Raw genomic sequence first — 72,089 nt, 5'->3', positions numbered from 1 at the left:
ATTTTCTTCATGCCCCGTTCATGAAGTATATGTTGGATGAAAGAAGTGACTTCCTTTGATTCACGTGCATTTGATGTAAGTTGCCGCCGTGAATTCGAGAAAGTTTGTTTTTGCTTCTATGGAATCATCCCAAGTTAGTCATGCACGTGCGAAGTACTCTATGGTTTGATAGGTTGGCCGCCTCCATTCTATATGTGTTCCTAGCACACCAAGCCACTGATTGACTTGTTCAAGGAGAAGAAGTTCCTTCATAAGAGCTAATCATATGACTTATGCAAGGACTTCATTAACCGCAATGATGGTTTCCCAACCTGAACTCGGTAGTGTTTTATTATAAGACTACTACGTGGTCATGCTTGTCTTGGACAGCGTGTTCACAGGTTTGTAGCATAACTAGCTCATGTTTTGGAGCTTGCTATTGTAGTTCATTCCCCGAGAATCTCGCAACGTCATCTCGTCGATTTGTGTTGCAAACTTTCTTTTTTTTTTCCTAGACTCGATGAGTCTGGAATATCCTGACACCAACCAGATCTGAATCTCAGGCAGATATGATGGTTGGAACGTTTTCCCAAGAACTATAATATTGGTCCCTCGATAACCGGTAAAGTGGATGTCGTGGGCAACACACCCAGCCGGAAGACCTATTATTGTAGTATCCTGTTTGAGTACGTTGGCCACCTCCCCATAAGGATTTCATAGGATTTACTCCCTAGTTGTCCCTTATGGATTTTTGTGTTCCCGAAGTCCGACCTTTACTTGATGTTCTAGATATCAAACCATATGAATGGTATACACTAGCACACCAAGGAGAACATTAGAAGCGGAGTGCTAAATGTCTCTCGGTCGATCATCCAGATTTTGTTTCCTTGGCCTTGCTAAGGTGAAATTTGAGAAGGGTTATCCTCCTTTGCATCTGCATCGTTCATTGTTGTTCATCATGGTAGTATGATGTGTTGCCAGGATCCCTGACACGGATGTTGGTAAAACCTTGATGAATATGGAAATGCTCAAGTTCTCGAGGGCATGCTCAGACACTAGGTTATATCATCGGTATCAATTGGAATGTGCCTTCCTTTTGTCGAGTTGTCTTATAACTCTAGTTTCCTTTCCAAACTGAGTATGCCATTCATTCGAATTTGTTCAAATGATCGATTGTAATTTGCCTTTGGCTGGTATAGAGAATTTTATGATCTATGAATCAAAAGTAATTCTTTTTGCCACTTCAAAGAATATTCTACGAGTTGCCTCTTCTAAGATGTCTCGTTATGCTATCATGGCAACTCAACTCCTCGCTACGTTGACAATCATTTACCACCTTCCTAAGTGTGGAATTGTTGTCAACCTAGTGAACCCTTGCCATCTGTCTCACTCCATTTCTTCAGATGTGTGCTTCGTGTCTCAACCCGAGAGATGGTTCTATGCCTCATTCCGTGAGTTGCTCGATCTTCGAGAAGATCGATTCTTCCAGAATTTTCCTTTCTTCTCATTGTCATGTTGGATGGAGTTCTCAAAGCAAGACGTCGAGACAAAGATGAGGATCAAATCAACGCTCTTATGAAGTGCACCCTGGATCATGAAGATTATACTAGTTTGCGTTTCCCCTTCGTCTTACCCTACGCTTGAATCTCGGGTCGAGATTCTTGTTTAGTGGGGGTGAGTTGTCACATCCCCAGTTCAGGCCTTGCTTGTTTTTGCTTTAGCCTCCATGCATCATGTTTAAATTTTATGAAATTTGAAATGGGGAAGACAGAACCCCCAGAACCCTCTGAATCCAATTAGGGTTTACTAAAAATATTTTCAATAAACCTGAAATGACCTTCTAAAATGTTCATCATCTTTGCCTTGGTCTTAAACCTCTGGCAAAAATGCTGCACAATTTTCTAGGTCATCCTAAGGTCACTGAATTAAATCATAAGTATTTGAATTTGGACATTTAAATTCTATAAAATATTTTAAATGTCCAAATATTCCTAAACTGAAATGTTCCATGTTGGATATATTCTATACAGTGGGAATGTGCAGTTTAGTGAATTTTGAAAGGGTCTAGGTATTTTTAGAAAAGCCCTAAAGATTACAGAAAAATAGAAAACTGAAACAAATAAAAGAGAGAGAGAGAAGGACTACCTGGCCACCTACCTGTAGCCGGCCTAGTTCGCTGGCCCAGCCCACCTGGCGCCTCCTGTCGTCTTCCTCCTGCCAGTAGGAGCAGCTGCGTGCCCGCACGCGCGCGGCCGAGGAGGCCAGCTCCTCCCTGCCTGCCTACCCCCCCCTTCCGACACATCTGGATGATGCCATGCAGCCCCCGACCTCTCTCTCACTCTCCCGTGCCTCTCCCCTCCTCTGCTTTCTTTCCCTCTCCCCACCGAGTGGAGCTCGTCGCCGCCAACGCCGTTACCGCGGCCACAACCACCCCCTCGCCCCTCTGACGTGCCCAAGAGCCCCGAGACATCGTCCTCGTCCTCTGCACGGATCCGAGCAGCGCGGGATGCCCCGCTCCGCCGACAACAGGCTCGACTTCGTCCTCAACCGCCGCCGATGGTCGCCGTCGATTCTCCGTCACCCGTGCGCCCCCGAGCTCGTCTATGACCCCTTCTGATGCGCTGTGAGATTCTCCGCCTTTCCCCCTCCTCCCCGAGCTCGTTCCTGTCCTCTAGCTATGCCCGCCGCCGTACCCGAGCACCGCCGTCCGCCATGGTCGTTGCTGTCGCAGCCACTGTGCATCTCCGCTCGAGCTTGAGCCTTCGTCGTGCTCCTGAAGCAACGACGAGTCCAACGCAGCCCCTAGCTAGCTCCCCCATGCACTGGAACCAAGCGGCCGCCCATGCCCGAACTCCGGCCACCCCATCACGGGACGCCGTGCTCGACTCCGGCCACCCCCGCCTCCGTTGTTTGCTCCATCGGATCCGCGTCACTTCCCGGAGCACGTAGGTGCAAGTGGCTCTTCAAACCGGGCCCCGTAGCGAAAGTCCGACGGCCTCCGCTGCGGATTTGGTCGTCGGCGTTTACACGCCGGTGGTGATGATGTGGCACCATCATTAGGGCTTAATTGCATTTAGTTTAATCACACTAGCCACTGACATCTGGGCCCCACCAGCTAAATAACCTCGGGTTATTTTCTTAACTAGATTTAGTTAAAACCTGTGGGCCCACGTGTCAGCTTTGACCATGCTGACATGGCCTTTGACTAGGCCCACCCGCCAGTGACCCAAGCCAGCATTATGACACTGACCAGTGGGACCCACTGGTCAAGTTTGGCCGGATCAGGGTGACCCTGTTGACCCTGTGACATCACGCTGACGTCAGGCTGACGCAGTAAATATTTTCTGGGATTTAAATAAATCAGAAATTATTTATAAATTCCAGAAAATGTTTAAAACTTGTAAAAATCATAGAAATTCAACCGTAACTCCAAATAAATTATTTATATATGAAAAATTATCATAAAAATCCAATCTATCCATCTGTATCATTTTCATGCATGTTAGAACAACTTATAGTTGATGTTTAGGACAAATGGTATGAATGGCATTTAAATAACCACATGTGGAGTTTGAATTTGAATCTTGGATACAAACCAACTCCATTTAACCGACTGCTAGATGCATTAGCTCAAATCATAGCATATTGCCTTGTCATGATCATGCATCATATTGTGCATTGCATTGATTTGTGTTTCTTCCTTGTTTGTCGGTGTTTGTCCCCTCTCGATAGACGTGGTTCCGACGATGTGATCAATGACACCAATGAAGAGCTATACTATCTTCAGAAGTGCCAGGAAAGCAAAACCCCCTTGTTCATTCCGATAAAATCCCACTCTCTCGCTCCTGCTCTCTTTTACTGCATTAGGACAACAACGATTCATCTGTTACTTGCTGCGGTAGCTGAACCCCTTTATCCTCTGCATGACCTGTCATTGCCACAGTAAATAGATGAAACCACTAGCATGAGTAGGAGTTGTTTGAGCCCTGATGTGCCTACTCATTCATGCTTGTTTGTCATGCCTGCTATTGCTTAGAGTTGAGTCAGGTCTGATTCATCGGGGATGAATCGGAGGTGTGTGAACAGGTCCTACTGTGTGTCAGCAACGTGTGTGAACACGATTTGGTAAAGGTAGCGGTGATAGGCCATGTAGGAGTACATGGTAGGTTGTCTCATTGCAGCCGTCCTCAGGAACTGAGTTCTGTGTTTGTGATCCATGAACAGCTACTACCACACATTGGGATCATTAATTGACTCTCTCGACTTATTAACCGACTCGATCTCTGTCCAGGAGTTGCAACTAGTTTCTGGTGTTTGTAGGTAGTGTTAGTAGTCTACCAAGTGGCACCCGGTACAGGTGGGCTTGGGACAGACTAGGCACAGTGGCCCGGTGTACCAAGTGGCACCCGGTAGTGGACTTGGGAACCCTGCACACATCGTTTGGGGCCGTGAGCGACACCCCGGCCGGATCTCCTTGCGGATGGAACCCGAATAGGCGATAAACCTGGACGAGAGACTTGTGTGGTTAGTCAGGTCGTGGCCGACACCCTCGCTGGGCTTCCGCTTGAAGGTTGCCGAGTACATGTCGTGTAAACGGCGGTAAGTGGTGAGAGCGTGTGTGAAGAAGTACACCCCTGCAGGGTTAATATGATCTATTCGAATAGCCGTGTCCGCGTAAAAGGACTTCTGGGTTGCCTGTACAGTTCATAGACAAGTGAAAGTGGATACTCTAAAATACGCAAGATAAGCGTGAGTGCTATGGATGGCGTTCTCGTAGGGAGATGGGAGCGGATCCATAGTGGTGTATTGATATGGTGAATATGTGGACTCGTGTGCGCCACCTCAAAAGAGTTACTTACAGTCGTAGTTCAGGATAGCCACCGAGTCAAAGCTGGCTTGCTGCAGTTAAACCCCACCATCCCTTTGTTGATACTGATGCATATGTAGTTAGTCCTGATGTAAGTCTTGATGGGTACATTTGTACTCACGTTGCTTAATTTATGTTTTTGCAGAGAGACTTCAGTCTCGCTAGTAGTTCCGCGTGGACTTCGACGTTTAGCTTGTTACCTCAGCTACGATCTTGTGCCCTCGGCAGGATCTGGTAGATAGTCAGGCTTCTCAGCCTTTTTCATTTGTAGATGGCTGTACTGAGACATGTTAATCTTCCGCTTATGCTTTGACTTGTATGCTCTGAGTGTTGGGTCATGAGACCCATGTTTGTAATACCTCGCTCCTCGGAGCCTACTGAATAAAATACTTGAGTTGTAGAGTCATGTTGTGATGCCATGTTGTATTTGCACATATCGAGCATATTGTGTGTATGTTATTGAAATGCTTGGTATGTGTGGGATCTGACTATCTAGTTGTTTATCCTTAGTAGCCTCTCTTACTGGGAAATGTCTCCTAGTGTTTCCACTGAGCCATGGTAGCTTGCTACTGCTCCGGAACACTTAGGCTGGCCGGCATTTGTCCTTCTTCGTTCCTGTGTCTGTCCCCTTGGGGAAATGTCACGCGATGAATTCCGGAGTCCTGTTAGCCCGCTACAGCCCGGTTCAGCGGAGTCCTGCTAGCCCAGTGCTACAGCCTGGATTCACTCGCTGATGACCGACACGTTCGTTGTTGGGTCATGTATGCATGTCCCTGTAAGTTAGTGCCACTTTAGGTTCTCGACTAGCCATGTCAGCCCGGGTTCTTTGTCATATGGATGCTAGCGGCACTATCATATACATGAGCCAAAAGGCGCAAACGGTCCCGGGCCAGGTAAGGTGGCACCCGTGGGAATACCGTGCGTGAGGCCGCAAAGTGATATGATGTGTTACATGCTAGATCGGTGTGACTTAGGATCGGGGTCCTGACACGACCTTACACGTACGCTTACGTGAGACAGGTTCCACCGACTAACATCCACTAGTTGCATAAGGTGGCTAGCGGGTGTCTGTCTCTCCTACTTTTGTTGGACTGGATTAGATGAAAAGGGTCCTTATGAAGGGTAAATAGAAGTTGACAAAATCACGTTGTCGTTATTCATAGGTAAGAAAACGTTCTTGCTAGAAACCAATTGCAGCCACGTAAAAGATGCTACAACAATTAGAGGACGTCTAACTTGTTTTTGCAGCAATTGTCATGTGATGTGATATGGCCAGAAGTTGTGATGAATGATGAATGATATATTGTGATGTATGAGATCATGTTCTTGTAATAGGAATCATGACTTGCATGTCGATGAGTATGACAACCGGTAGGAGCCATAGGAGTTGTCTTTATTTTTTGTATGACCTGCGTGTCATTGAAGAACGCCATGTAGATTACTTTACTTTATTGCTAAACGCGTTAGACATAGAAGTAGAAGTAGCCGTTGGCGTGACAACTTCATGAAGACACAATGATGGAGATCATGATGATGGAGATCATGGTGTCATGCCGGTGACGAAGATGATCATGGAGCCCCAAAGATGGAGATCAAAGGAGCTATATGATATTGGCCATATCATGTCACTACTATATAATTGCATGTGATGTTTATTATGTTTTTTGCATCTTGTTTACTTAGAATGGCGGTAGTAAATAAGATGATCCCTGATAATAATTTCAAGAAAGTGTTCCCCCTAACTGTGCACCGTTGCTAAAGTTCGTCATTTCGAAGCACCACGTGATGATCGGGTGTGATAGATCCTTACGTTCACATACAACGGGTGTAAGACAGATTTACACATGCAGAACACTTAGGGTTAACTTGACGAGCCTAGCATGTACAGACATGGCCTCGGAACACAGAGACCGAAAGGTCGAACATGAGTCGTATGGAAGATACGATCAACATGGAGATGTTCACCGATGATGACTAGTCCGTCTCACGTGATGATCGGACACGACCTAGTCGACTCGGATCGTGTAACACTTAGATGACTAGAGGGATGTCTAATCTGAGTGGGAGTTCATTAAATAATTTGATTAGATGAACTTAATTATCATGAACTTAGTCTAAAACTTTTGCAAAATATGTCTCGTAGATCAAATGGCCAATGCTCATGTCAACATGAACTTCAATGCGTTCCTAGAGAAAACCAAGATGAAAGATGATGGCAGCAACTATTCGGACTGGGTCCGGAACCTGAGGATCATTGAGGGAGTTCCGGACTAGGGGGTGTCCGGATAGCTGAACTATCATCATCGGCCGGACTCCAAGACTATGAAGATAGAAGATTGAAGACTTCGTCCCGTGTCCGGATGGGACTTTCCTTGGCGTGGAAGGCAAGCTTGGCGATACGGATATGTAGATCTCCTACCATTGTAACCGACTCTGTGTCACCCTAGCCCTCTCCGGTGTCTATATAAACCGGATGGCTTTAGTCCATAGGACAAACAATAATCATACCATAGGCTAGCTTCTAGGGTTTAGCCTCCTTGATCTCGTTGTAGATCCACTCTTGTAACACACATCATCAATATTAATCAAGCAGGACGTAGGGTTTTACCTCCATTAAGAGGGCCCAAACCTGGGTAAAACATCGTGTCCCTTGTCTCCAGTTACCATCCGCCTAGACGCACAGTTCGGGACCCCCTACCCGAGATCCGCCGGTTTTGACACCGATATTGGTGCTTTCATTGAGAGTTCCCCTGTGTCGTCACCGATAGGCTCGATGGCTTCTTTGATCGTCACCATCGGCGCAGTCCAGGGTGAGACTTTTCTCCCCGGACAGATCTTCGTATTCGGCGGCTTTGCACTGCGGGCCAATTCGCTTGGCCATCTGGAGCAGATCGAAAGCTACGCCCCTGGCCGTCAGGTCAGATTTGGAAGTTTAAACTTCATGGCTAACATCCGCAAGGACTTGATCTTCGATGGATCCAAGCCACAGCTGAGCATGCCGCACTATCACGGCGAGCATGATTTAGCTCTGCAGCCAGACAATACCCTGGAGGCCGCACTAGAACCCGCTCCGATCTTCAATTCGGAGCCGGCTGCGCAGATCGAGGACGGATGGCTAGACACCGCCTCGGGGGCTACAACCTCTACGGCGATAGAGCCGAACAGTGACCTTGTCCCTGATGAAGCTTGTGACTCCAAGGCGCCGGACTCCTTGCCGGACTCCGAACCTCCCGCGCCCCCTCCGATCAAATCCGATCAGGCGCCGATCATTGAGTTCACCGCAGCGGACATCTTCCAACACTCACCTTTTGGCGACATCTTGAGTTCGCTAAAGTATCTCTCGTTATCAGGAGAGCCCTGGCCGGGCTACGGTCAGGACGGGTTGGGATGCGGACGACGCAGAAATTCAAAACACACCCACCGCCCCCTTGGTAGCTGCTGTCGACGTTCTAACCGACATGCTAGACTATGACTCTAAAGACATCGACGGTACGGACGACGATGCCGGAGACGACCAAGAACCAGCGCCCACCGGGCACTGGAAAGCCACCCCTACTCACGACGTATACATGGTGGATACACCAAAAGGAAGCGACAATGAGGAAAAATGGGACGTGGCGAAGGACAACTCCCCCAACAAACAACCAAAACGGTGAAGCAAGCGCCGCCCGAAGACCGGCCTCGATAAAAACGGCACCCATACGGACAAGGCCGTAGAGCAGGGCGAAGCAGTGGACGACGCACACGTCACCAAGCTGCCAGCCGGACGTGAACTGGACAAGCAACCCATCCCCGGCGAAGATGATCTCACCTCACCAGAGCACACGAATCTGCATACAAGGCTCGTCGCCACGGCAAGAAGTTTGAAGAAGCAAAAGCGAAAGCTCAAAACAGCGGAGGACGCACTCAGAATGAGATGGAGCAAAGTACTCAACAGCGCAGATAAACATGGCGCTAGTCACCAGACAAAGAGCTACCCAAAGCACAAGCTGTTGCCCGAATTTGACGAGGAGGCCTTAGAGCCCCTGCAGTCAAAAAAGAAAGAAGCCGCCTGGCCGGATAGACGACCAGATGACAGGCCAAGAGCAACAAGGGGTGCCACACACAAGCCGGCACACGATCAGCATAAAGATCCTCGGAAAAAAGACTACCCAGTCAGATCTATTTACGTACCAAAAAAGAAGACTCCTGGAAGCAACATAACCCGCCGAACATCTGAAGACAACGGCACACCCAAATATAGGGGCGCCGCACACCCACTATGTTTCACCGACGAGGTGCTGGATCATGGATTTCCAGCGGGATTCAAACCCGCAAACATAGAGGCATATGACGGAACAACAGACCCCGGAGTCTGGATTGAGGATTATATCCTACACATACATATGGCCATAGGAAACGATCTCCATGCCATTAAATACCTACCCCTCAAGCTCAAAGGGCCAGCTCGGCATTGGCTTAAAAGCCTCCCAAAAAATACCATCGGAAGTTGGGAAGAGCTTGAGGATGCGTTTCGAGCAAATTTTCAGGGGACTTATGTCCGGCCTCCGGATGCAGGCGATTTAAGTCACATAACTCAACAACCCGGAGAGTCAGCTGCAAATTCTGGAACAGGTTCCTCACTAAAAAGAACCAGATAGTCGACTGTCTGGACGCTGAAGCCTTAGCAGCCTTTAAACACAACGTCCGAGACGAATCGCTCGCCAGACACCTTGGCCAAGAAAAACCAAGAACAATGGCCGCACTAACAAGCCTCATGACCCACTTTTGTGCAGGGGAGGACAGCTGGCTGGCTAGATGTAGCACCAGCGACCCGAGTACATCCGAAGTCAGGGATGGAAATGGGAAATCACGACGTAGAAAAGATCAGCGTCGGAACAAGGAAAATGGCCCAAATAGTACGGCGGTCAACGCCGGATTCAAAAGCTCTCGGCCGAATAACAAAACACTGCCCCTCAAGGACAACAGTGACGAGCTATCGAACCTAAATAAGATTCTGGACAGGCTATGTCAAATACACGGTACCTCCGGAAAGCCTGCAAACCATACCCACAGAGATTGTTGGGTCTTCAAGCAGTCCGGCCGACTTAATGCCGAAAACAAGGGGCTCGACACACCAAGTGGAAGTGACGAACCCCAAAAGCAACACTCCGGACAACAGAAGACTTTCCCACTAGAAGTCAAAACAGTGAACTCACTTCATGTGATAACACGAAAATAGAGTGCGGCACCTGCCATACCAGGAGACCATCCGCAGAATGGGGATAGACCATATCAACATTTGACATAACAGCACTTCCCTTAAAGGAGTGATGCCAGGCCTTTAAGCCAATCATACGGGCTCTGTACCACTAGAGGCCGTGTTCGGTTCATCCAACAACCTCCATCGCGAAAGGCCCATTCTTCGCAGCACCCCATTTCACAGTGGCCATCAAGCACTACTGGGGCACAAAGCTTTCGCCCGCTTTAACGCCATACCACACTACACGCCTCTTATTCTTACAACGCCCGGTCCACGTGGCATAATCTCATTTAAGAGCAACTACAAGTGTCCCTCGACAACAGAGAGCGTGGGGCTGCCTTGACAGCCACTCCGACCCTGCAGGTCAAGGCCCCTAACCACAGGTCATTCAGACCCCGGACACGGTTAGGCGAGTCCGGCTTAACTTAACAAGGGGCTTCCAGCCGCATATCCCCTTTACAAGGGGCTGCACGTATAAATGATGAGAGCCAATAAAGCTCAACTTTCTTCATCTTCCAAATTATACTTTATTTCATACAATTTTTTGCACGATATTTCTTAGAAACTAAGTCCTTCTCTTTTACAGATGAAGCACGTGCTACACCCGTCCAGGATACAGCACAACGGAGACACAGGCGCAGACATGCAGCAGGGACCCGTTGCAAGGATTCTTTTCAGATTAAGACCCTGCGTAAACCTTTCTTAATGTCTCTTGTTGATACACATCCCCCGGTTTCCCACCATAGCCGAGGAGGAGGCTTCCGTTTTGGCATCGGCCGCGCCAGAAGTTCCCGCCCATACCTGGACACTAGGGGCTTAGGGCATTATTCTGCCCAATATCATAAAGACCGAAAACCTTAGGGAGTGTTCGGCGTCTCGAGTTAGGCCTTATATGCATAAGCTCCGAATCATGTCTTTGGTCAAATGTTGGGTTTGCCTGGCTCCTGTGTTTTCTGCCTTACATTCCGTATCATCGGCTAACGCGGCACCAGGAGAACTACTGCGATTGTGCCCCGGTTCGGCCGGGCGAGCACCTCAGTAGAGAAAGCCGAAAACTGACTGTCATGATATAGAGAGAGACTGGTCAACCACTCGATCGACCATTGGAATGTTTAGAATTCCTCCGCTTTGACGAAGGACCGCTTCCCGGTCAGGCACATACGCGCCCCGAAGTTTGGAGAGGAGCGGTGCTGCTAGGGGCTATATAGTAGCCCCACATTCGAGCTCCTATGGCTAAGTGAAAGTGATAAAGCATTATAGTCCGGTTGCCTAGTTTGCTACGCTATCACCTCCCTAAAAGGACCAAGACGTTGGATTAAGTGTGAAAAAGTGCCTTTTCATTTGCAAACACCCCCGCACCATGTGCGTGGGGGCTGAAGCCAAAGACTGCAACTTTCAGGTTATTCATACATATATGGCCGCACAGGAGATAGTTCAATACTTGAGAACACAAGTATAAAAAGTTATTGCATTATAAACATAATCTCAGAAATCATACATATCATTCAAACATAACATCTTTCGAGCACTGTGCCTCTATTATACGAGCGCCCTGCAGGACTTCCTCAAAATAGTGCTCGGTGGGGAATCGACTTTTGTCCGAACCCCGGGATGCAACAGTGGTGGCATCCATCTCCGCCCAGTATGTCTTACCACGGGCGAGAGCCATCCGTGCACCTTCTATGCACGCCGACCGCTTCATCGCCCCAATACGCGGCACCGCCCCAAGGAATTGCTGCAACAAGCCAAAATAACTCTTCGGCTTGGGCCTTTTGGCCACAGATGAGCGACCACATCCGTCATGGCAAGTCCGGACAATCTATTCAGCTCAGCCCACTCAACCAGCCGATCACCCAACGGAAGTGGACGCTCCGGACTATGGAATTGAGATCAGAAAAGCTCTTCCATCTCATGATCCTCCTGGCTTCGAAAGTGCACAACTGCGTCCGCCGCACTCGCCGCCAAGTCCAGATACGGATCCTCCGCACCGTACAATCGGCCCAGCTGAGCATACTTCGGATCCATGAACTTCCTACGCAGCATAAAGGGCTTTCCAGCCACAATGTCTCCAATCTGACGAAGTTCCTCCTTCATAGCCCGCATTGCACTACGGGGATCCTTGGCTTCGGCGTCGGCCTTCTTCAGGTCCTCTTGCTCCGCTCGGTGTTCTCCTTCAAGAACCTCCAGGCGGTCGATGGCAACTTTTAATTTCGTGGCCATTCCGGCCATCTCCTCCCTGCTTCGGCAGTGAGCAGCCTTCTCGGCTTCTAGCCCTTCCGCTGCCTTCGAGGCAGCCGCCTTGCTTTTTCTGGCTTGCTCCTTGGCCCGAGCAAGTTCTGCTCGAAGGCCTTCCACAGCGGCAGCACTATCTGCATCAGGCATACAAATTGTAAGGAATGGGCGTCAGCTCCCTTACTAGGCGACCATAGAGCAACCACGCACCTTGTGACTCATCGAGTCGTTTATTGACCAGCGAGATGTCCGCATCCGCAACGTCGAGTTGCCTCTCAAGCTTGGCAACTCCATCAGTCCGGCTAGCCACCGAACGTTTCGCCACCTGCATAGGAAAGGTGACATTATATAACTGAGATTATGATCCTCGGCACACTGCCGCTTTCGACAGCATACCAAGCCTCAGGGGCTACTATATATACAGGCCTCACTTCATGTGCAAAAACTGTCAAAAGGTATATCATTTTTTGCATACCTCAAATCCCGTCAGCAAACTCCTGACGGTCTCACACAACCCGCTTTCAGCAGACGAGATCCTCTCAATCACCATACTCATTAATGTGCGGTGATCTTCTGAGATGGATGCCCTCTCAAGCAAATCCTGCAGCTCCACCGGCCGTACTCCCATGGGTGCCGAACTCTATGGCCCCGCCGGACTCGGGGAGACCCTCCGCGACGACACCTCAGGGTCGTCCACCCCGCACGATGGGGCGGAAGATGGAGGCGTTTCGCTCTCCATCATATCCGGACGAAGGTCTCCCGAAGATGAGCTATGCTGAGATGGGCTGAGATCCGAACTACAAGGTGGAAACTTCGGTTACCCTTAGAAATTAAACGGGGATGTTCACTATTACAAAATTCCCCCTTTTTACTTACGGCTCGCTAGAGGGCTGATTCCTCCAAGGAGACAGTTCGGCCGGGGCTCTTCCCGGCACGGGACCTTCCGGTACAGATTTCTTCCCCCGCTTTGAGGCCTTGACCTCCGGGTCTTCGGAAGTGGTCCTCTTCTCTCCTTGGAAGGAGGGACTCTCGATTCCTCCCTTGCTGAAAGCCTCTGTGGCTGAGGTGGTAGATCCCTGGTGTCCTCCTTCGCCCTCCTCCGAAGGTACAACCTCTAACATTTTGATTAACACGGGATCCTGTGTGGTCTCAGGAAGGGGGGCCGGACACCGTATCAGTTTTGCTTGCGCTATCCACTCCTGTCCAAGGGATAGCTGGTTAAAAGGCAAACCCACAATAAATAAATGGACGATGTGTCCGGACACAGGGCTACTTACTTGAGTATCCGGGCGATTGCAGCTTAGGCCAGCATCCTCGGTCAATTCCGGACGCATTTCTTGCGATCCGAAGAACAGTTTGTACATCTGCACGGGTGTCGAACCCATGAAGTGTTGGAGAGCTCGTGGCCCCTTCGGATTAAATTCCCACAGACGGAGGGGGCGACGTTTGCAGGGCAGTAAGCGCCGGATCAACATAACCTGGACCACTACGGCCAGATTGATCTCCCTTTCTTGGAGACCTCGAATCCGGTCCTGCAACAGGGGAACGTCCTTGGATGGCCCCTAGTCACGCCCCTTGTTGACCCATGATGTCAGCCGCTGTGGGGGGCCCGAGCGGAAGACGGGCGGCAGTCTTTGCCTGCTGCCCCTGGGAGCGGTGATATAGAACCACTCCTGTTGCCATAAGCCGAGCTCCTCCTGAAAAGAGCCTTCGGGCCATGGAGCATCGGCCCTCTTACTTATAACCGCCCCTCCGCACTCTACCTGACGCCCCTCAATCACGTTCGGCTCTACGTTGAAGGTTTTGAGCCACAAACTGATGTGAGGGGTAGTACGGAGGAAGGCTTCGCAGACGACAATGAATGATGAGATGTGGAGGATAGACTCCGGAGCCAAGTCATGGAATTCCAGCCCATAGTAAAACATGAGCCCCCTCACGAAGGGATCCATCGGGAAGCCTAAAACCCGACGGAGGTGAGACACAAACACGACGCTCTCGCCGCGCTCGGGAGTAGGAATAACTTGCCCTCGGGCAGGCAGCCTATGCGAAATCTCGTAGGTTAAGTACCTAGCGTCTCTTAGCTTTAGCACGTCCTGCTCCGTGACGGAGGAGGGCATCCACCGGCCTCGTAGGTCGGGGCCGAACATTGTCGAAGATCGAAGATACCCGAATATGGATCCTTGGGTGTTGGAACTCGGGGCGACGGGCAGATTCGATAGAGGATTGAAGAAGAAGAACGGGCCTTGGTCTCATTATAAAGAGGAAGAATACCAAGAGCCGTCCTCATGACCGTTTGGAACCCGCCTTCGATGGAGGGGCGTGGCAACGGGCGCGGTTGGGTTACCCACGTCCGTATTGATGGGAATCCCAGAATAAGGGGAACACGATCTCTGCTTCGACAAGACGTGCCAAGGAAACCGCCTCGCGAAACGCGTTGAGGTGGAACAATAAAAACAATTTGAAGGCTTGGTAGTGGTGTGACGTTACGCCACAAAATACGTCAGCAGATTGAACTTGTGTAATATTATTCTCTCTACGGGGGTACGTGGAATTTATTTTTGCAGAGCCGGACACTATCCTGGTGTTCACAATCTTCTATAAGTTATTCGGAGGAAGAACCCGCCTTGCAATGCCGAAGACAACATGCGCGCCGTACTCGTCATCATTGAAGCCTGGTTCAGGGGCTACTAAGGGAGTTCCGGACTAGGGGGTGTCCGGATAGCCGAACTATCATCATCGGCCGGACTCCAAGACTATGAAGATAGAAGATTGAAGACTTTGTCCCGTGTCCGGATGGGACTTTCCTTGGCGTGGAAGGCAAGCTTGGCGATACGGATATGTAGATCTCCTACCATTGTAACTGACTCTGTGTAACCCTAGCCCTCTCCGGTGTCTATATAAACCGGATGGCTTTAGTCCATAGGACGAACAACAATCATACCATAGGCTAGCTTCTAGGGTTTAGCCTCCTTGATCTCGTTGTAGATCCACTCTTGTAACACACATCATCAATATTAATCAAGCAGGACGTAGGGTTTTACCTCCATCAAGAGGGTCCGAACCTGGGTAAAACATCGTGTCCCTTGTCTCCTGTTACCATCCGCCTAGACGCACAGTTCGGGACCCCCTACCCGAGATCCGCCGGTTTTGACACCGACAATCATCCTCATAGCAGCCAAGAAAGATTATGTCCTAGAAGCACCGCTAGGTGAAGCACCCATCCCAGAGAACCAAGACATTGTGAATGCTTGGCAATCACGTGCTGATGATTACTCCCTCGTTCAGTGCGGCATGCTTTACAGCTTAGAATCGGGGCTCCAAAAGCGTTTTGAGAAGCACGGAGCATATGAGATGTTCGAGGAGCTGAAAATGGTTTTCCAAGCTCATGCCCAGGTCGAGAGATATGAAGTCTCTGACAAGTTCTATAGTTGTAAGATGGAGGAAAACAGTTCTGTCAGTGAGCACATACTCAAAATGTCTGGGTTGCACAACCTCCTGTCCCAGCTGGAGATCAACCTCCCGGACGAGGCGGTCATTGACAGAATCCTTCAGTCGCTCCCACCGAGCTACAAGAGCTTTCTGTTGAACTACAATATGCAGGGGATGGTGAAGACCATTCCTGAAGTACTCTCAATGCTGAAGTCAGCAGAGGTTGAAATCAAGAAAGAACATCAAGTGTTGATGGTCAATAAGACCACTAAGTTCAAGAAGGGCAAGGGTAAGAAGAACTTCAAGAAGGACGGCAAAGATGTTGCCGCGCCCAGTAAGCCAGTTGCTGGGAAGAAGTCAAAGAATGGACCCAAGCCTGAGACTGAGTGCTTTTATTGCAATGGGAGGGGTCACTGGAAGCGGAACTGCCCCAAATACTTAGCGGACAAGAAGGCCGGCAACACTAAAGGTATATTTGATATACATGTAATTGATGTGTACCTTACCAGTACTCGTAGTAACTCCTGGGTATTTGATACCGGTGCCGTTGCTCACATTTGTAACTCACAGCAGGAGCTACGGAATAAGCGGAGACTGGCGAAGGACGAGGTGACAATGCACGTCGGGAATGGTTCCAAGGTCGATGTGATCGCCGTTGGCACGCTACCTCTACATTTACCTACGGGATTAGATTTAAACCTCAATAATTGTTATTTAGTGCCAAGTTTGAGCATGAACATTGTATCTGGATCTCGTTTGATACGAGATGGCTACTCATTTAAATTCGAGAATAATGGTTGTTCTATTTATATGAGAGATATGTTTTACGGTCATGCCCCGATGGTCAATGGTTTATTCTTAATGAATCTCGAACGTAATGTTACACCTATTCATAGTGTGAATACCAAAAGATGTAAAGTTCATAACGATAGTCCCACATACTTGTGGCACTACCGCCTTGGTCACATAGGTGTCAAGAGCATGAAGAAGCTCCATACTGATGGACTTTTAGAGTCTCTCGATTATGAATCATTTGACACGTGCGAACCATGCCTCATGGGTAAAATGACCAAGACTCCGTTCTCCGGAACAATGGAGCGAGCAACCAACTTATTGGAAATCATACATACTGATGTGTGCGGTCCAATGAGCGTTGAGGCTCGCGGAGGATATCGTTATGTTCTCACTCTCACTGATGACTTGAGTAGATATGGGTATGTCTACTTGATGAAACACAAGTCTTAGACCTTTGAAAAGTTCAAGGAATTTCAGAATGAAGTAGAGAATCAACGTGACCGAAAGATAAAATTCTTACGATCGGATCGTGGAGGAGAATATTTAAGTCACGAATTTGGTACACACTTAAGAAAATGTGGAATCTTTTCACAACTCACGCCGCCTGGAACACCTTAGCGTAACGGTGTGTCCGAACATCGTAATCGCACTCTATTGGATATGGTGCGATCTATGATGTCTCTTACCGATTTACCGCTATCATTTTGGGGATACGCTCTAGAGACAGCTACATTCACTTTAAATAGGGAACCGTCTAAATCCGTTGAGACGACACCGTATGAATTATGGTTTGGAAAGAAACCTAAGTTGTCGTTTCTAAAAGTTTGGGGATGCGATGCTTATGTCAAGAAACTTCAACCTGAAAAGCTCGAACCCAAGTCGGAAAAATGTGTATTCATAGGATACCCCAAAGAAACCATTGGGTATACCTTCTACTTAAGATCCGAGGGCAAGATCTTTGTTGCCAAGAACGGATCCTTTCTGGAAAAAGAGTTTCTCTCGAAAGGAGTAAGTGGGAGGAAAGTAGAACTCGATGAAGTACTACCTCTTGAACCGGAAAGTAGTGCAGCTCAGGAAAATGTTCCTGTGGTGCCTACACCAACTGGAGAGGAAATTAATGATGATGATCAAGGTACTTCGGATCAAGTTGCTACTGAACTTCGTAGGTCCACAAGGACACGTTCCACACCATAGTGGTATGGAAACCCTGTCCTGGAAATCATGTTGTTAGACAACGGTGAACCTTCGAACTATGAAGAAGCGATGGCGGGCCCAGATTCCAACAAATGGCTAGAAGCCATGCAATTTGAGATAGAATCCATGTATGAAAACAAAGTATGGACTTTGACTGACTTGCCCGATGATCGGCGAGCGATAGAAAAAAATGGATCTTTAAGAAGAAGATGGACGGGGATGGTAATGTCACCATCTATAAAGCTCGACTTGTCGCTAAGGGTTATCGGCAAGTTCAAGGGATTCACTATGATGAGACTTTCTCTCCTGTAGCGAAGCTTAAGTCCGGCCGAATCATGTTAGCAATTTCCGCATACTATGATTATGCAATATGGCAGATGGACGTCAAAACGGCATTCCTTAACGGCTATCTTAAGGAAGAGCTATATATGATGCAGCCGAAAGGTTTTGTCGATCCTAAGAATGCTAACAAAGTGTGCAAGCTCCAGCGATCCATTTATGGGCTGGTGCAAGCATCTCGGAGTTGGAACATTCGCTTTGATGAGATGATCAAAGCGTTTGGGTTTATGCAGACTTATGGAGAAGCCTGCGTTTACAAGAAAGTGAGTGGGAGCTCTGTAGCATTTCTCATATTATATGTAGATGACATACTTTTGATAGGAAATGATATAGAATTCTTGGACAGCATTAAGGCCTACTTGAATAAGTGTTTTTCAATGAAGGACCTTGGAGAAGCTGCATATATATTAGGCATCAAGATCTATAGGGATAGATCGAGACGCCTCATAGGTCTTTCACAAAGCACATACCTTGATAAGATTTTGAAGAAGTTCAAAATGGATCAGTCCAAGAAAGGGTTCTTGCATGTATTGCAAGGTGTGAGATTGAGCTCGGCTCAATGCCCGACCACGGCAAAAGATAAAGAAGAGATGAGTGTCATCCCCTATGCCTCAGCCATAGGATCTATTATGTATGCCATGCTGTGTACCAGACCTGATGTAAACCTTGTCGTAAGTTTGGTAGGAAGGTACCAAAGTAATCCCGGCAAGGAACACTGGACAACTGTCAAGAATATCCTGAAGTACCTGAAAAGGACAAAGGACATGTTTCTCGTTTATGGAGGTGACGAAGAGCTTGTCGTAAATGGTTACGTCGACACTAGCTTCGACACAGATCTGGATGACTCTAAGTCACAAACCGGATACGTGTATATGTTGAATGGTGGAGCAGTAAGCTGGTGCAGCTGCAAGCAGTGCGTCGTGGCGGGATCTACATGTGAAGCGGAGTACATGGCAGCCTCGAAGGCAGCGCATGAAGCAATTTGGGTGAAGGAGTTCATCACCGACCTAGGAGTCATACCCAATGCATCAAGGCCGATCAAACTCTTCTGTGACAACACTGGAGCTATTGCCCTTGCCAAGGAGCCCAGGTTTCACAAGAAGACCAGGCACATCAAGCGTTGTTTCAACTCCATCCGTGAAAATGTTCAAAATGGAGACATAGAAATTTGCAAAGTACATACGGATCTGAATGTCGCAGATCCGTTGACTAAACCTCTCTTGCGAGCAAAACATGATCAACACCAGAACTCTATGGGTGTTCAATTCATCACAATGTAACTAGATTATTGACTCTAGTGCAAGTGGGAGACTGTTGGAAATATGTCCTAGAGGCAATAATAAAAGGATTATTATTATATTTCCTTGTTCATGATAATTGTCTTTTATTCATGCTATAATTGTATTATCCGGAAATCGTAATACACGTATGAATACATAGACCACAATACGTCCCTAGTAAGGCTCTAGTTGACTAGCTCGTTGGTCAACAGATAGTCATGGTTTCCTAACTATGCACATTAGATGTCATTGACAACGGGATCACGTCATTAGGAGAATTATAGCATGGACAAGACCCAATCCTAAGCATAGCACAAGATCATGTAGTTCGTTTTGCTAGAGCTTTTCCAATGTCAAGTATCTTTTCCTTAGACCATGAGATCGTGTAACTCCCGGATACCATAGGAGTGCTTTGGGTGTAACAAACGTCACAACGTAACTGGGTGACTATAAAGGTGCACTACAGGTATCTCCAAAAGTGTCTGTTGGGTTGACACGGATCGAGACTGGGATTTGTCACTCCATATGACGGAGAGGTATCACTGGGCCCACTCGGTAGTGCATCATCATAATGAGCTCAAAGTGACCAAGTGTCTGGTCACAGGATCATGCATTACGGTACAAGTAAAGTGACTTGCCGGTAACGAGACTGAACGAGGTATTGGGATACCGACGATCGAGTCTCGGGCAAGTAACATACCGATTGACAAAGGGAATAGTATACGAGGTTGATTGAATCCTCGACATCATGGTTCATCCGATGACATCATCGAGGAGCATGTGGGAGCCAACATGGGTATCCAGATCTCGCTATTGGTTATTGATAGGAGAGCCGTCTCGGTCATGTCTGCATGTCTCCCGAACCCGTAGGGTCTACACACTTAAGGTTCGGTGACGCTAGGGTTATTAGGAAGACTCGTATGTGATTACCGAATGTTGTTCAGAGTTCCGAATGAGATCTCGGACGTCACGAGGAGTTCCGGAATGGTCCGGAGGTGAAGATTTATATATGGGAAGTTGTCATACGGACACCGAAAAGTTTCAGGGGCATATCAGTATTGTACCGAGGCCACCGGAGAGGTTTTGGGGGTCCACCGGGAGGGGCCACCCCTCTCGGAGGGCCACATGAGACGCAAGGGGCAGGGAACCAGCCCCTGGTGGGCTGGGCGCCCCCCCTCCCTTGGGCCCATGCGCCTAGGGTTGGGGGGGAACCCTAGTGGGGGCGCCCCCCTTGCTTGGGGGGCAAGCCCCCCTCCCTGGCCGCCGCCCCCCCCCTCTAGATCTCATCTAGAGGGGGCCGGCCCCCTTCCCCCTTCCCCTATAAATAGAGGGCGAGGGGAGGGCTGAACACCTGATCCAAGGCGCAGCCCCTCCCCTCCCCAACACCTCTCCTCCTCCGTTAAGTGCTTGGCGAAGCCCTGCGGAGTACTGCCTCTCCACCAAACCACGCCGTCGTGCTGCTGCTGGAGCCTTCTTCATCAACCTCTCCTTCCCCCTTGCTGGATCAAGAAGGAGGAGACGTCGTCCGTTCCGTACGTGTGTTGAACGCTGTGGTGCTGTCCGTTCAGCACTTGGTCATCGGTGATTTGGATCACGACAAGTACGACTCCATCATCCCCGTTCCCTTGAACGCTTCCGCACGCGATCTACAAAGTGGTATGTAGATGCAATCTCTCTCCCATGACTCATTTCTTAGATGAACTCATAGATGGATCTTGGTGAAACCGTAGGAAAAAATTTAATTTTCTGCAATGTTCCCCAATAGTTTCCTAGTAATTCCTCTAATAATTATGGTAATTCCTACAACTACTCTTATGGAAATTTTAATAAGATGCCCTCCGATTTTGATATTAGTGTTAAAGAATTTATGATTTCTCAAAAGAATTTCAATGCTTTGCTTGAAGAAAAATTGCCTAAGATTGATGAGTTGTCTAGGAACGTGGATAGAATTTCTCTTGATGTTTATTCCACCTAAGCATGATATCAATTAGTCTCTCAACCCCATGAGAATTTCGATTGATTAGTGCAAAGAAAGAACCACTAGGATGCGTGCTAAGACAGATTGCTTTGTAAGAGCGTGTTCTTCTAGTTTTCATGATAATAATGATGAAGATATAACAGTGATTGATGTGTCCCCTATTAAATCTTTGTTTTGCAATATGAATCTTGATAGTTATGGGACTAGAGATGAGTCGACTTTAGTTAAAAGGCGTCCCAATGATTCGGAGTTTTTAGATCTTGATGCTAAAATTGGTAAAAATGGGATTGGAGAGGTCAAAACTTTACATAGCAATGAACCCACTATTTTGGATCTCAAGGAATTTAATTATGATAATTGTTCTTTAGTAGATTGTATTTCCTTGTTGCAATAAGTGTTGAATTCTCCTCATGCTTATAGTCAAAATAAAGCTTTTACCAAACATATCGTTGATGCTTTAATGCAATCTTATGAACAAAAACTTGAATTGGAAGTTTCTATCCCTAGAAAAATTTATGATGAGTGGGAACCTACTATTAAAATTAAAATTAAAGATCATGAATTCTATGCTTTTTGTGATTTGGGTGCTAGTGTTTCCACGATTCCAAAAACTTTGTGTGATGTGTTAGGTTTCCATGGTTTTGATGATTGCTCTTTAAACTTGCACCTTGCGGATTCCACCATTAAGAAACCTATGTGAAGGATAATTATGTTCTTATTGTTGCAAATAGTAATTTTGTGCTTGTAGATTTTATTGTTCTTGATATAGATTGATATCTTTCATGTCATATTATTCTTGGTAGACCTTTCCTTAGAACGATTGGTTCAATTATTGGTATGAAGGAAGGAAATATTATATTCCAATTTCCATTAAGGAAAGGCATAGAACACTTTCCTAGAAAGAAAATCAAATTACCTTATGAATCTATTATGAGAGCCACTTATGAATTGAATACCAAAGATGGCAATGCTTAGATCTATTCTCGCTTTTATGCCTAGCTAGGGGCGTTAAACGATAGCGCTTGTTGGGAGGCAACCCAATTTTATTTTTGTTCCTTGATTTTTGTTCCTGTTTAGTAATAGATAATTCATATAGCTTCTGTTTAGATGTGGTTTTATGTTTTAATTAGTGTTTGTGCCAAGTAGAACCTATAGGATCATCTTGGGTGATAGTTAATGTGATCTTGCTGAAAAACAGAAACTTTTGCATGCACGAGAATAATTTTAATAAATCACAGAAACGAGAATTTTAGTTGATTCGTTTTGCAGTAGATTAATAGACAAATTTCCTATGACTTACTATTTTGGTAGGATTTTTAGAGTTCCATAAGTATTCGAAATCTACAGATTGCTACAGGCTGTTCTGTTTTTGACAGATTCTGTTTGTCGTGTGTTGTTTGCTTATTTTGATGAATCTATGGCTAGTATCGGGGGGTATGAACCATAGAGAAGTTGTAATACAGTAGGTTTAACACCAATATAAATAAAGAATGATTTCATTACAATACCTTAAGGTGGTGGTTTTCTTTCTTGCACTAACAGAGCTCATGAGATTTTCTGTTGAGTTTTGTGTTGTGAAGTTTTCAAGTTTTGGGTAAAGATTTGATGGATTATGGAATAAGGAGTGGCAAGAGCCTAAGCTTGGGGATGCCCAAGGAACCCCAAGGTAAATTCAAGGACAAATAAAAGCCTAAGCTTGGGGATGCCCCGGAAGGCGTCCCCTCTTTCGTCTTCATCTATCGGTAACTTTACTTGGAGCTTTATTTTTATTTACCACATGATATGTGTTTTGCTTGGAGCGTCTTGTATGATTTGAGTCTTGGAGTTTTAGTTTACCACAATCATCCTTTATTTACACACCTTTTGGGAGAGACACACATGAATCGGAATTTATTAGAATACTTTGTGCTTCACTTATATCTTTTGAGCTAGACAATTTTGCTCTAGTGCTTCACTTATATCTTTTCAGAGCACGGCGGTGGTTTTATTTTATAGAAATTATTGATCTCTCATGCTTCACTTATATTATTTTGAGAGTCTTTTAGAATAGCACGGTATTTGCTTTGGTTATGAAATTAGTCCTAATATGATAGGCATCCAAGTTGGGTATAATAAAAACTATCATATAGAGTACATTGAACACTATGATCAATTTGATGCTTGATGATTGTTTTGAGACATGAGGATGGTAATATTAGAGTCATGCTAGTTGGGTAGTTTTGAATTTGAGGAATACTTGTGTTAAAAGTTTGTGATTCCCGGGTGAACCGTTATGTGATGAAGTTGGAGCATGATTTATTTATTGATTGTCTTCCTTATGTCTGGAGGTCGGGATCACGTGATGGTTAACTCCTACCAACCCTTCCCCTAGGAGCATGCGTGTAGTACTTTGTTTTGATAACTTGTAGAATTTTGCAATAAGTATATGAATTCTTCATGACTAATGTTGAGTCCATGGATTATACGCACTCTCACCCTTCCACCATTGCTAGCCTCTCTTATGTCGCGCAACTTTCGCCGGTACCATACACCCACCATATACCTTCCTCAAAACAACCACTATACCTACCTATTATGGCATTTCCATAGCCATTCCGAGATATATTGTCATGCAACTTTCCACCGTTCTATTATTTATGACACGCATCATCATTGTCATATTGCTTTTGCGTGATCATGTAGCTGACATGGTATTTGTGGCAAAGCCACCATTCATAATTCTTTCATACATGTCACTCTTGATTCATTGCATATCCCGGTACACCTCCGGAGGCATCCACATAGAGTCATATTTTGTTCTAAGTATTGAGTTGTAACTCTTGAGTTGTAAGTAAATAAAAGTGTGATGATCTTCATTATTAGAGAATTGTCCCAAGTGAGGAAAGTATGATGGAGACTATGATTCCCCCACAAGTCGGGATGAGACTCCGGACTTTATAAACAAATAAAAGAGGCCGAAGAAGCCCAAATAAAAAAAGAAGCCAAAGAAGCCCACCAAAATTAAAAAAAATAGAAAATGAGAGAAGGGACAATGTTACTATCCTTTTCCACACTTGTGCTTCAAAGTAGCACCATGATCTTCATGATAGAGAGTCTCCTATGTTGTCACTTTCATATACTAGTGGGAATTTTTTATTATAGAACTTGGCTTTTATATTCCAATGATGGGCTTCCTCAAATTGCCCTAGGTCTTCGTGAGCAAGCAAGTTGGATGCACACCCACTTAGTTTCTTTTGATGAGCTTTCATACACTTATAGCTCTAGTGCATCCGTTGCATGGCAATCCCTACTCACTCACATTGATGTCTATTAATGGGCATCTCCATATCCCGTTGATAAGCCTAGTTGATGTGAGACTATCTTCTCTTTTTTGTCTTCTCCACAACCACCATCCTATTCCACATATAGTGCTATGTCCATGGCTCACGCTCATGTATTGCATGAAGATTGAAAAAGTTTGAGAATACTAAAGTATGAAACAATTGCTTCGTTAAAACCGGGGTTGTGCATGACTTAAATATTTTGTGTGATGAAGATAGAGCATAGCTAGACAATATGATTTTGTAGGGATAACTTTCTTTGGCCATGTTATTTTGAGAAGACATGATTACCTTGTTAGTATTCTTTAAGTATTATTACTCTTATGTCAATATTAAACTTTTATCTCGAATCATTTGGATCTGAATATTCATGCCACAATAAATAAAATTACATTGAGAAATATGCTAGGTAGCATTCCACATAAAAAATTCTGTTTTTATCATTTACCTACTCGAGGACGAGCGGGAATTAAGCTTGGGGATGCTTGATACGTCTCCAACGTAGCTATAATTTTTTTATTGTTCCATGCTATTATATTACCCGTTTTGGATGTTTATGGGCTTTACTATACACTTTTATATCATTTTTGGGACTAACCTATTAACCGGAGGCCCAGCCCAAATTGCTATTTTTTTGCCTATTTCTGTGTTTCGCAGAAAAGGAATATCAAACGGAGTCCAAACGGAATGAAACCTTCGGGAGAGTTAGTTTTGGAACAAACGCAGTCCAGGAGACTTGGAGTCGAGGTCAAGAAACACACGAGGAAGCCACGAGGCAGGGAGGCGCGCCCTAGGGAGGTGGGCATGCCCCCCACCCTCGTGGGCCCCTCGTGGCTCCCCTGACCGAGTTCCTTCGCCTATATATACATACCCCGAAAACATCCAGGAGCACCACGAAACCCTATTTCTACCACCGCAACCTTCTATACCCATGATATCCCATCCGCCGGAGGGGGAATCAATCACGGGGGGCTTCTACATCAACGCCATAGCCTCTCTGATGAGTTGTGAGTAGTTTACCAAAGACCTTCGGGACCACAGTTATTAGCTAGATGGCTTATTCTCTGTCTTTGAATCTCAATACAAATTTCTCCTTGATCTTCTTGGAGATCTATTCGATGTAACTCTTTTTGCAGTGTGTTTGTGGAGATCCAATGAATTGTGGGTTTATGCTCAAGTTTATCTATGAGAAATATTTGAATCTCCTCTGATTTCTTTTATGTATGATTGGTTATCTTTGCAAGTCTCTTAGAATTATCAGTTTGGTTTGGCCTACTAGATTGATCATTCTTGCAATGGGAGTAGTGCTTAGCTTTGGGTTCAATCTTGCGGTCTCCTTTCCCGGTGACAGCAGGGGCAGCAAGGCACGTATTGTATTGTTGCCATCGATGATAAAAAGATGGGTTTTATATCATATTGCTTGAGTTTATCCCTCTACATCATGTCATATTGCCTAATGTGTTACTCTGTTCTTATGAACTTAATACTCTAGATGCATGCTGGATAGCGGCCGATGTGTGGAGTGATAGTAGTAGATGCAGAATCGTTTCGATCTACTTGTTGCGGACGTGATGCCTGTATACATGATCATGCCTAGATATTCTCATAACTATGCACTTTTCTATCAATTGCTCGACAGTAATTTGTTCACCCACCGTAATACTTATGCTATCTTGAGAGAAGCCACTAGTGAAACCTATGGCCCCGGGGTCTATTTTCCATCATATAAGTTTCCGATCTATTTTATCTTGCAATCCTTACTTTTCAATCTATATCATAAAAATACCAAAAATATTTATCTTATTATCTCTATCAGATCACTTTTGCAAGTGGTCGTTAAGGGATTGAGAACCCTTTTATCGCGTTGGTTGCAAGGTTCTTATTTGTTTGTGCAGGTACGAGGGATTTGAGTGTAGCCTCCTACTTGATTGATACCTTGGTTCTCAAAAACTGAGGGAAATACTTACGCTACTTTGCTGCATCACGCTTTCCTCTTCAAGGGAAAACCAACGCAGTGCTCAAGAGGTAGCAAAGGTTGCAGCGGTGGAAATAGGGTTTCGTGGTGCTCTCGAATGTTTTCAGGGTATATGAGTATATATATGCGAAACAAGTCGGTTAGGGGAGCCACGAGGGGCCCACGAGGGTGGGGGGCGTGCCTCCCAGCCTCGTGGGTGCCTCGTTACTTCCTTGACATCCACTCGAAGTCTCATGGATTGCGTTTGTTCCAAAAACGACTCTCCCGAAGGTTTCATTCCGTTTGGACTCCGTTTGATATTCCTTTTCTGCCAAACACTAAAATAGGCAAAAAAACAGCAATTTGGACTGGGCCTCCGGTTAATAGGTTAGTCCCAAAAATAATATAAAAGTGTATAATAAAGGCCATAAACATCCAAAACAGATAATATAATAGCATGGAACAATCAAAAATTATAGATACGTTGGAGACGTATCACTGAACTTCATTTTTTTTCTTTTCAGGTTCGTTGCAACCTACATCACCCTTTTTATGGTCTCAAGGGCCCTTTTTCCAGCCCCTTATGAAAACTTATTCATTAATCCTCTCAAAGGATAACACACCAAGGCGAAAAGCAACGCAGATGTACGGCAGAGTACCTAAAGGATCTTTCAAGATCACCTCCCCCCTTGTTCTTAAATACCTGTACACAGCTTTCCCTTGCGCTCAGCATGTAAAATAGCCTTGATGCTTATAGCATTATCTGTACAAATACGTTTTGACGTATCAATCAAACTATAATGGAAATAATTTTTCACCCAAATTATTTGGTACTGGCTTATTCCCTATTCTGTATTTTTCTTCTTTATCATCCGATTGCCATGTACACCTTGGCTTGACCTAAATCGCCAGGGGCTCCATTCAGCAACGTACATGTATTAAATTTACCACAAGTCCGAACACTTTCACAAATGCAATTCGGTGTCCCGAATCTAGCATTATATGCATCAGCTCCGAATCATGTCTTGGGTCAATAGTTGGGTTGCCCGGCTCCTATGGTTACTACCTTACGTTTCGATTGTTCAGCTAAGGAAGTAAAGGGAGAACTACTGCAATTGTGTTTCTGGTTGGCCGGATAAACACCTCAGTAGAGAAAGCTGAAAATTGACTGTCATGATGCAACGAGAGTTCGTCAGCTATTCGGTGACTCAGTATAAATCTCTTGCGATTTTTTCGTGTCACGCGAAGGACTGGTTTTGACCTGGTCAATTGTCTACAGCAGTCGAGTTCGGATCGCCGACCAATACCAGGGGCTGCGCCTACCATCTTATTGTCAAACTCCTATGGCTAAGTGAGAGTGATAAAGCCGCATAGTCGGATTGCCTGGTTTGCCGTACTAGCATGTCCTTCAAGGACCAAGTCGTTGGCTTAAATGTGTTTTTGTGCTATTCCGAACACCCTCGTAGTATCTACGTGAGGGGCTGAAGCCGACGATTGGCCAACCCTCGCATTCAATAAACGTCTGCAATGGAGGATAAATAAATTCAGATAAAACAAGACTAAAATTACGCAAAACACCTTGTTTTCATTATATAGAGTTTTGGCAGCATGGTTACATTCATTCAAACATGATGTCCTTCGAACACAGGCCCTCTATAAGCAGGAACCTTCAAGAACATTGTTGAAGTATCGATCCCGCGTATGATGCTCCTTGCCTGCTGGTGGCCCCTCGGTTGCAAGACTGGTGGCATTCATCTTCGCCCACTGCACTTTGACACGGGCGAAGGCCATCCAGGCACCTTCGATATAGACTGACCGCTTTATAGCATCAAGACGTGGGCAGTCATTGACTAGCCGCTTCACAATCCCGAAATAGCTATTAGGTATGGGTTCGGCTGGCCAAAGACGGATTATGAAATCCTTCATGGCCAGTTCGTCCATCCTATGTAGCTCGGCAGTTGTTTTAGCTGATCACTGAGGGGCACAGGCTGCTCTGGCGCAAGGTACTGTGACCAGAATAGTTTCTCTATTGAGCTCCCCCCCTTCGGCTCGGAAGAAGTCTGCCGCATCTGCAATACTTCGGGGAAGATCCGCAAAGGCTCCTGGAGAACTCCAAATGCGTGTCAGAAAGGTATACTTTCTCCTTACGAGATTTCTCTGCATATTAAAAACATTACCCGCCGCGATCTGCTTGGCTTATCGGATCTCCTGACATTGACCTTGGGCTTCAACCTGGGCTTCCTTTGTGCTTTGGGGCGCCGTAGCAAGTTCGGAGTCTCGCTCCGACACCTCGCGCTCCAAGGACTCACATTTTCTTATAGCATCTGTGACCTCTTGTTGGACTTCATCCAACCTCACCTCATGCTTTTGGCGGGTGGTTCGTTCCTCGTCCACCTCCTTCTTGGCTTCGGCCAGCACACTCTTGAGGTCTTCTACCTCTGACGTGTCAACTATGAGCATAAACATAAAGCTGAGTCAGATAAAAAATTGGAGCTCATATCAGTTCAGATATGCTTCCGTATAACATACCTTGTTTTACCTCTAGCCTCCGCTTTAGTTCGGAGACATCGGCCGCATGCGAGGTTACTGCCAGCTTCGCAGCCTGCTCATCCAAATAGACATATATGTTAGCTCCTATGAAGTATTATTCAATCCTCTGTTCAGCCCTTCTTCGTGAAACACTGAACAGAGTCTCAGGGGCTACTATCTATATACAGGCATTCTTTTTCTAGATAACCAAAAATATATTACTTCATGTACCTCAAAGCCTGTTAGAAGGCTGGTGTAGGCTTGGTTCAATCCGCTTTTAGCAGACCAAACCTTTTCAACCACCGTACCCATAAGGGTACGGTGCTCCACCACAATGGAAGCACTTTGAAGCGCTTCCATCAGAGTGTCCGGCGCCTCGGGATTGATAGAGGACGCCACTGTACACGGCACGCCCCCTTCCCTTGAAAATAAGTGATGCGGAGCATCCCACATTCATCCCCATGTACACTCCGACTACTCTCCAAACCCCGAGAGGACTTATGACGAGACCTCAACTATACGCAATTGGACACAAGGTGAACTCGATCCTCTCCGAATCGTCACTTTCCATATGTGAGACATGGATACTACCTCAAACGTGTGTGTTGTGCATGTCCAGGAACCAAGAGGAAGGCCATGGAACAACTACTAGCATTGGAGAAGACGGCGAGGACACCAAGCGCGAGGAACAAGAGGAAGAGCTGCTGGGAAGCTACAGCGCTCGGACGTCCGAGAGCCATCGGACGACCGACGATCTTCGGACGTCCGACGCCTGGAGACTCCACCAGCCAGATCGACTGCAGCCGAGGCAACCTACAACGCCCGGACGACCGCCAGACACCAGACGTCCGACGACTCCCAGGGCCACGGATGGCCGACGCCACCGGACGACCGAACGACCAGCACCCGAGCCGAAACTACAAAAGTCCGACATCTCTGGACGTCCGGACCGTCCGGAAGCTCCGGACGACCGACGTCCTCCGGACGTCCGACACCTGTGTGGCCGCAGCCACGGGCTTATGCCCTTGTACCCCTTCATTTGGACTCCCATTTGCACTACGACTATAAATAGGTCTCTCCCACCTCCTAGCTAGGTTTAGCATTGGTTTAGCTCATATTTTGTGTGAGATCCTTGCTCATCCACTTGGTTACTTCTCCTCGGAGCTCACGACCTCTTCGGAGAAGATCCCCCGAGCGGATTCAAGACCCCTTTCTAGGGAAGACAATCAAGACCTCCTTACGGAGAAGAATGGTTCCTTTGTATCCTCTACCCTTGTTGATTTTGGATCATGTGTTACCATTTGCTTTTGGTGATCTAGCACTCGTGTGATTGATTCCTTGTTGGTTTAGTGATTCTCTCGTTTTCCCTATGTTTCCCCTTTGTGTTTTCCGTGCGTTCCTCATGTTCCCCCGTAGGATCCACTCCAAACGTGAAAGATCGTCCACATAGGGTTCCGCCCTACATCATCTTGGTATCATGAGCCACGTTGATCACGTTTTTCGAGCCCCTACCCCTCTTTTTCTAGCTTGATTTTGTGTGTTCTTGCCTAAATCCGAAAATCCCCACCAAAAAATAGCCCCAATTTTTTTTGTGATTTGTTGGTTTGATGATGTTTTGTTGATTTTGATCCATGGATTTTCTTGGTTTCCAGTGGATCTAGCATTTCCCCAAGTTTCCCCATCTTTCCTCCACGAAATCTCGTCAATTTTGACCCCGAAATCTCCATTTTCCGCTCAAAATCGCGCCCTCGAACTCGGATCTCGCGTTGATCCCGACCCACCGGACGACAGGCATTTTACGGACGTCCGGACCCCCATGAAGCACCGGACGTCCGACCTTTCCCGGACGACCGGAACCCCTAACCCGAACCAAATTTACGGATTTCCGACCTTCCCGGACGTCCGACGCCTGGACATCCGACCTTCCCGGACGTCCGTAACCTGTAGTTTCAGACTTCGGCTGATTTTTGTTTTGTCCATAACTAATTCATCCAAACTCCGATTTTGATGTTCTTTAGCTCGTTTTGAAGCTATTGACACCCCATTCCCACAAATATACCACCAACGCCATTTGACTCCATCAAATGTTCCAAAATTTGGCAAGTTTGCCTAGGCCCTCCACCACATCATCCGCATAGCCACCACCGACTTCCGCAACCTAACCCATTTTGTTCACCATAGCATTAGTGGTTGCTTGAGTAGTGATTCGAGTCTCCTAAGGTGTTTAGGCTACTTAGGGAAAATTGCTTATTCATCAACCACCACCACCATTTCCGCATAGACATGCCCACCATACATTTCCACCCCAACTTAACCCAATTTTATTTGAGTTGTGGCTTGTGTCTCCTAAGGTGTTTCGGCTACTTAGGGACGGCAAATTCAACACCGACACGTGTATAGCCATCATTCCACTTCCGCATTGCCAAGTGCAAACCACCACCGATTTCCGCTACCACCATTTTACATTTGTCATTTGTGATTTTGAGTTTGCGGTTTTTCCGTTTCCTAAGGTGTTTCGGCTACTTAGGGACGAGTCTCCATCATCTTGGTATCTACATCAAGAACACCGCCACTCATCATCGCAAAGGACGGTAACCTCGATGACACCATTGTATATTCCCCTTGCAAATTGCATTGATAACCCCTAGCCCATTTTGCATTACTTGCCTATCGAGACTAGCCATTTGAGTATTGCCGGCAACGTTACTTGTCCACATTAGTGATCATACTTCCCATAGCATACATACCATATCATGGTGGTGCATATATTGGTATCATATCTTGTGTCGCAAGTTTGTTCCTGCATATACACAATTGCTATCTTGGATTGTGCATTGTGCAAAAGTGGCCATACAAAAAAAGAATAAGCTTTTAAGCAAAAGAAAGAGAGCAAAGACCTTGTAAGCAAGTGCCATAGCATCATACCACATTGCATATAAGATTGTCATATCCGATCATCTTGGATCATCTTGAGAGGAACACCGGGAACCATACATACATAGCATACTTGGGATAAAAGTCCATATATTTTGCATCTTATAGGTTGTGCACAAGTGTCGTATCCACCTATAGAGCAATCGTGCTAGCGTCTCTCTTGAGTTGTGCAACACGAGCCTTTTCCGTGGATTCCACATTTTGTGCTCATTCCTTGGTTGCACGACCCCACTTATCTATCCGTGCGTGTGTTTCCATGTACCTTTCATTGCTATTGGTCTATTTGTTTCACTTGCGAATTTGTGAATCTCTTTCAACATTATTGACTCTTGCTAACATTTTGCATTAAATTTTTGTGCCACTATCCTCACCGAGCTCCACCATAAGCTTTACTTGTGTAGGTGTGAGAACCGACAAGGATTGGTACCAATAGTGCTATTTCATTGTCCGCATTTGAGTGAACTTGATTCATTGTCAACATCGGTCAAGGTACATTGGTATAAGCTCTTCTCTTTCTCCCACTCATATTTGCTCGAGTCTTGTGATGGATAGGCAAGGCATTTCCTCTCCGGTCTACGACAACAATGACGGTGTGAACAACTACATCACCAAAGCGTCAATCTTTGATCTACAACGACAAATGCAAGGCGCACAATCAAGATTGCGAGAGCGCATCGAGAACATCTCCATCGACATTCGTCACTCCGAAGCAAGGAAAAGGGACTACATCGACAAGAAGCTTTCCGCACATAAAGAGGAGCAAGATGCAAGGATGGAGGAGATTAGATCCTTGATCAAGTCTTCTTCCCCTTCGTCATCCTCAAGGCGGCAACATTCAAGACACAAGTCTTCGGAGCGCGGAAACGATGCAACTGCAAATCGTCCTCGTCCACATCTACATGGCGACCATCATCACGTTCGTGATCCACATAGTCATGAAGGGCAAGTCACCTCCAAGCAACATGTGAATGACGACAACGAACGACATCTACTACGATCTCAAGCACGACAACGACATCATCATCATGAAGATGCTCCACAAGCGCAAATGCACAAGTCCCAACAAGCCCTACTTCACGCCAAGTCCAAGCTTCAAGAGCACAAAAGAAGACCGCGAGACGACCACCACCAAGACAGCGCTACGGCTACACCAACCACTTTGGCATCTTCGCCAAGTGCTATCAAGGCATATTCGCCTTTGGACGTACGGCATCTTCGCCTACTTCCCACGAGTACGCCTACAACAACTTCATCAAGTCCAAGGCGACGACCTACGAGCGAGGGCGACACTTCCATCTTCAGAAGCCCCTCAAGGACGATGGCCGAACATGGGAAACTCCCTTCGGTCATGGAGATGAGCTACGAGGTGCCACATCATATGGGCCTCCAACAACAAGACGGCGACAAGACGGTCGAGCAAGGGTGAGGGAGTCCTGGATTAGGGGGTGTCCGGATGGCTGGACTATGACCTTTGGCCGGACTCCCGGACTATGAAGATACAAGATTGAAGACTTCGTCTCATGTCCGGATAGGGATTTCCTTGGCGTGGAAGGCAAGCTTGGCGATACGATATGTAGATCTCCTCCCATTGTAACCGACTCTGTGTAACCCTAACCCTCTCCGGTGTCTATATAAACCGGAGGGTTTTAGTCCGTAGGACGAACAACAATCTTACCATAGGCTAGCTTCTAGGGTTTAGCCTCTCGGATCTCGTGGTAGATCTACTCTTGTACTACCCATATCATCAATATTAATCAAGCAGGAGTAGGGTTTTACCTCCATCGAGAGGGCCCGAACCTGGGTAAAAACATCGTGTCCCTTGTCTCCTGTTACCATCCGCCTAGACGCACAGTTCGGGACCATCTACCCGAGATCCGCCGGTTTTGACACCGACATTGGTGCTTTCATTGAGAGTTCCTCTGTGTTGTCACCTCTAGGCCCGATGGCTTCTTCGATCATCAACCACGACGCGGTCCAGGGTGAGACTTTTCTCCCCGGACAGATCTTTGTATTCGGCGACTTTGCACTGCGGGCCAATTCGCTTGGCCACCTGGAGCAGATCGAAAGCTACGCCCCTGGCCGTCAGGTCAGATTTGGAAGTTTAAACTACATGGCTGACATCCGCGGAGACTTGATCTTCAACAGATTCGAGCCACATCCGAGCAAACCGCACTATCACGATGGGCATGATCTAGCTCTGCCGCCGGACAGTGCCCAGAACGCCGCCCAGGTGTCCGCTCCGACCCTTAGCTCGGAGCCGACTGCACCAATCGGGGATGGATGCTTGGACACCGCCTCGGAGGCTGCAATCTCTACAGCGATCGAGCCGAATACCAGCCTCGTCCTTTGTGAAGCTCGTGACTCCAAGGTGCCGGACTCCTTTCCGAACTCCGAATCTTCCGCACCCCTTTCGATCGAACCCAACTGGGTCCCGATCATGGAGTTCACCGCCGCGGACATCTTTCAGCACTCTCCCTTTGGCGACATCCTGAATTCACTAAAGTCCCTCTCTTTGTCGGGAGAGCCCTGGCCGGACTATGGTCGGCAAGGTTGGGATGCGGACGACGAAGAAATTCGAAGCCCACCCACAACCCACTTCGTAGCCACTGTCGATTATTTAACCGACATGCTCGACTTCGACTCCGAAGACATCGACGGTATGGATGCCGATGAAGGAGACGACCAAGAGCCAGCGCCTATAGGGCACTGGAAAGCCACCTCGTCATATGACGTATACATGGTGGACACCCCAAAAAAAGGGGATGGCAATGGAACAACGGAGGATGACCCCTCCAAGAAACGGCCTAAGCGCCAGCGTCAGCGGCGCCGCTCTAAATCCCGCCAAAGTAAAAACGGCGAGTCCGGCACCGGACATAGTAACACCCCGGACAGTGCCGAAGACAACCCCCTCCAATAGGATTCAGCGCAGGAGGATGGAGAAGCCAACCCTCATAAGAGAGCGGCAGACACAGAGGTCGAGGACGACAATTATATGCCTCCCTCTGAAGACGAGGCAAGCCTCAACGACGATGAATTTGTCATGCCTGAGGATCCCGTCGAACAAGAGCGTTTCAAATGCAGGCTTATGGCCACAGCAAGCAACATCAAGAAAAAACGGTAGCAGCTTAGAGCTGACCAAGATTTGCTAGCTGACAGATGGACTGAAGTCCGGGCGGCCGAAGAGTACAAACTCGAACGCCCCTCCAAGTGCTACCCAAAGCACAGGCTGCTACCCCAATTAGAGGAGGAAGCAACTAAACCTACATCACCAGCGTATGATGCGGCCGAGCGGCCATCCCGTGTCCGCGAAAGAGAAGCCTTTCGGCCCTCAACTCAAGCCGCACCCCAGCGCCGCTCAAAAAGTACCAAGGCACGGGGAAACGCGCCAGACCTGCGAGACATACTAGAGGACAAGGCCGGGCAACAAGATCGATCTACGGATCGCATGGGCGCCCCACGGCACGTGACGATAACTGCCACACCGGATATGGATAATACGGCCAGGCCGAACAGGGCAGGCAAAGCTCATATGAGCTACGTCGTGATCTAGCCCAGTACAGAGGCGCCGCACACCCACTATGCTTCACAGATGAAGTAATGGATCATCAAATACCCGAAGGGTTTAAACTCATAAACATCGAATCATACGATGGCACAACAGATCCTGCGGTGTGGATCGAAGATTATCTCCTTCATATCCACATGGCCCGCTGTGATGATCTACACGCCATAAAATACCTCCCACTCAAGCTTAAAGGACCCGCTCGGCATTGGCTTAACAGCTTGCCAGCAGAGTCAATTGGTTGCTGGGAGGACCTGGAATCCGCATTCCTTGACAACTTCCAGGGCACTTATGTGCGACCACCTGACGCCGATGACCTAAGCCACATAATTCAGCAGCCAGAGGAATCGGCCAGACAATTCTGGACACGGTTCCTAACCAAGAAAAATCAAATAGTTGACTGCCCGGATGCAGAGGCCCTCGCAGCCTTCAAACATAATATCCGTGACAAATGGCTTGCCCGGCACCTTGGACAGGAAAAGCCGAAATCCATGGCAGCCCTCACAACACTCATGACCCGCTTTTGTGCGGGAGAAGACAGCTGGCTAGCTCATAGCAATAACATGACCAAGAGCCCTGGTAATTCGGATACCAAGGACAACAATGGCAGGTCGCGTCGCAACAAGCACAAGCGTCGCATTAACGGCGACAATACTGAGGATACGGCAGTTAATGCCGGATTCAGAGGCTCTAAACCCGGTCAGCAGAAAAAGCCATTCAAAAGAAATACTCCGGGCCCGTCCAGTTTAGACCGGTTACTCGATCGCGCGTGCCAGATACACGGCACCCCCGAACAACCAGCCAATCACACCAACAGGGATTGTTGGGTGTTCAAGCAGGCAGGGAAGTTAAGTGCCAAAAACAGAGACAAGGGGCTGCATAGTGATGACGAGGAGGAGCCCCGGCTGCCGAACAACAGAGGACAGAAGGGCTTCCCCCCACAAGTGTGGACGGTGAACATGATATACGCAACCCACATCCCCAAAAGGGAACGAAAGCGTGCGCTCAGGGGCGTATATGCGTTGGAGCCAGTCGCCCCAAAGTTCAACCCGTGGTCCTCCTGCCCGATCACTTTTGATCGAAGGGACCAACCCACTAGCATTCGTCATGGCGGATTCGCCACATTGGTCCTAGACCCAATCATTGACGGATTTCACCTCACTAGAGTCCTCATGGACGGCGACAGCAGCCTGAACCTGCTTTATCGGGATACAGTGCGGAAAATGGGCATAGATCCCTCAAGGATTAAACCCACAAAGACGGCCTTTAAAGGCGTCATACCAGGTGTAGATGCCAGTTGTACAAGCTCAGTTACACTCGAAGCGGTCTTCGGATCCCCGGATAATTTCCGAAGCGAAGAGTTAATCTTCAACATAGTCCCGTTCCGCAGTGGCTATCACGCCCTGCTCGGACGAACCGCATTTGCAAAGTTCAATGCGGTGCTGCACTACGCATATCTCAAGCTCAAGATGCCAGGCCCTCGCCGAGTCATTACGGTCAATGGAAACACCGAACGCTCTCTCCGAACAGAGGAGCACACGGCAGCCCTCGCGGCAGAAGTACAAAGTAGCCTTTTAAGGCAATTCTCCAGTCCGGCTATTAAACGGCCGGACACCGTCAAGCGCGCCTGGAGTAACCTACAACAAGACCGTCCAGCATGTTCCAAGCAAGCATAGCAGTGCGTCCCCAACCCCAACCCTCGCGAGATTGCGAAACCAGTACCATGCGTACATAATTACACTCTGAAAATACCATGGGCACAAGGGGAGGGGCACGACCATGGCACACCCAGAATGCAGCTCAATCGCACTAGGGGCTCCCGATTTTGTCATTTCTATTCTCTTACTTTCAGGACTCCACTCTTAGGAAGGCCTGTCCGGCAGAACGCTCGCCGAACACACGATGCAACAGCCAGGGAGATAGCAAGCCACGTCCAAAGTCCAGGTGGTCTCTATAACGAGCTAAAATACCTATCTTACTTAAAGTTTCACAGCTTGCCCCTGGGGGGGACATGTCAAATAATCCCATCCATTGCTTATCGCACTATTTGTATCATTCTGCTTTCATAGCAGCCCTTTAAATAAACAATACATAGCTCTTGTCTATTATTGCATTCATTTTTTTCATATAAATATGTTCAGTCATGACATTATGCAACTGTACACTTTGGTACGGCCAATACACCAGGGGCTTCAGCACCCTAGAATACGGTGTGAGAAGACCGAACACTCTCATGAGTGCGGCACCCCGAACTTATAGCATTATATGCATCGGCTCTGAATCATGTCTTTGGTCAATAGTTGGGTTTGCCTGGCTCCCATGTTTTGGTACCTTACGTTTCGCTATATCGGCTAAGGTAGCGCTGGGAGAACTACTGCGATTGTGCCCCAGTTGAGCTGGGTTAACACCTTAGTAGAGAAAGCTAAAACTGACCGTCATGATAGGGCGAGAGACCGGTCGCTGTTCGAGAGGTTTTTCGAGTCCCTAAAGACTTATGCCGCTTAGAGCGAGGAGATGGATTTATCCGGCCTAGGCGTGGATAGCGCCCCGGACTCGGTCTTCCGGATACTAGGGGCTTCACCGAAATTTAAAATTATAGAATTCTATGGCTAAGTGAGAGTGATAAAGCATTATAAGTCTGATTGCCTTGTTCATTGTCTTGAGCGCCTCCCTCGAAGGACCCAAGAATGGGAACAAGAGCGCTCAGGTTTATCCCGAACACCCCAGCACTCGTGGCATGGCGGCAGAAGCCGACGACTTGCATCTCTCAGATTTAATAAACGGCCGCACAGAAGGTAATATTTTAAATTCAAAAAGTGTTGCTTAGCGCATATGAACAAGTTTTCAGCGCACAGGATAAACACAAGTGAGTTTACTCAAAAATTACATCCCTGGTACATTCGTCCGCTACAAGACGAGCACCCTTCAGGACACCCTCATAATACATCTCGGGCCTGCGATGCTCCTTCCCCTCCGGTGGCCCATCCTTCACCAGCTTCTCAGCATCCATCTTGCCCCAGTGCACTTTGGCATGGGCAAGGGTCCTACGGGCGCCTTCGATGCATACGGAGCGCTTGATGACTTCAAGCCATGGACAGGCATCCACCAGCCGCCGCACCAGCCCAAAGTAGCTCCCAGGCATGGCCTCCCCAGGCCACAGCCAGCATATAAGGCCCTTCATGGCCTGTTCGGCTGCCTTATGGAGCTCGACCAGCTGCTTCAGCTGGTCGCTCAGGGGCACCGGGTGTCCGGCCTCAGCATACTGGGACCAGAACACTTTCTCCGTCGAGCTCCCCTCCTCGGCCCGGTAGAATGCGGCGGCATCGGATACACTGCGGGGCAGATTTGTGAATGCTCCTGGAGAGCTCCAGACTCGGGTAAGTAACAGGTAATTTACTTTCACGTGCTTGCTTTGCATAAAGAATGCCTTACCCGCCGCTATCTTTTTCATCGCCTCAATTTCTTGAAGGGCCTTTTGGGCTTCGGCCTTGGTAGACTTGGCCCTTTCAAGTGCCGAGGCAAGCTTGGACTCTCGCGTCTTTGAGTCAAGCTCTAAACCCTCGTGTTTCTTCACGAGAGCATCGAGCTCTTGCCACACCTTCGCCACCCGCGCCTCTTTCTTTTCTCGCTCAGTGCGCTCCACGGCCGCATTGTCTTTGGCCTTGGACAGCGCTTCCTTCAGGGCCGCCACCTCGGTTGTGGCCCCTGCAACATTCAAGTTGGTCATGTCATTATTTGCAACCAAGTATTTTTTATATACTTACATAAGGTATTACATACCTTCCTTGTCCTCGAGCTGCTTCTTGGCACGGCCGAGCTCGTTCTCGGACCGCTCGAGGCTCTGCTTCAATGCATCGACCTCCGCAGTCAGTGCGGCAGAGGTCAGCAGCGCAGCCTGCATTCCCATATTGACATATTTATGTTAGACTCCTGCATATATATTTTTTAGATCCTCAGTCCGGCTTTTCTTTCCGAACACCAAACTGAGCATCAGGGGCTACTGTCTATGTGGTAAAATTTCTATATGTTTTAAATACATACCTCAAAGACTGTTAGAAGGCTGGTACAGGCTTCTGTCAGCCCGCTCTTGGTGGACTGAACCTTCTGAATCACCGCACTCATAACAGTGTGGTGCTCCTCGTCGATGGAGGCGCCGTTAAGCACCTCCATCAAATTGTCCGGCGCCTCCGGTTGGACGGAGGCCGCCGGCGTCGTAGGCTTTCCCTTCTTGCGAGGGGGGCTCCTGCCGGACTCCGGAATCACTGAAGGTTCCGGAGCGGTGTCCGGCCTAGGGCCGGACTTAGATCCCTCTGGGGCTTCATCCCCTTTGGGCCTGGAGTCTGGGAGGTCGCCTTGGGGCGCCTCCAGGACCACCTCCTCCCGGTTTAGCCCCTTTTGGGTCTCCACCTCGGCATCGTCCGTAGGGCGAGGGGAGGAGGCCGTCGGGAGTGAAGCGCTATTCACATACGACGAATCCAGGGAGCCGCTCGACGAATCGCCGAGCTGAGCCTTGGGCGGACTGCATGATTGAATTCGGCGTCAGAAGGTACTGTACAATAGAGCAACACCATAAGTTATTCTGGTATTCAGATACTTATGATTTTGCCAGGGGCTTGGCCCTGGATGGCCATTCCTCTCCGCCGTTGTCGGCGTCGGAGGCGTAGTCCGGAAGAAGGGTCTTCCCCTTCTTGGACCCTCTGGCCTCCCCAGTTGGGGCGGCCTTCCTTTTCTTTCCTCCCCCCGCTGGAGGGGGAGAGGCTTCTTCTTCCCCCTCCTCGTCTTCGGAGGCGGAGGGTGCTTTGGGGTCGTCGGGCAATGAATCCGACACCACCAGGCGTCGGGAACTCTTTCGAGTCCCCGTGGCCTTCTTCTTGGCCTTCTTCTCCGGCACCACGTGAGGTGCCGGAACCAGCAGCTTCTTCAAGCGGGCGTCTGCTGGGCCTTCGGGCAAAGGAGTCGGACAGTCGATCTGTCCGGCCTTCTTCTGCCAGTCCTGTTAAAGGAATGGGAGTTTAGATCCCGCATAGAGTCAAACTATGAAAAATCAGTACCCTATAATGGGTAAACTAAGCTTACCGCGCTGGCTTGGCGCTTCGCGCAGAATCCGCGATCCTCGGTGATGGGAGGGTGAACCTCGGAGCCCTTGAAAAGCACCTTCCAAGCATCTTCGTGCGTTGTGTCGAAGAGCCTGGACAAAGTTTGGTGCTGGGCCGGGTCGAATTCCCACAAACTAAAAGCCCGTCGTTGACACGGGAGGATCCGGCGGAAGAGCATGACCTGTACTACGGTGACAAGTTTGACCTTCCTGTCGATTAGGTCTCTGACGCAGGTTTGGAATCTGGTCACCTCTGCCGAATTACCCCATGATAGGCCCGTCTCTTTCCATGAGGTGAGCCGTGTGGGGATGCCAGATCGGAATTCAGGGAACGCTGCCCATTCAGGGTCACGCGGCTCGATGATGTAGAACCACCCCGATTGCCACCCTTTGATGGTTTCCACAAAGGTGCCCTCGAGACATGTGACGTTGGCCATCTTGCCCACCATGGCGCCTCTGCACTCTGCTTGTCGGCCGCCCACGACCTTCGGCTTAACGCTGAAGGTCTTTATCCATAAGCCGAAGTGGGGTTTGATGCGGAGGAAGACCTCACACACGACGATAAACGTCGAAATGTTGAGGATAAAGTTTGGGGCAGATCGTGGAAATCTAGGCCATAGTAGAACATGAGCCCCCGGACAAATGGGTGAAGAGGAAAGCCCAGTCCGCGGAGGAAATGGGGGAGAAATACCACCCTCTCATGGGGCCTAGGGGTGGGGATGAGTTGCCCCTCATCTGGGAGCCGGTGCGTAATGTCGTTAGACAAGTATCCGGCCTTCCTCAACTTCTTGATTTGCCCCTTCGTAACGGAGGAGGCCATCCACTTGCCTCCCGCTCCGGACATGATTGGAGAAGGTTGAGGTGGGAAGTGCGGACTTGGGCGCTGGAGCTCGAGTGCGCGGAAATGGATAAGCAAAGGAGGAAGAAGGCATAGATTGAAAGGGTGGATCCTTATCCCCTTATATGGGCGGCCGAAACTATGTGCCCCCACTAGCCTAGTAAAACTCGCTTATCTCCCAAGCGCCGCGATTAATGGTGCGGTTGGGTTACCCACTCCCGTATTGATGAAGGATCCCGGAATAAGGGGACACGATCTCTGCTTTGACAAGACGTGCCAAGGAAACCGCCTCGCTAAATACGCTGAGGTGGGACAGTAAAATGATTCGAATAAAGGCTTGGCTGTGGCGTGATGTCACACTACGGAATACGTCAGCAGATTAGATTTGTGTAAATATTATTCTCTCTATGGTGGTATGTGGAACTTATTTTGCAGAGCCGGACACTATCCTTGTGTTCAACATCTTCTATGAAGTATTCGGAGGACGAACCCGCCTTGCAATGCCGAAGACAATTTGCGCGCAGGACTCGTCGTCATTGAAGCCTGGTTCAGGGGCTACTGAGGGAGTCCTAGATTAGGGGGTGTCCGGATGGCCGGACTATGACCTTTGACCGGACTCCCGGACTATGAAGATACAAGATTGAAGACTTCGTCCCGTGTCCGGATAGGGCTTTCCTTGGCGTGGAAGGCAAGCTTGGCGATACGATATGTAGATCTCCTCCCATTGTAACTGACTCTGTGTAACCCTAACCCTCTCCGGTGTCTATATAAACCGTAGGGTTTTAGTCCGTAGGACGAACAACAATCATACCATAGGCTAGCTTCTAGGGTTTAGCCTCTCTGATCTCGTGGTAGATCTACTCTTGTACTACCCATATCATCAATATTAATCAAGCAGAAGTAGGGTTTTACCTCCATCGAGAGGGCCCAAACCTGGGTAAAAACATCTTGTCCCTTGTCTCCTGTTACCATCCGCCTAGACGCACAGTTCGGGACCCCCTACCCGAGATCCGCCGGTTTTGACACCGACAAAGGGCCATCCCCTTCGACTACGATGACGAGCGCGAACCTCTTCAACAACATGAAGACGGCGCCCATATTGGACTCATACTCCGAGTCATGCTACGCGACTGCACATGGAGACATTTGCACCAACATCTCTCAGACACCCACATATGTTGAGATGCCCCAAGTGCCATGTGTGGAGAGCCACCACCACATGAGTGACATGAGTGACTCCACCATACATGACATTGAGAGCATTTCCTATGAGAGGATGAGTGTGACCACCACTAGCCCCACACATGAGAGCATGCCACACATCCTATGTGAGGTTGAGCGCCATTTGAGTGACTCCACCAACCATATGAGTGAGAGCATCCTTGAGGGAGTGAGTGAGCCACAACACATAGTGAGTGAGGTAGTTGACACGGCATGTGAGGCCACTATGATTCCTAATGACTTAACCTCTACTCCTAGTGTATTTTCTTCTTTGGTGCTAGGTCTCCTACATGATGACATGCCTATCCTCGGCGAGTCCATCCCTCCAATGGGAAAACCGATCGCCATGGTGGACGATGATGCACCCCCCACATGGTTCCATCAAGATGAAGATGACAACGAGACGATCTTCAACACCTCACCTACAACACATGAGCGACGCTCCAAAGGTAATATAGGTGATGGTGCTTCTCTTGTCCCACTAGTGGACTCTCTTGACATCGATTGCTCCCATGATGTTGACCCACCTATTCCCATGCTTGATGCTAGTGCGACTTCTTCATGTCTTGACTTGCCTATTTATGATGAATATGATGATGAGCATGTTGAGTTGCCTAGTTGTGATGCTATGCTCCATAGGATTTCATGTGAAAATTCTTTTGGTCACATCATGTTTGACAATCCATTGAACTTGTCATATGCTATGAGTGAGATCTCCCATATTGCATCTTTACAATCTCAACATAGTAACTATGCATGCCCCATTAAAATAAATCCTATTTGCACTTATGGCATAGATGACGAGATGATGGTCATGGCTTTTGCTTCTCTTGTGATGATATTGCCATGCTTCCTTTACATGATTTGCGCAATTCATCTAATATGTCATGCCATGATCACATTGTTCCAAATATGCATTGTTTTGGATGTTGTCAATATTCTCCATGTGATGTTTCCATTAATGCTCATGAGGACAACCCCATAGTTTCCTCATACATGTTTGGAGATTTTGATCCATCCCATCCTTTGCATGACTTCCATGATTGCTTGCACCCTATGCATTCCATGAATAACAATGCTCTAGATATTTCTCATGATGCATTACATCCTTTGAGTCTCCACTATGACATACATCATAACAAACCTCTCATGATGGATGACATGTTTATATATCACGCATCTCATTTATTTGAGCATTGGATATTTTGTGCTAACCGACACATGCCCGTGCGCATCATGATGGATGATGTGTACATATACCATGCACACACAATTTTCTCTTTGTCTTTGTTTTGTGTAGGTACTCATGTATACTTGTCAACCTCTCAATCCCAAGAGTTGACGAAACGAGCTCTTGAGAGCAACGATGCTTTGGGATCCCGTGGACTATCCTTACCACCATTCCGTTCGCACAAGGACTACGCGCATCTCTTCTACTTGGCTCTCACACGACTATGGGCTATTTACCACTTGTCACCTTATGCTCATTTTCCCGTGTTCACTTTGCATGTTATACTTGCTTCTATGCCTTTGCCATGCAATTGTGACCCTTGCTTGCATCTACCCATGATTCACCATTATGATACTTCTATGTGTATTTGCATCCTTGGTGGAGATACTTGTAGCTATTGCCTCGATTTCTTTGTGCCCCATGCTATTGATACTTGTTGTGTTGGGAGAGTCATGATGACCCATTGCTATTTACATATGGCTTCTCACCAATACATTCATGCTATATTCCTCATATATTGCGTTCATGCTTGTGCTATGACATGTGAATTATTCATGCCCACTATTTGCACACATGACATGCTTGCTTTGATTCCTCCTAGTATGTTGCATCTTCGCACTACTAGATTGCTTGACTTGATTGCTATGATTGCTTGCTATGTTGCATCACCCATGTTCCACTCTTACTCGCTTTCTTGGGTTGATGACATATATGCTCATGCCTCTCACATTATATATCTTGATCATTGTCTCTTGTGTCCATTAGTTGCCTCTTTCATATCCACTTATATTGAGTGCAACCATACTATACTTATTGATCCTAGAGACTATGACAACTTACTTGTGATGCATGTTTGTCTACTTGAGCCTATTGTATTTGGTTGTTCTTGCATCTTATGCCTCCAAACTATGAAATGCTCCCTTGTCCTTTCTTATGATGAGCATGATGCATACACTTGTTGGGTATCTTATCACACGAATGATAGGTTTTGCACTTTCGCTAACCTCATTTTTTTCCAGGTGTTTGTCATGTTCTTTCGTTTTGAAGGATTCACAAGGCGGTACGATCACGAGACATTTTGGTTATGAGAAGGCATACTCGATGCGCAACTACATCATCCTTGAGACACTCCTAAAGGTGACCTCTTTCCCTTTGAGCCATCCTCAAATACGCATATTGGATGGGTCACTCTTTCATTGTTGTTTCCTTCTTGTTATCTACATGATACATCTCGTGAATGGAGGAACAACATTGAAGATTGGCTACATGGACCTTCACATTGAGGAGCGCTCGCACTTAGTGGATGCACCTTCGAAACTCCACTCATGCCTCGACATCGAGCTTTGGTACACCAACACCTCCATATTTGTTGATTGTGCTCATATATGTCATGCTCGATGGACATATCATACTCACCACAAGTTTGCACCCCATGCATGGATTGACTCACATTATGCTTGTCTTGTTGCATCTATTTCCATGTCATCCATGATATATGAGCTTGTGCACTTCCTTAGCAAATTTGTTGCAATCTTCCTTGATGGCATATTCATACATCATGATCATATTGTCGACCATTGATGTCTACTACACAACCTTCTGCTTGTAGACGTTGTTGTGCCTGCAAGTGCACAGGTTTGTAGGACAGTAGCAAATTTCCCTCAAGTGGATGACCTAAGGTTTATCAATCCGTAGGATGCGTAGGATGAAGATGGTCTCTCTCAAACAACCCTGCAACCAAATAGCAAAGAGTCTCTTGTGTCCGCAAGACACCCAATACAATGGTAAATTGTATAGGTGCACTAGTTCGGCGAAGAGATGAAGATACAAGTGCAAAATAGATAGTAGATAAAGGTATTTGTAATATGAAATTATAAAAACAGCAAGGTAACAAGTGGTAAAAGTGAGCGTAAACGGTATTTCAATGATAGGAAACAAGGCCTAGGGTTCATACTTTCACTAGTGCAAGTTCTCTCAACAATAATAACATAGATAGATCATATAACAAGCCCTCAACATGCAACAAAGAGTCACTCCAAAGCCACTAATAGCAGAGAACAAACATAGAGATTATGGTAGGGTACGAAACCACCTCAAAGTCATTCTTTCGGATCGATCTATAAGAGAGTTCGTACTAGAATAACACCTTAAGACACAAATCAACCAAAACCCTAATGTCACCTAGATACTCCATTGTCACCTCAAGTATCCGTGGGCATGATTATACGATATGCGTCACACAATCTCAGATTCATCCAACCAACATAAAAGTACTTCAAAGAGTGCCCCAAAGCTACTACCAGAGAGTCAAGAACGTGTGCCAACCCCTATGCATAGGTTCCCAATGTCACGAAACCCGCAAGTTGATCACCAAAACATACATCAAGTGGCACATGATATCCCATTGTCACCACAGATAATCACGTCAAGACATACATCAAGTGTTCTCATAAAGACTCAATCCGATAAGATAACTTCAAAGGGGAAACTCAATTCATCACAAGAGAGTAGAGGGGGAGAAACATCATAAGATCCAACTACAATAGCAAAGCTCGGGATACATCAAGATCGTGCCATAGAGGAACACGAGGGAGAACACGAGAGAGAGAGAGAGATCAAACACATAGCTACTGGTACATACCCTCAACCCCGGAACAGGGTCCCAATTGGTTTTTCGTGGCTCTGGAGGCTTGCGGTGGCGGAACTCCCGATCTAGGTTCTGTTTTGGTAGTTTTAGGGTACAAGAGTATATATGGGTGCAGGGGGTACATCGGAGGAGCTATGGGGGCCCCACAAGGCAGGGGAGCGCCCAGGGGTGCGCGCCCCCCACCCTCGTGGGCAGCCCGTATCTCCCCTGACGTGCACTCCAAGTTCCCTGGGTTACTTTCCTTCCAAAATTAACTTCTCCAGTTGATTTCGTTCCGTTTTGACTCCGTCTGATATTCCTTTTCCTCGAAACACTAAAATAGGCATAAAACAGCATATCTGGGTTGGGCCTCCGGTTAATAGGTTAGTTCCAAAAATAATATAAAAGTGGATAATAAAGCCCAATATTGCCTAAAATAGTAGATAAAGTAGCATGGAGCAATCAAAAATTATAGATACGTTGGAGACGTATCAAGCATCCCCAAGCTTAATTCCTGCTCGTCCTCGAGTAGTTAAATGATAAAAAGAATTTTTGATGCGGAGTGATACTTTGGCATAATTTCAATGTAAATCTTCTTAATTGTGGTATGAATATTCAGATCCGAAAGATTCAAGACAAAAGTTCATATTGACATAAAAGTAATAATACTTCAAGCGTACTAATCAAAGCAATCATGTCTTCTCAAAATAGCATGGTTAAAGAAAGTTATCCCTACAAAATCATATAGTCTGGCTAAGCTCTATCTTCATCACACAAAGTATTTAATCATGCACAACCCTGATGACGAGCCAAGAAATTGTTTCATACTTTAGTAATCTCAAACTTTTTCAACTTTCACGCAATACATGAACGTGAGCCATGGACATAGCACTATAGGTGGAATAGAATGGTGGTTGTAGAGAAGACAAAAAAGGAGAAGATAGTCTCACATCAACTAGGAGTATCAATGGGCTATGGAGATGCCCATTAATAGATATCAATGTGAGTGAGTAGGGATTGCCATGCAATGGATGCACTAGAGCTATAAGTATATGAAAGCTCAACAAAAGAAACTAAGTGGGTGTGCATCCAACTTTCTTGCTCACGAAGACCTAGGGCACTTTTGAGGAATCCCATCATTGGAATATACAAGCCAAGTTCTATAATGAAAAATTCCCACTAGTATATGAAAGTGACAACATATGAGACTCTCTATCATGAAGATCATGGTGCTACTTTGAAGCACAAGTGTGGTAAAAGGATAGTAGCATTGTCCCTTCTCTCTTTTTCTCTCATTTTTTTTATTTTGGTGGGCTTCTTTGGCCTCTTTTTTTGGGCTTCTTTGGCCTCTTTTATTTTTCATAGAGTCCGGAGTCTCATCCCGACTTATGGGGGAATCATAGTCTCCATCATCCTTTCCTCACTGGGACAATGCTCTAATAATGATGATCATCACACTTTTATTTTTATTACAACTCAACAATTACAACTCGATACTTAGAACAAAATATGACTCTATATGAATGCCTCCGGCGGTGTATCGGGATATGCAATGAATCAAGAGTGACATGTATGAAAGAATTATTAACGGTGGGTTTGCCACAAATACAATGTCAACTACATGTTCATGCAAAAAGCAATATGAAAAAAGTAATGTGTGTCATATGAACGGAACGGTGGAAAGTTGCATGGCGATATATCTCGGAATGGCTATGGAAATGCCATGATAGGTAGGTATGGTGGCTGTTTTGAGGAAGGTATATGGTGGGTGTATGATACCGGCGAAAGGTGCGCGATATTTGAGAGGCTAGCAATGGTGGAAGGGTGAGAGTGCGTATAATCCATGGACTCAACATTAATCAAAGGAAGTCATGCACTTATTGCAAAAATTTAGAAGTCATCAAAAACCAAAGTACTAAACGCATACTCCTAGGGGGATAGATCAGTAGGAAAAGACCATCGCTCGTCCCCGACTGCCACTCATAAGGAAGACAATCAATAAATAAAATTGTGCTCCGACTTCATCACAAAGCGGTTCACCATACGTGCATGCTACGGGAATCACAAACTTCAACACAAGCATTCTTTAAATTCATAATCACCCCAACTAGCATTTCTTTGATATTATCACCTCCATATCTCAAAACAATTATCAAGCATCAAACTTATCTTAGTATTCAACGCACTCAAAAGAAAGTTTCACAAAGCTTGAATACCAAGTATATTATCTTTAAGCAAATTACCATGCTATTAACGACACTCAGAATAATCTAAGTGAAGCATGAGAGATCAATAGTTTCTTTAAAAAAAATCCACCACTGTGCTCTAAAAGATCTAAGTGAAGTACTAGAGCAAAAATTATTACGCTCAAAAGATATAAGTGAAGCACATAGAGTATTCCAGCAAATTCCAAATCATGTATGGCTCTCTCATTAAATAATTTCAGATCTTGGTATCTTATTCAAACAGAAAGCAAAACAAAATAAATGAAAATGCAAGGATAGCATAACTCATGTGAAGAAGCAAAAACTTAGGCTCAACCGATACTAACCGATAGTTGTTGAAGAAGAAAGGCGGGATGCCTACATGGGCATCCCCAAGCTTAGATGCTTGAGACTTCTTGAAATATTATCTTGGGGTGCCTTGGGCATCCCCAAGCTTGATCTTTTGTGTCTCCTTAATTCCTCTCATATCATGGTTTCTCTTTTTATCAAAAGCTTCATTCAAAACAAACTCAACAAGAACTCGTGAGATAGGTTAGTATAAACCAATGCAAAACCTTATCATTTTCTACCGTATCAAATCACTTAAATAATTATTCAACATTGCATACTAAATGCCTCTGCATATTTAATACTCCTATCCTCAAATAGAATCATTAAACAAACAAACATATGCAAACAATGTAACCATAACACCAATCTGTCAAAACAGTACAGTCTGTAAAGAATGCAAGAGTAACAATACTTCCCTGACTCCAAAAATTATTAACTAAAATTCCCACTGTAATAAATTTATCATAGCTTAATATTCAAAAAGATTCAACGTTATACCATTCTCTGAATTTTCTAGGGAATTTTTGCAACAGCGGTAAACTTTCTGTTTTCAAACAGCAACATGTATACTAGCAAAATAAGCATGGCAAAGGCTATCCTTGACTTTTTTATTGAAACTAAAGATGCAAAACATTATTATAACTAACAGAAAGCAAAAAATAACAAAATAAAATGACTCTCCAAGCAAAACACATATCATGTGGCGAATAAAAATATAGTTCCAAGTAAAGTTACCGATGAACGAAGACGAAAGAGGGGATGCCTTCTGGGGCATCCCCAAGTTTAGTTGCTTGGTTGTCCTTGAATATTACCTTGGGGTGCCTTGGGCATCCCCAAGCTTAGGCTCTTTCCACTCCTTATTCCATAGTCCATCAAATCTTTACCCAAAGCTTGAAAACTTCAACCACAGAAAACATAACACAAAACTTGTAAGCTCCATTAGTATAAGAAAATAAATCACCACTTAGGTACTATAATGAACTCATTATAAATTCATATTTGTGTTATATCTACTGTATTCTAACATCTCTATGGTTCATACCACTTAGTACTAGCCATAGATGCATCAAAATAAGCAAACAACACAATGAAAACAGAATCTGTCAAAAACAGAACAGTCTGTAGTAATCTGTATCAAACGTATACTTCTGGAACCCCAAAAATTATGAAATAAATTTCTGGACCTGAGTAATTTGTCTATTAATCATCTTCACAAAGAATCAACCTAAAAGTACTCTCCAGTAAACAATGGCAGCCATTCTCGTGAGCGCAAAAGTTTCTGTTTTCTACAGCAAGATCATATAAACTTCACCCAAGTCTTCCCAAAGGTTCTTCTTGGCACGTTATTGAAAAAAAACTATAAAACATGATTAAGACAGTAGCATAATAATGTGGAGACACAAAAACAGTAAGGATAAATATTGGGTTGTCTCCCAACAAGCGTTTTTCTTTAATGCATTTCTAGCTAGGCATCATGATGACAAGGATGCTCACATAAAAGATAAGAAATGAAACAAAAAGAGAGCATCATGAAGAATATGACTAGCACATTTAATTCTAACCCACTTCCTATGCATAGGGATTTTGTGAGAAAACAACTTATGGGAACAATAATCAACTAGCATAGGAAGGTAACACAAGCATAACTTCAAGATTTTCAGCACATAGAGAGGAAACTTGATATTATTGCAATTCCTACAAGCATATGTTACTCTCTCATAATAATTTTCAGTAGCATCATGAATGAATTCAACAATATAACCAGCACCTAAAACATTCTTTTCATGATCTACAAGCATAGAAAATTTACTACTCTCTACATGAGCAAATTTCTTCTCATGAATAGTAGTGGGAGCAAACTCAACAAAATAACTATCATGTGATTGAAATTAAGATCAAGATGACACGTTTCATGGTTATCATTTTTCTTTAAAGCATTCGTTTCATCGCAATAATCATCATAGATAGGAGGCATGCTTTCATCATAGTAAATTTTCTCATCAAAACTTGGGGGACAAAAAATATCATCTCCATCAAACATAGCTTCCCCAAGCTTGTGGCTTTGCATATCATTAGCATCATGGATATTCAAGGAATTCATAATAACAACATTGCAATCATGCTCATCATTCACATATTTTATGCCAAGCATTCTATGTAATTCTTCTTCTAGCACTTGAGCACAATTTTCCGTTCCATCATACTCACGAAAGATATTAAAAAGGTGAAGCGTATGAGACAAACTTAACTCCATTTTTTGTAATTTTCTTTTATAAACTAAACTAGTGCTAAAACAAGAAACAAAAAGATTCGATTGCAAGATCTAAAGATATACCTTCACTTACCTAGCCTCCCCGGCAACGGCGCCAGAAAAGAGCTTGATGTCTACTACACAACCTTCTTCTTGTAGATGTTGTTGGGCCTGCAAGTGCACAGGTTTGTAGGACAGTAGCAAATTTCCCTCAAGTGGATGACCTAAGGTTTATCAATCCATAGTAGGCGTAGGATGAAGATGGTCTCTCTCAAACAACCTTGCAACCAAATAGCAAAGAGTCTCTTGTGTCCCCAACACACCCAATACAATGGTAAATTGTATAGGTGCACTAGTTCGGCGAAGAGATGAAGATACAAGTGCAAAATAGATAGAAGATAAAGGTATTTGTAATATGAAATTATAAAAACAGCAAGGTAACAAGTGGTAAAAGTGAGCGTAAACGGTATTTCAATGATAGGAAACAAAGCCTAGGGTTCATACTTTCACTAGTGCAAGTTCTCTCAACAATAATAACATAGATAGATCATATAAAAAGCCCTCAACATGCAACAAAGAGTCACTCCAAAGCCACTAATAGCGGAGAACAAACGTAGAGATTTTGTTAGGGTACGAAACCACCTCAAAGTTATTCTTTCGGATCGATCTATAAAAGAGTTCGTACTAAATAACACCTTAAGACACAAATCAACCAAAACCCTAATGTCACCTAGATACTCCATTGTCACCTCAAGTATCCGTGGGCATGATTATACGATATGCGTCACACAATCTCAGATTCATCCAACCAACATAAAAGTACTTCAAAGAGTGCCACAAATCTACTACCGGAGAGTCAAGAACGTGTGCCAACCCCTATGCATAGGTTCCCAATGTCACGAAACCTGCAAGTTGATCACCAAAACATACATCAAGTGGAACGTGATATCCCATTGTCACCACAGATAATCACGGCAAGAAATACATCAAGTGTTCTCATAAAGACTCAATCCGATAAGATAACTTCAAAGGGCAAACTCAATTCATCACAAGAGAGTAGAGGGGGAGAAACATCATAAGATCCAACACGAGAGAGAGAGAGATCAAACACATAGCTACTGGTACATACCCTCAGCCCCGAGGGTGAACTACTCCCTCCTCGTCATGGATAGCGCTGGGATGATGAAGATGGCCACCGGTGATGGGATCCCCCTCCGGCAGGGTGCCGGAACAGGGTCCCGATTGGTTTTTCGTGGCTCTGGAGGCTTGCGGTGGCAGAACTCCCGATCTAGGTTCTGTTCTGGTAGTTTTACGGTACAAGAGTATATATGGGTGTAGGGGGTACGTCGGAGGAGCTACGGGGGCCCCACGAGGCAGGGGGGCGCGCCCAGGCGGGGCGCGCCCAGGCGGGGCGCGCCCCCCACCCTCGTGGGCAGCACGTATCTCCCCTGACGTGCACTCCAAGTTCCCTGGGTTGCTTTCCTTCCAAAAATATCTTATCCAGTTGATTTCGTTCCATTTTGACTCCGTCTGATATTCCTTTTCCTCGAAACACTGAAATAGGCATAAAACAGCAAATCTGGGCTGGGCCTCCAGTTAATAGGTTAGTCCCAAAAATAATATAAAAGTGGATAATAAAGCCCAATATTGCCTAAAACAGTAGATAAAGTAGCATGGAGCAATCAAAAATTATAGATACGTTGGAGACATATCAACCATCAGTTGCATGATAGCTTACACATATTGAGCATCCATTGCCATATTCATGCTATTGATAAACCGTCTCACTATGACATCATTTTGCACCGTGGTTGCATTGATCATATTTACAACACATTTGTGTTCACAATGATTGCATTTCCTCCCATGAATGCTATGCATCTCATTCTAGATCATCTTGATAAGCTTAATGCACTTTGTCACGACCAATCTTGCCGCACGGACTCATTCTTGCATGATGGACACTTTGTGTGCGCTAACCATTGTATTTCTGAGTGTTGCTTGTGTTTGCTCTTTTTGCATGTATATCACTCCGGCGACACCTTGGACTACTTGGATTGCGCAATGCCTTCATCTATGTCCAACTACAAGTCCGTCCACGATAACCGTTTCCATGGTGATGAGGATCACGATCCGAGGTTCGATCTTTCCCAAGGGGGGGGGGGAGATGATGCGGAGCATCCCACGTTCATCCCCATGTACACTCCGACTACTCTCCAAACCCCGAGAGGACTTATGACGAGACCTCAACTATACGCCATTGGACACAAGGTGAACTTGCTCCTCTCCGAATTGTCACTTTCCATATGTGAGACATGGCTACTACCTCAAACGTGTGTTCTATGCATGTCCAAGAACCAAGAGGAAGGCCATGGAACAGCTACGAGCATTGGAGAAGATGGCGAGGACACCAAGCGCGAGGAACAAGAGGAAGAGCTGCTGGGAAGCTACAGTGCTCGGACGTCCGACAGCCGCCGGACGACCGACGATCTTCGGACGTCCGACGCCTGGAGATTCCACCAGCCAAATCGACTGCAGCCGAGGCAACCTACAGCGCCCGGACAACCGCCAGACACCGGACGTCCGATGACTCCCAGGGCCACGGACGACCGACACCACCGGACGACCGAACGACCAGCACCCGAGCCAAAACTACGGAAGTCCGGCATCTCCGGACGTCCGGACCGTCCTGAAGTTCCGGACGTCCGACACCTGTGTGGCCGCAGCCACAGGCTTATGCCCTTGTACCCCTTCATTTGGACTCCCATTTGCACTACGACTATAAATAGGTCTCTCCCACCTCCTAGCTAGGTTTAGCATTGGTTTAGCTCATATTTTGTGTGAGAGCCTTGCTCATCCACTCGGTTACTTCTCCTCGGAGCTCACGACCTCTTCAGAGAAGATCCCCCGAGCGGATTCAAGACCCCTTTCTAGGGAAGACAATCAAGACCTCCTTACAGCGAAGAACGGTTCCTTTGTATCCTCTACCCTTGTTGATTTTGGATCATGTGTTACCATTTGCTTTCGGTGACCTAGCACTCGTGTGATTGATTCCTTGTCGGTTTAGTGATTCTCTCGTTTTCCCCGTGTTTCCCCTTTGTGTTTTCCGCATGTTCCTCGTGTTCCCCCGTAGGATCCACTCCAAACGTGAAAGATCATCCACATAGGGTTCCGCCCTACATCAAGAAGGCTGCTGATCTGATTCTGGAGCCGTGTGGGTCTCTGGAATAATATTCGGTTGGGGGCTGAATAGAGTGTTGTCCCCATCACCGGTCTCCATAGGGGTTGATTTTCCCCTCTCTTCGGCGACAGAGGTGTTACCATCTGCCGCCAGCTTCACGGCTTCTTGTACCTCCCCATGAGCTGGAGAGGTTCTTTGGGATAACACTTCGGTGTTATCCGTGGCAGTGGGTGGAGAGATCCGCGGAGGCGACTTGCTCTCCATCGTGTCCGTCCCTAGCGAGTTCCCTGATGACGATGATCGTTGGGGGAGATCGCGAGTCGGGCTATAATGTGCAATTCAGTATGTTAAAATAATAAGGCATAACATCGGATATGTGTATGGTGTCTTCGGATACTTACTATTCAGCCAAGGGCTTCGACCTGGGGTGCCGCTTTGCGATGGCATCAGCATCCACTTCGGAATCATCCGAAAGGGAGGGTTTTCCCTTCTTGGTCGCCTCTGCCTCCAGATCCATGGAAGTCTCCCTTTTCTTCTTCCTCTCCTTAGGGGGAGAGTTACTCTCTTCCTCCTCTACGTCTTCGTGATGAGAGGAGGAGCTCTCAGAGTCTTCAGACACGTCGTCCGAAGCACCCTTACGATGGAGGCCACCTCTGGTCTCCTTGCCCTTCTTATTGGCCTTCTTCTCCGGTGCCTGATACGGTGCTGGAACCAGCATCTTTGTCAGCAAGGGGGTGGCCTGGTCCTCGGGCAGCGGAGCCAGGCATTTGATCTGCTCCGCCTTCTTTGTCTAGCCCTGTGGGAGTAAGAGAGTTCAATATAATCCTTGAATTTGCAAATAAAAGTTATCATGAAACTTACAGGAGTGGCCGGACGTGCGCAGTCATAGCCGCGGTCTTCGGTTATCTCTGGCCATGACTTTTGAGCCTTGAAGAGCAGCTTCCACATATCTTCATGTGTCATGCTGAAGAACTGTTGTAGGGTCCAGAGACTGGTCGGGTCGAATTCCCACATGTATTGAGTCCGCTGTTGGCAAGGAAGAATCCAGCGAAAAAGCATCACCTGGATCACGCTGGCAAGGCTGGTGTTCTTGTTTATCATGCCCTTGACGCGGCTCTCCAGCGTCGTCACCTCGTCAGGCGACTCCCAATCTAGACCCTTATTGATCCAGGATGTAAGCCGCATCAGGGGCCCGGATTTGAACTCAGGGGTGGCGGCTCATGTGACGTCGCGGGGTTCTGTGATATAGAGCCACCCCTACTACCATCCCTTGATGCTCTCCACAAAGGTCCCCTTTGGCCAGGTGACGTTGGGGAGTTTGATCACCATGGAACCACCGCACTCCGCATGTTGGCTCTCGACCACCTTTGGCTTCACATTGAAGACCTTCAGCCATAGGCCGAAGTGGGGAGGGACGCGGAGGAATGCCTCGCACATGACAACAAACGCCGAAAGGCTGAGGAAAGAATTTGGGGCTAGATCATGAAAATCTAGCCCATAGTAGAACATGAGACCGCGGACGAAAGGATGAAGGGGAAATCCTAGTCCGCGAAGGAAATGGGGGATGAACACTACCCTTTCATTGGGCTCCGGAGTGGGAATGATCTGCTTTTTAGCAGGGAGCCGATGGACTATGTCCGTGGCCAGATACCCAGCCTCGCGGAGCTCCTTGATGTTCTCCTCTGTAACAGAGGAGGCCATCCACTTGCCCTGCGCTCCAGATCCAGACATGGCTAGGAGTGTTTGGTGGCGATGGAAAGGATTGAGACTTGGGCGCTGGAGCTCGAATGGCAGATAGGCAGAGGAGGAAGAAGGCGTGGGGTAAAAGGATGGATCATTATCTTCTTATAAAGGCAGTGGATGTCAAGCGCCCCCTCACAAGCCTTAAATCTCGCCTATTCCCAAGGGGACGTGTGAATGGCATGGTTGGATTATCCAAGCCCCTGTTAATGAGAATCCCGTGATAAGGGGACATGATCTCTGCTTTGACAAGATGTATCAATGGTCGTGCCTCACAGTATCAAACGGGTCTGTAAAACGGTTCAGAATGCTAACAAGGCCAGGACATAACGCCTTGCCGTAAAAATCACCTACGGACGTGACTTATTTCGTTCCGAATATTTTTGCCCTTACAGCTTAAGGCTGTAATTTTTTAATAAAGCCGGATACAGCTGTTTTGCATGGAGGACTGCGTTGGAGTATTTGGAGAAGGAACCCGCCTTGCAATGCCGAAGACAATCTTCACCGAATACATCGTCATTAAAGCCCCATTCAGGGGCTACTGAGGGAGTCCTGGACTAAGGGGTCCTCGGGCGTCCGGGCTATTTGATATGGGCCGGACTGATGGGCCATGAAGATACAAGATAGAAGAACCTTCCCTATGTCCGTATGGGACTCTCCTTTGCGTGGATGGCAAGCTTGGCGTTCGGATCGTGTACCTTCCTTTCTCTGTAAACCGACTCTGTACAACTCTAGATCCTCCCAGTGCCTATATAAACCGGAGGGCTTAGTCCATAGGGAGGATCACAATCATACGGGCTAGACATCTAGGGCTTAGCCATTACGATCGCGAGGTAGATCAACTCTTGTAAACCCTATACTCATCAAAGTCAATCAAGCAGGAAGTAGGGTATTACCTCCATTAAGAGGGCCCGAACCTGGGTAAACATTGTGTCCCCTGCCTCCTTGTTACCTTCAATCCTTAGACACACAGTTCGGGACCCCCTACCCGAGATCCGCCGGTTTTGACACCGACACCAACATCGAGCCCGGGCGACGATCGGACGTGTCTTTCCTGGCGATCCGCCCATGGGAAAGATTCGAGTGGCTAGAGGTGGAGCCGGTACCTGCATGAGACGCGGAGGCATTGTCGGGGCCGTGCGGTCCACTTCCCTTCCAATCCATGGAAAGGCACAGTCGCCGGCGGCCGAAAACGCCAAATCAGCCGGCGGCGGGAGCAGCTGCAGATCCACCGGTTCTTCGTTGGTGATGGGACAAGGAGGCACAAATCCAAGTGGTAGAGGACAGCGACGGAGCCTACGGAGTGTCCGTGGAGGTAGGCGGGTACCTGCAGGGGCTGGGAGGGTCTGCACTGGCACAGATGCTATGCGGGAGTGCAGGGGGAAAGCAGTGGTGGACAGGCATGGTTTTTACTCCGTTGCCGAGCGGTGGAGTAAATATAGGGAGATTTTCCGTGGCTGGGTATAATTTTTACTCTCTTGCAGCGGATTGGGGATCGGCTAGGTGCCGATTAGAGGAGTAAAACTGAAATTTTACTACTATAATCGGTTATAAGGGATCGGTTAGAAATGCCTTAATGCAAACTCTAATCAAACCCTAAAAGGCTTGTCTTTTGATGAGCTAAGCCCATTCTATCTGAACCCTCAAACCATTTAACTCCTCGAAAAATTGAGGAGAGGCGTCAGTCACCGCTCAATTTTTAGCAGCTGAACCCAACCCTTAGCAAAAGATTCCCCTCTCTAGCAAATGATTCTCTCTCCCTCTCTCTCTCTCTAGCGGTGCATGGGGCGCCTCCGCCATGTTCCTAGCCTCGCTACCGTGAGTTCCATGATGAGGAGGGTCACGCGGTTCCTTGTTTTTTTGGGAATGAATCAGTGCTACACCTCTGAGCTACCACACCGCCTCAGAGCTCCCAGGCTAACGTCACCCACCGCCACCTCCTCAAGCCCATGTTGTTGCCACTATTGTGGAAGCACCGAGGCGTGAGGCTCCCACCATGGGGCAAGTGAGCGGAAGAGATTCATAATCTGGACAACCGAGAGATATGTGGCTCGACATGTTTGCTACCACAGAGGACACAATACACACTTACGATGCCACGACACTGCATTTCTTTGGAACCTAGATGAAGCTAAACCTCCTCACTGATGACGCCGCCACAACTGTCATTGTGCCTCCCATTAGGGTCGCCTTCCGAGCCGAGGAGAAGGAGCCTCATGTGGACGAGGCATAGCTCGCTGCCGAGCGCGCCGATGCCGCCTTCGGGGTTGTGCTCCTCAAGGAAGACCTGTGGCTCCAAGCAAAGAACTACGTGATCTTCCAATGTGTGGAGGACATGGATATGATCAATTTCGAGCATCGCGAGATCACCCGCCTCATCGAGCGTGAGGACTGAGGAGATATTGGACGAGTTCATCGACAAGGAGAATTAAAAGCACAACCTGATGCATGTTGGGAATTAGCACACACTTATGGTCTAAAACTACAACATAAACAAGGTAATCTTAGCAGCACTTCATGTACTAAGTCAATGATTGATGCTCGGCAGTGAAGGAACATATGCAACATCATATATGGATAGAAACAACAAGATTTGAGGCTATAGGAGCAAGGGATGGAAACAATATCACCAAAAATGGTGAAGTCGTCGCTTGAAGGAGACAAGGTGGTGGATCTGATCTTCACAACTTTTGAGATGGGATCCCTTTTCTTGAAGGAAACTCTCTCTCTCTCTAATGGAGTCTCAACTAAGATTTTGTCACTCTACTTGGTGGCTACTGGATGGGAGGGTAAACACCCCCTCCCCCTTCCCTCATGTGAAAAGTCCATGGGTAGTGGCCTTGGCCCTGCTTTGGGCTGCCTAAAAGCCTTCAAATGGTAATCTCCTCACAACCCACATTAGGAGAATAACCCAAAAAATATCCCCTCTAACTCATGAGGGGTAACCGCCATGCCCGCTATCTTGCAACATGCTTGTAGCTTCTCATTTGGCAATATCTTGGCCATCATATATGAATCATTGTTGTCGGTATGGAACTTCTCGAGTCGTAGCAACTTGGTACTCAGAACATCTTGAATCCAATAATACCTCAAATCAATGTGTTTCGTTCGAGACTAATAGTTTGAATTCTTTGCAAGGTGAATAGCACTTGATTGACACAAAATAGAACGCACTTTATTTTCTCATGCCGAGTTCTTGCAAGAAGTTCCTCATCCACAACACTTTGTTGCAATCTTCTACTATGGCTATGTACTCTCCTCTCTCTCTCTCTCTATCTATCTATCTATCTATTTCTCTCTCTAATGGAGTCTCAACTAAGATTTTATCACTCTACTTGGTGGCTACTAGATGGGAGGGTAAACACCCCCTTTCCCTCATGTGCAAAGTACAAAATGACCCTAATGGGTAGTGGGCTTGGCCCTACTATGGCCTTCCTAAAAGCCTTCAAATGCTCATCTCCTCAAAACCCACGTGAGGAAGATATCCCAAAAAATCCCCTCTGACTCATGAGGGGACCCGTCCTGCTTGTATCTTTTCATTTGGTTGGGGATATAACCCCACGGGATAAACCGCCCTGGAATGGCCGGGTTACGATGTTGGTGACTTAATAGTAGAAGCTTTAGACAGGCCCACAGGACCAACACATGGAGCCAAGGTGGTGACTTACGAGGTGGGCCGGAAGGAGGCCCAAGGCCAAAAGACAATGCCTGACCCAGAAGTGTAAGCCGCCCAATGGAGACTTGCCAAAAAAGGCAAGGCGACTTAAAGCCAGGATCGATTACATAGCATAACCCGACCCGGACTCTTGTAAGCCCAGGGCCTCGACCTGTGTATATAAAGGCGAGCCCCTGCGATGGGTAAACTTAAGTTACAATCAATCTATGGCTAAGTCAAGTGAATCTGCTCCCTTGTAATCAATACTCAAGCAATACAACATAAAGTCGAACGTAGCAATGGCCTGGGTAAACTCGTGTCTCTCGTCCCGCTCAACCCCTTCAAGCTAGTCACCATAGCAATGGCCTCGCACCTAAGTCCTTTCACTAGGGCAACAACCGTGTTAACCACACGACAGTTGGCGCCCACCGTGGGGCCTGCGCACGGTGGTTTCGAGTTCTTGAAGGGCTCTTTCCTAGGGATTGAGGGATACGTTGTTGGTAGGATGACCAAGAGTCGCTGCGGCAAGCTCTACATCGACGACGCTGGCTAGGGCCCCGAGGCCGACTCAATCGAGTACGGGTACCGGGTCCCCTTCAGCGGAATTCACGTCTTCATCGGAAAGATCGGCGGATCTGAGCCTCAGCCGGACACCTCCACCGACATGTCGAGTCGGCTCGGCGCGCGCAACCCGCTCAGATTCAACCCGGCCAGAATTGTGCTTTCGTTGTTTTCACGAAAGGCATGGAGCTTGCGGAAGACTCTGTATAGGGAGGAGAGACTCTGATCTACTCAGGTGATGAGTCCTCGACTGGAGAGATGGAGTCAATTTACCAACTTCAAGACGGCGCGCTTTGGGGCTATTCCGATGGCGATACTATTACGGACCCCTATGAGTCGTCATGCAGAGCTACTATCTTCATGGCTGGCACAGGGTCGTCTCTCAACTCGTCAACAACTGCAGCTATGACATCTGACTCGCCCGCTGCAGTAGCTGGTGCCAACAGATCAGTTAGGTCACCGACTCAGGTGCTTTTGGATCTCATGAGTACCTTAACAACTTTGTTGAGGTCACTGCGGTGAATCAGGCAGAGCGCAATGCGGAAATTGCCAAAATTCGTGAGGAGATAACCAAGACCCAAGAGGATATCACGACTGAGAACATCCAAACAGCTGCGCTGAAGGCTCAGATTGACGCATAGGCGGAGCTTGTGAAGGCGGAAGCCTGGCGTTTAGATCTGGATCAGAACGCATCTAATGCGGTGTTCCGAAGAAGGTACCAGAGTCGCCAACCGCCAACGTACGACCCGAGGCATTTGTTCAACACTCCTGGGGTAGGTCCAAGTACTCCCGATGCATGAGTGAACCCTTAGTTAAACCCAGACTTGCCAGGAAATCGGGTGACGGTGGCTCAACCTCGTCAGTTTAAACTGGCACGGAGGGAGGATCCGGCACCTAACCCGCCCCCCAATCAGATGCCACCTTAGTGTTTTTTGACACCGTTGGGTCACTATTCTAACCCGATGGATAATATGATAGTAGTAGTCACTCGGCATAACATGCTCCCAATCACTGGTGAGTCACCTATTGCATGTCACAGCCTGGTTTTTGCCCTCTTTTCTTTGCTTGATTTTTCAGCTGAGTTGATTTTGGATTTGGAGTTTTGAATCATTCCATTTGGACTTGACCACTTGGGTATCCCTTGATTTTCACCCAAGTGTTCCCTATCCTCCTCAAATCCATCATTTCACCCCTGGCCAACCCAACAATATTGCTTGGAATATTTTTCTTAAATGAAAAATATTCATTTTGCCTCCTAAACCCTAGCTAAACTCCTTGACCTCCACAGCAACCCTCATTTCTGTTGCCCCAAAAATCCTGAGAAAAATCCCAACTATTCTTTGGACCCTAGGGCACATTTCTGAGCAAAAATATTTCACCACTCTTTGGAATATTTTGGCTACAGAAAATAAAATCACTTCTGGACTGAAATGGTAGTTTCTACAGCAACTACCTTTTTACTAGCTCCAATGTAGCTGGTTTTCCCTAAGCTTATTTACCTTAGTAAGAGTCAGTAAAACCCCAAAGCTCAGCCCTTGAATCCCTATGGTTTGACCACAGTAACTCCCCAAAGTTTCTGTCCAGAAACTTAACCTCATCACCATTTTACTTCTACTGCACCTGGAACCAAACCGAGCCATGGTAACACCTCAGTTTACTAAGGACTACACGCCAGACATGCTTGTTAGTGCATAGGTTGCTTGATGTCACGGTCCACGTGGTGACCGTGTTCGTCCGAGGGGGCTGGCATGCCAAATGCGCGCTCTGCGTGACGCCAGTGCCTCTGTAGAGCGCGTGCTCGCTGCCCAGCCTACTGCAGCGCGCCAACCCTCGCCCCCATCCTCGTCTCCACCCCCACAACTCCTCCCTGCCTCTCGCTGACGCCGGAGCTCGCCGCTGCGAGCACGGGCACGGTCCGGCCAACGGCACAGTGCGCAGCGCACTGTGCTCGTCCCTTTCCTCCTCGATCATGTGCTCGTCCGCGTCCGCGCACATGTGCCGCGTGACCCCCGTCGCCTTCCCCCTCTCTCTCTGACGCCGCTCATCGCCGAGCGCCGTGGACAGGTGTCCACCGGCGGAGCCTGAAACCCCCTCGCTGCTTGCCTATGTAAGGAGACACCCCCCAGCCTCCTCTAGCACCATCCCGCACACTCTCACACCCCACAAGCTAGTAGGAAGCCGTAGCCCGGCCGGGCAGGCCGCGGGCTGCCGTTCCGGAGCCGAGCTCGCCGGCGATCCCCTCTGGATCGTTCCCGCAGCTCCGGCCCTCCACAAGCCAAGGCGGCCCCACTAGGGCCTCCGCCTCTCCTCCGTGAAGCCAACGCGCCTAGCTAGAGCCCCTGGAGCCGCCCCTAGCCGCCGTCTTCCTCACCTCCGGCGACCACCGTGTTCTGCCTCCGCTTGCGAGGAAGAATCCCACGCCGTCCGGCCACCGTTAGCCACGTTACAGGTACGGGCAGGTGCGCAATAATCTTCTCCATCGATCCCTCCCTCTCGTTTGCCTCCAAGAAGCCTCAACGCCGGCGTGAGCTCCGGCGAAGCGCCGCGCCTCTCTGTTTCCTTCTCCCCTCCCTCCGGCCTGATTAGCAGGGCCTGCTAGTCAGCCACTCATTACGCGCGCGAAGCGGTATGAGTGGTGGCGCCCCGGGAGAGTACGCCTTCGATGTCAGCCCCCCCCCCCTCTGTTTTCTTTTTCAAATTCATTTAAATTCCAGTAGCATTCAAACAGACATAACTTTTACTCTACAAGTCCAAATGCATTGATTCTTTTTGCATCGTGTTGTGTGTACAAAAATCTAACAGCACCCAAAAGATGGGATTTTTCCTTGCTGTCTAGATTTTCTGGCAAGTTTCAGAAGGTTTCTTGATATTTTCTTTTTGTGGTTTTGATTATTTTCGGAAGAAGCAGTTTGTCTTGAGGATCACCAGGAGCCTTGTGAACCTCATCAGTACTAAGGCAAGCCACAGTAACATTTTTATGGTGCCACTTCAATATTTATGATTTTCATACTTGAACCTATGATTATTAATGCATTTAAATTAGCTATATAGTAAATATATTCTATTATATGCTTGTTATGTTAAATACTTGAACTTCAGAATGTTTGAAGTAAATATGGTTGGCAAGATTAGGAGAACTTAGTTGCTAGTGGTAAATAAATAAAGTGGTCATAGAATTTGATGAGTAATTTAAATATTATTTTTGCATGAGTTATAATGATGATAATGCTAGAAATGGCTCTGGTATAAGTAAAGAGAGGTTTTAACCAGAATAGTAGCATGAGTTTATGATGGCTCCGTAGGAGCGTGGTTGGTGCATTCTTTGCACGGTTATGTGATGCATATGTTAAGTGATGCATAGTATGGCAGTACGACACCGGTTATTTTTCTTTTCACATTAAGTTGAACCTGATTAATAATTCAACTTGAACATGTTGTTGACCGGTTCGTGGTGCCGCTGAAACGAGTCTTTCCCAGTGCAACCACATTTGCCGGTATGGGACGGCCTTAATGCGTTTCATTGTCGTGCCTCTGGTCGGTGTCTCAATTTACGGAAGGTTATGGGCGTGCTGTACCCTGGACCGGTAGGCAAGCATAACCTTGTGAGCCCGTTGTTAAGTTAATTTTGGTACCGGATCCCAGAGTGGATCGTGGCCACGACGGTGGTTGAGGTGTCTGAAGCTAGACACGGGGCCACCCAGGACTAGCCCGGTGTGGTCTGAGTCAGAGGGGCCGGGAGAGTGTCATGACAGTGAAATGGTTTCGTCTGAACGCTGTTGGTCCAACTAAATGGGAGTGTGAGGCCATGTGTTCCATAGTGTGGGTACAGTGTACTGACCTCTGCAGAGTGTTTTTTAATCTATCGGTAGCCGAGTCCACGGTTACGGACACGCTCGAAAGTAAGGTACACCATGCGTCAACACTTAATAAATATGCACACTAATTTGCACTATGGATGGCAGTGAGGTCATCGTGTTGAGTTGGACATGAGTTGTCGGGTTGTGATCGTCGTAAGGATCACGGGCCACGAGTTGGTCGGGTTGTGAACGCCGTAAGGATCACGGGCCATGAGATGGTCGGGTGGTGATCGCCGTAAGGATCACGGGTATGTTTTGGTAATATCATGTTTATTGGTCACAACATGTTGGGTATATATATAGTTGCATGGTTGATTAATTCGATAAATATCATAGTATTGTATGTCATCATGTTTATGTTTATTGTGAGCTTGCAAGTACATTCAATGTACTGACCTGATGTGTCATGCCAGATTTCAGGAAAGTCCCATTGGAAAGGAGTGCTGTCTGAGTCTAGACCGTGTCCACGTCGGTGTCCTTGTGCTATGGAGTCCCGCTACGTCGTTGTTCCGCTGCCGAGTAGTTGTCATGATCGAGGCCCCCTTTATGTTCACTAAATAATGTACATATTGTTGAGCCGCACCGTGTGTGACGCCTGGCCTCGCTAACCGTTGTAATATGAACTATGTTCCACTAGCATGAATAAAGCGGTTGTTTCAGGTACCATGTTGTTGTGTGTTGCCAGAAGACAAGGTCTCTGGGCTGGCAATGCAAGGTAAACCGGTCGCTCTGAGCTGGGGTGCCACAACGCTTGGTATCAGAGCCACGCTGACTGTAGGCCATGCTAGACTAAGCCGAGTTAACTGGATGCTAGATATGAGTTGTAGCTGAGTGTCGGTAATGACTGTAGCTGGTTGTTGCATTTCTTGCACTGATTATATTTTTCTATGCTAACCTGCGAATGGTTGCGAGTGTAGATGGCTCCGGTGATGTATCTGTGCCAGTTGCAGCTGATGCCGTACACGTCGCCGCATCTCCTTCGTAACGTGTGGCGTCGGCTGTACCCTCACGGAGATGATCCAGTCTATCGTGTGTACCGGGAGTGCCTAGCTGACTCGGTGTATGAGTATCACGCCGTGGTTACTCTGCACACCAGTTCCGATTCCAGTTCTTACACTCATACCTCTCGTAGCGGCTATGCTTCCTCCGCTTCTCAGGTGTTGCATTCGACGTACTTGTTGAGCTCCGCTACAATGAGGTCCGGATGCAGAATCACCCATGTTTCCATTACTACCCTTCTCTCCACAATAATGGTCGTGTCCATTTCCCTGTCATTGATCCGGAGTCTGATAGTGTAGCTAGCCACCTCTCTCGCTACATCACTGCTAGCTATCTTATGATCTACGAGCTGGCTCGTGAGCTGAGTCGTGCTCGTACTGCTTTAGCCTCTACTTTAGTCTCTGCTCGCTCAGCCACTACTTCTCCATCTGTGGGATTTATTCCCTACGTTCCTGCCAGTTCTAGATCCCCAGTTTCTCCGGTTGCTCCCCCGAGTAGCTCGGGCACCGCGACTGCGAGTCCACTTAGTGCTCCTGCCGAGTGGGTTTCACTCCTCGCCACTCCTGCAGCCCCGATGATCCACCATCCACCTGCCCTAGAGGTAGAGCCCTCGAGGCAGCGTCATCGTGTCACTTTTAACCCAGAGGTCTCCGTTAACCCCATCAGTTCTGGATCCGAGTCCGCTTCAGGAGAGGACCCCGCAGCGCCAACCGAGCAGTAGAGCTTTCGAGTATTCTCAGTCATCGGGATGGAGTATGGATGTAGTCATACGGTTCATGATGTTTCGTTTCTTGTATGAGAGTAGTTGGACTTGGCATGTTATTATCTTTCTTGTATGAGTCTATGTATAATTATGTTGGACTTTATTTTATTCGCCGTATTTTCTTCGTCTTTTCATTTTCGCTTGGTTTTTGTTGCTGGCTTCTCCCCAGTTTTTTTTTGTTGAATGCTTCTCATCTCGGTTGCGTTGACTTGGGGAAAATCATATTAGGATGACGCAGGGAGGCTGCAGTAGCAACGTTCACGAGGGTTCTCCTATTCGGCGTTCCGCACGACAGGCAGGACAATCACCCGATCCGTACGTTCCACCACCACCTCCACCGCCAAATCCGCCCTCCACCGAGCAAATTATGCGTATGTTCGAGGAACGACGAAACAATGATCTAATGGAAACATTCAGAAGTATTCAAGCAATGGTTGGACAGAATGGAAATCAGCCTACCTCTCACTCCAAGTTATCTGATTTTCAAAGGACTAAGCCTCCCAGTTTCAGTCAGGTCGTTGATCCCTTGGATGCAGACGATTGGTTAAGAACTATGGAAAATAAACTTGAGGTTGCTCGAACTGATGAAGAGGATAAATTTCCATTTGCAACACATTATCTGGAACGCGTTGCTGCCATATGGTGGGAAAGTGAGAAAGCCATAGGGACTGAGAATGAAGCAATTACCTGGTCAAGATTCAAGGAGCAATTCCGGAAATATCACATCCCTGCGGGTATTATGAAGACTAAGCAGCGTGAATTTCTCACGCTCCTCCAAGGAAGTCAGTCAGTGGGAGAATATTTACAAAAATTCAATCACCTGTCACGTTACTCTCAATATGACATGGCCACTGAAGAAAGAAAGATGGATCGATTTCTTGGGGGATTAAACCCGCAGCTTTGTTGTGCTCTCAGTGTGTTCGATTTTCCAGATTTCCAAACATTGGTGAACAAGGCTTTCATTGCTGAAAGGGAACACAAGCTCGTGTCAGATAATAAGTCTGCCCATAACGATCACAAACGCAAGTTTGTGCCCAAGAAGGAAATGCAACCGGTGCAGAAGGTTCGTACCTGGTAGCCAACTCCGGTGGCGTACCAGCCTAGTTGGCAAAAAAATGTTAACAAGACCACCAGCCAAGTGAAGAATGATGTGCTCAACCCAGTCATGGAGAATCGCCTGCGCAACAATTCATGTTATAGTTGCGGACAGACCGGACATTATGCCAAACAGTGTCCCAAGAACAACCGGACCAATGCTACGTTCAAGCCTCAAATCCATTATTTGAAAGCCGGTCCAAGTCAACACGACGTCACGGGATACGTTCATCATATTTCAGCCGACGAAGCCCAAGAAAATCCCGAAGTCGTCATTCGTATGTTCCTTGTTAATAACATACTTGCAGTAATTTTATTTGACTCTAGGGCTTCCCGCTCTTTTATTTCTCGGATTTTTGTTGCCCAAAACAAATTTCCTTGTTCACTTTTGGGCAAGAATATGCTGGTACAAACCCCGGGATCCATTATTCAAAGCAATCTTGTCTGCCGAAATCTGGAAGTCAGTATCAATGAAATCCGTTTCCCGACGTCTTTGATACTCATTGAGTCTGATAAATTGGATGTTATCTTGGGTATGAACTGGCTGACTCAGTACCAAGTATGCATAAATTGTGCGACCCGAGAAGTCAACTTGACCGGACAAGATGGACAAGCTACCAAGTTTATTGCTCGTAGAAGCATACCTTCCAAGGAAATGGTTTTTACAGCAATAGCAAAAATGGAATTAATTTCGGTGGTCAGTGAGTTTCCCGATGTATTCCCAGAAGAACTGCCAGGCATGCCACCTGACCGAGAGCTTGAGTTTGCAATAGAACTTGTGCCCAGAACCACACCAATACACAAGAAATATTATCGGATGTCGTCATCTGAATTGGTAGAGCTAAAGAAACAGCTCGATGAAATGCTCCAAAAAGGATATATCCGCCCCAGTTCCTCGCCATGGGGATCACCCGCTATTTTTGTGGACAAGAAAGATGGCAGCCTTTGTATGTGTGTGGACTACCGACAGTTAAATGATGTCACGATCAAAAACAAATACTCTCTGCCAAGAATTGATGATTTGTTTGATCAGCTCAGTGGAGCCAAGGTATTCTCAAATATTGATTTGCAGACTGAATATTACCAGCTCAAAATTAAAAAGGAGGATATTCCCAAGACCGTGTTTACCACTCGCTACGAAACTGAACCCCTAATTAATAACTGCAGAAGGCGGTGCATTTCCCTCCACAAATCTGTTAGAAAATCAAACAAGCTGCTGCACGGTGTTGCCTCCCGCCGAAGGTGCACACCAGGCTCGCATCAACACCTGTCACCGGCCATCCGCGTGGCGTGGTAGAGCATTCGTCAACTCAGGTCCTAAAAGAAATTACAAGCGCATCTAGTTCAACTGTGGGCAACTGAAAAATAGCATGGCAATTGAAAAGGTTGTCATGTGTTTTTTTAGAACAAATTTTCCTAAAATTGCCAGTGTGGCCATTTGCAAATTCCTTTGCTTCTTTTCCACATTTGCCATGATCTACAAAGGTATTTTTGCCATTATTTTTTTGAATAAGGCAAAATTCCTTTTTGGACCATGTCAAATTTCTTTCTTTTGTGTCATTATGAATTTATTATTAGACCCTAGAAAAATTATTTTCTTGCGCAGTGAAAACATTTTTTTACCATGGCAGATTTTGTAATTTGGACAATCGAAAAATTGTATTTGGACCGTGGCAAGTTTACTTTTGTAATATGACAAATTTATTTGTTCGGGCATGGTTAATCTTTACTTTAAATTATTTTACATGATGGCAATTTATTAAGTACACCATGCTAGTTTTATTGTAGGTAACATGGCACTTATTTTACCTAGCAGTTTTTTTGTTTTTGGTATTCTATGGAGCATTTGAGTATATTAGACCAATGGCAAAGTTTACGGTAATTTAGTTTTTCATAAGTCATGCCAAGATGGGAATCATTGCAATTTTGCTAGGTGCTCATTCATCTAGGCATTTTTGCTAGGTGCCTGTGTTCACTTACCTACAGTTTTTTTTTGCCATGACAAATTACACATCATGGTACCTTCGGCACTAGTGCCATTTTAGTGCAAGGGACGTGAAGCCGGCTTTAATGCGGCGCATCGGCCAGAGCAGACTTCTCTTTCACTGCATCGGCATTGAAGTGCCGCCGCCCGCTCATCCGTCACGTTCGGCCGCGTACTCTATTGGGCATGTATGATCGGTCTGACGGAGTGAGACATTGCTGTGACGGCAGGGTGTGATACTGTATGTTTGGTCCAGGACTTGAGTTTCTATCGGATCCGGTTTGCTTTACAACCCCTTGCTTGGATTCAAATGTTGAATACATAGTGTATCCTGAAAGTCGGTACTGTGATCCCAACAAATAGGTTCCATGTGAAAAACTACATACATTTTATTATACATACACGAGCACTTTTTATAACACGGTGATCAATTTTTAATATGTGTGACGTACATTTTTAATACACAACCAACATTTTTTGTTGAAATGCACGATCAATATTTTTTGAACACAAGGTCTCTAAAAAAGTACACGATGGATATTATGACTTGTGAGGACAAGAAGAACATTTTTTCATTAAAATGAGCACTTTTCAATGAACGGTAATTTTTTTTTGAAACTACGCGATGAACATTTCTAAAGACACGCAGAAAGTTTGTCTAATGTGTGATGAACACTTCTTTAAAAAATGTTAAAACTTTAGAAAAAATGTTCATGTAAGTATAAAAAGTGTTAACACATAATGACATTTCTAATTACATGATGAATACTTTTTAAATACACTATGAGTATTTTTTATGCCTGATCTTTTTTATTTGAATGATGAAATTTTGTGAAAACACGATGCACATTTTTAAACGAAATATGGCCAAATTTTAATATACACGAAACATTTTAATAAACAGGAATATTTTTTATATCCATGGCCATTTTTTGACGTGCATGAACATTTTTTAACACAAAAAGATTAAAGAAAACCAATTTTTTTTTAAAAAATACACCAATGAAAAATAGTAACGGGGCATTTGGTTCACTCACTCTTTTTTACATAGTGTGCTCCCAGCCTTTTCTATTTTTCAGAGAAAATGTGTTGCTAGCTTCTTTTAAGCACAAGTTTTTTAAACGCAAGCTTTTAAGCACAAGTGCATAACCGGTGTATGTTCCTCCCACGTCACGGCTGTCGTGCACCAAACGAACTCAGCTGTGCATGTGAGTCTGCCGTCCAGAACCGTGGGAACATGCGGGACGGTGTGCCGTGACGGCATCGTCAGATGAAACGGCACCCTGGACGTATAGCACTGTTCCACGGTATGTATACTGCACCTGCGTCTACGCTCGCATTCAAAGCTTAGCCCAACATGTCCTTCTTCCATTGGTACACTTAGCGGGAGCGGGCGTGCTCATCCGCTCCATCGCCGCGCTCCGGTTTCACCCGTCTTTTTTCCTTTTGCACGTGAAATAAGGAGCATGAGCCGCAATCTATGCGTGTCGTGTGCATCGTGGATTGAGTCAAGGCCCTGCCCGGCACGCCTTGCCTCGTGGACGTGAGATGGCACGTTCGATAGAGCGAGGTCGTGGTGAGCTAGTCGTGCCAGTTTGTTGCATCGAGCAGAGTAAAAGGAGTCAAGATAAAATAGAAAAGCAACATGTTTTGTGGGCTGTGCGCAAATCACCGTGTCCTTGAATTCATCAGCGGACATTAATTTATCATGAGCTAGGCCAGCCGTCTGCTGACAATTGGCATCAGAGCCATGGGCAACGAGGGTCCATGCCCAACAACAAGGAGCCTGCTGGTGACGAGCAGCGGGCAGTAGACGATAAGGGGCGATCAGGCTCCAAATTGTCGGAGGTGCGCACGGAAACGCGACCATGGAGCCACGGGTGTAGCTGGGTCCGGTGGGGCGGCACGCGAGGTCGTCGTCCATGAGTGCGTGATCCGTGAGACCACTAGTGGGAGCGGCACAGTCTTCTACCCAACGCTCATTCCTACCAATTACATTACTTGTGCAGTGTAGTGATACACTATCATCGCATAGCTCATTGTGTGCATATATCTTGTTATCATTTTGTGTGTCATAAGCTACTCCCGTGCATATCTTATATTCTTGTCTTGTATTTTGGCTCAAGCATCAAGCACAGTGAAAAAATAAGCATATAAAGAAGAAATAGAACAACTTTTAGGCAAAAGAAAAATACACTGAGAGCTTATGAGCATTTAACATTCATCATCTTGGATTATATATCATTTTGGTGTCATACATACTTGTCATAGCATACTTGGGAAACTAAAACGACTAGTCGGCTAGTTGTTCTTGTAGGTTGGTGGCTTGGTGCACAAGTTTGTATCTCGCCCTCTAAAGCAATGAAGGTAGTGTCTCTCTTGCACGGTGCAACGCTCTTGGTCGCGATCAATCATATTTGCTCACTTCTTATTGTACAACTCATCTCTCTGTGTGTGTGTGTGTGTGTGTGTGTGTGTGTGTGTGTGTGTGTGTGTTTTGAGAAGAGGTAACTTTAGTATTGTTTCTCTCATTTCCATTTATACTTGCCATGAGTGTTGTGATGGATAGACACATCCATCACACGGGAACTATATCTCGCTTATAGCAAGATGTTATCCCCGCAACAGCGTCCGCGCTAATGGGCCAGATCGGTATCGTGTGTTCGGTCATTGTGGCTCACTTGGTTGCTATGGTTCATTCGGGCGTTTTAGGTTTTGGTTCTCTTCGGATAATTTTATTTTGTTTTTATTTAGATTTTCTTTATTTCTACATGATTTTCTTCAGCCTTTTGTTTTCTTTTGT

The sequence above is a fragment of the Triticum dicoccoides genome, chromosome 4B (assembly GCF_002162155.2).
Source record: "Triticum dicoccoides isolate Atlit2015 ecotype Zavitan chromosome 4B, WEW_v2.0, whole genome shotgun sequence".
NCBI lineage: Eukaryota > Viridiplantae > Streptophyta > Magnoliopsida > Poales > Poaceae > Triticum > Triticum dicoccoides.
Note: the sequence above shows the minus strand (reverse complement) of the source record.